Below are 72,089 nucleotides of genomic sequence, written 5' to 3'. Positions count from 1 at the left end.
GGAGTTGTACTATTGTAGATGAGCCCCTCTCGGGGGCTACTGCTGTCTCTCTCTCTCTCTCTCTCTCTCTCTCTCTCTCTCTCTCTCTCTCTCTCTCTGTCTCTCTCTGTCTCTCTGACTCTGTCTCTGTCTCTCTCTCTCTCTCTGTCTCTCTCTGTCTCTCTGACTCTGTCTCTGTCTCTCTCTGTCTCTCTCTGTCTGTCTCTGTCTGTCTCTCTGTCTCTGTCTCTCTGTCTCTCTGTCTCTCTCTGTGTGTCTCTCTGTCTCTCTCTGTCTCTCTCTCTCTGTCTCTCTGTCTCTCTCTGTCTCTCTGTCTCTGTCTCTCTCTCTCTCTCTCTCTCTGCCTACAGATCAGGATGTAGCTCTCCACCATGATGACAATGGACTAAACCTCTGAAACTGTAATCGAGCCCTTGCTTAAATACGTTCTCTTAGAAGAGTTACTGTGGTCATGGTGTCTCTTCACAGCCAACAGAACAGTGACTAAGGTACTGCCTCGTGGGCCTGCTGCTGGGATGAAAATTTCATCTTTAGAGCTCTACCTCACTGGGCTGAAAGAGGATCATAGACTAAGAGAAAACACGGGGAAGGAGAAAAATAACAAACTGTCCTCTTTCCATGAATGTGAAACCCTTAAGTCACAGCAATTTACTCACTTTTCAGACCCTCCTCTGTGCCCAGCATAGTGTCTTACACAAATGTGAATAATCAATGTTATCTTTAATTACTCAGAGGATTCGGGTTCCTTTCACACACACACACATACACACACACACACACACACACACACGCACATACACACACACACACACACACACACACACACACACACACACACTGTGTAAAACCTACTGTCTTTATTGTTGTTACATCACTAAGTATGCACAGGGCCAGCACTAGAACAATTCCCCAGCTGGGCATGTTGGTACAATCTCAGAGCTTAGGAGGCTGAAGCAGGAGGATCAGGAATTCAAAGTCAGCCCGTGCTACACAGGGAGCCATTGTTTCACATAATAGACAGTCACTGTATACATTCAGCTCTCCCTAACCGTCTGTCTCCCCACACTGCAAAGATTTTAGATAATACAACACAAGCTATTTTGTATTTAGCATGGCTATAGCCAGAAATTGTTCTAAGGTATTATAAAAGCACAGCTAATGTGACACACTGCACACAAATCTATTCTCTAGACTATTCACCATGCTTTCATTTGCTGTGTTTTCTAATAGCTTACATGTCAAACAGGTAAAATTTTTTTGCTTTCAATGTGCAATGTTGGAAGCGTTTCTATTTTGAAACTGCATCTCTCATAACTAGAGGAGCTGACTGGAGAAGTGAGCGAGTTCCTGGGCCAGAGCAAGTGTCTGCCCAGTGGAAAGATGAGGAGTGATGGAAAAGGAGACCGGTCCACAATCAAAGGGGAAGCAAGACCTAGCTAGCTGGGCTTCATTTAAGCATCACAGTGGGCTTTCTTCTAAATGCTGATGTTTTGTTTCCTGATCTACCCAAGACATATGTGACTGCAAGGAAAAGATTCAAGTCCCCCACCCCCAAGTTAGCTCACAAAATAGGTTCTGTTCAAAAGATGCACCCACCCCAGGGGCTGAAGAGGTGACTCAGTAGTTTAGAGAACTTGTTCTTGCAGAGGACCTGGGTTCAATTCCCAGCACCTACATGGTGGCTCACAACCATTTATAACCCCAGTTCCAGTATTGGTGGAAGTATTAAGGCAACTCCACGAGTTTATTTTGTGGTTTTTTTTGTGGGGTAACTTACAAGTGAAGGGATAGGTTACAGGGTCCGGGAAAGGTGTAGCGCAGTCCAGTGGTGTTCTCTGGAGAACTCTGCTTGCTCTACCTCCAGTGTCCAGGGTCCAGGAACCAAGAGAGCCGGCACATCAGGAATCTCAGGTCTTAAGGGCTCCTGTCTCAGCCCCGCATCATAGGTGTGACAGTTACAGGAAGCCTCAATGGGGGTAGTACTTCCAGGTCAAAGCTGGAACAGCTACCCACTATATTCCAGGGAATCCAATACCTTCTTCTGGCCTCTGTGGGTACATACGTGCATGCAGGTGAAACACTCAGAAATAAAAAATAATAAGTCTTTAAAATATATTAAGATTCACCCCTTGTGGAATCTATGGAAAGTGGGATGGAATGGGAGGAAAAAGCAGAAACTCAGAGGTAAGCTGGGGCTTGTGTGAGGTGAGACCTCTCTGCAGATAGTGTCCTGATTGTACCAGCTTCTCAACTAAGGTGATTGGTCTCCTATTTATTCTGTGTGACTTAGCCCCTTGCTATCCAGAGATTGTCCCTGGGACCATCCACATTGGTATCACCTCAAAACTTGTTCAAAATGCAGGATCTTGAGGCCAGTATAGCCCTGTTAAATCAAGATTCACACCACGGATCTTTAGTAAGGCTGACGTCGGATGGAGGGAGAGGGGGTGAGGGAGGGGTTGATAGAGGGAGACAGTATGTGGACAGGCTGCCTGGGTTGGCAGCAACATGTCACTGCTGAGGCAAGATGCCTCCTGACTGAATTCTGGTGAGGTGGATGAGTAAAGGGCCTGGGCATGAGACGTTATATAGGATAACCAAGCTAGCCGCTGTGTGCATTGGAAATGTGTCTCTTGGTTACATCAAGTCTGTGCCTATTCTAAGTATTCCGCTCCAGAAGGGTCTACACTGTGGGCTGATTCCTGTCACATCTATGCATGTCTTCCGGAGTGAGACATTCTCACCTCTCCGGTGATTAGAGACGTCAACTGTCATCAGCAGAGTGAGTGTTTGGTCCTTTCTGAGACTGTTGTCACACAAACCTGCAATGTGCATATAAAGCAAAGAGTTAAGGGAGCTCTGTGATTCTCACCAGTTTGGTGATCCAGTAATGAGCTCCCACGGCCTTTCTTCTGAATCCGTGCGAGGCAGTAGCTCCGCTAATGCTCTAACCCCGGGTGGTGGTTTCCGTACCTGGCTGCACAACAGAGCTGTGTGACATTTTCTCCTTAGGGCTTAAATCAGACTTGAGAGGGAGGCAGCCTGCAGGTAGCTAATTAATAGATTTTTTTTTCTTCTTTTTTTTTTTTTTTTTTACAATTGTATGTACCTGGCATTATCCTGACTAAATTTTCAAGCCGGTTAAAAATAAGACCTGAAACATAGCAAGCATTGTTTCCTGTCCACAAAGAGCTGACCGGGGAAGCCCCAGGTGAGCTCTTGAGTTGACACACACCAAAAAGAAATGAGGGAGAAGGCTTCAGACTCAAGGATCAGACACAAAACAGGTTCCTTTTTTCACTCTCCATCCTCTTACAAGATCTCTGTGTGTGTCTCTGTGTGTGTGTGTGTCTCTGTGTGTCTGTGTGTGTCTCTCTGTGTATGTCTCTGTGTGTGTGTCTCTGTATGTGTCTCTCTCTGTGTGTCTCTGTCTCTCTCTCTCTGTGTCTCTGTCTGTCTCTCTGCCTCTGTCTCTGTCTCTCTGTCTCTGTCTCTCTCTGTCTCTGTCTCTCTCTGTCTGTGTGTGTGTGTGTGTGTGTGTGTGTATGTGTGTGTGTGTGTGTGTGTGTCTCATCCACCCCACACACCCAGTTTTCAGCACACAGAAATTTCTGGTTCTCATTATCGACTGCCAGAAACACAGAAACCCCTCAAACGGCGGGTTGGAGATTTCTGTAGAAGCCAGCTCACTTCACGCCCCACCAGCGAAAATGAATTCAATGGGACCTGCGTCCTAGGGCCACTCAGCCTGAATCCTGCTCCCAACTGGTAAGGGCTCCTGCCACATGCAGCCCTCCTGGTTAAAAAAAAAAATGCTGGTCACTCCTTTTAAAATAGTTTTACATCCAATGAAGAGGGATGAGGACTGGGGTCATCTCCATGACGTCATTTTATAAACACAAATAAAATGGACAGAAGGAGAACTTGAGCAAAAATAAACTATTGAAAACGGGAACAGAGAACAGCATCTTCATGGAGATTCTTCTTAAACCTTGTGCATCCAGTGGACATTCCAACCTGTCAAGAGGAGGGGACTTGATCCCAGTAGGTCAGTCACAAAGTCTCATCCTTCAGTCTCTGTGACTGGGTCAGGAGTAAACATGTGACCCCATCTGGCCAATTGGAACTCCAGCCTGGGTTTCCTTCCAAATTAAGCGGAGGGAGAAGGACCTTTTTAACTGTGGGGTTGGGGGGAAGGGTGGGTATATGATGCTGGGGCTGCAATGCCTGTAACCAGACCTGAGCAAACAAGTCAGTGTTCAGAGACACTGAAACAGTGTGGCGGGGTTGGGTTTCCTGGTTCCAGCTATTCCTAATGCCAGGTCTACCCTGCCCAGTTCCTGACACGTTAACCAGGAAGTCATCCTCTATGATGTCGCTCGGTCAGTTCAGTTTCTTTCCCTTACCACCACGAAAGTCATATTCAATTCTCTTCTACCTCTGTGTTGGTCCTCTGCAAGCCCCCTTAATTAAGCAGAAATGCATCCTAAGAAACAAAAAAAAAAGCTGACAGGCTATAAAGATCTATACTAGTCATAAAGCAACTGGAGCACTTTGAAGGATAAAAATGGAAAGGAGGTGGAGTCGGGGAGACTACCATGAAGTACTTTATGCCAAGATCAAGTTGCCATTTTTACACGGACCTTTGTTATGAATGGAATATAGTATTGTAGGATAGACAATGGATATGAGCATCAAGTCTGGAAGAAGGAGTCCTAAAAGGCAGCCCGATCATTCTTCCTGTTTGTACACCTTGACAAAATATTGTGAAAACCCCGTCCCCAGCTTTCATGGCAAAAACCTCAAGTTTAAAAATGGCAAGCTGTCTAAACCAACCATCAGCCATGACAGCCATCATGGGACCCTGGGCAGTTTCAGAAACTGAGGTAACCAAGGAAACAGCAGCTGCATCAGAATAGCGGTGTCTCTGGTGGGCAGGAGGCCTCTTCATGGGTAAACATGCTTGAGGCTGCAGCCGGGTTGCTCCTGCTGTATCCAAAGCAAAGCCAGGGCACTCAGCCACTTGGGTCTGGGGTCCTCCAAGACCTCGGCTTCATTATAGTGTCACTTAGGTTGAGATTTTGATCCCCTCTTTTTGCGGGCTTTTCTGAGAGATGATGAAAAGAAATACCTCAAAAGACAGACTTTTCTCACCATAATTTGGGAGATAAAAAGCATTACTTTACCCAATAAACATATTACCTCCCTCATATACGTTCATAAAATTGTTCAACTCAACACTGGAGAACCTCCTACGCTGTCCTCTGCCCCTCAGGGCAGCCCACTCCAGTCTCTTTGAAATACATTTTGCTTTAATTTTTTCTTTGCCAAATAAACTTCTATTTCTAATGTCTGTGTCTCTCAACAGAATTCTTTCCTTCAAAAAGACTAGAACCAGGAGACTCCGTTAGGTAGCTCTTGGCCAACGGAAAGGGCGGTGGACAAACGTCAAAAACTGACCCCAGAGCACTGTCTCTTCACCTCTCAGTCTCTTCTCGTCTTAACAAAGGTGTTTTTTAAGGAAAAAAGAGAGAGGGAGAGAAAGGCACACCTGGGTATTTCCTAAACCCTTTGACGACTGGCATTTCAGAATTACACGCAGAATCTCCAAGGACATACCCGACTTCTCCCATAAACCAAAAAAAGTTTAAAGAAAATTCTTATCCTGCCCTTGTGATCTAAGATGTGCGGTGGGTTCTCTGACAGAGAAAGAGAATCCACCACCTGCTTCCCAGGTCCATCGCCCGTTCCTCAGAGGCAAAGCCTTCATCTGATGGAAGAGCTTCATCTCGGCCATCCTAGCTGATCTTCGTATCTTTAGAACCTGATGCCAGATGATGGCGTGCAGAGTAAAAGCCTTTCAAAAGCTAACGGAGACTGCGTACTGTTGGGTGGGTGCTACCAAGGGCTGTTTTGCTTCTGTGCGGTGGTGGCGACCCTCATCCTCCTGCTGGGCAATGACTTTAGTGGTGTGGGTTTTCAACCTTCTGCCTCCAGCCAGGCCCAGTCCCTGGGAGCAGGAGGAGTTGGAGCCGCAGGAGACCTAAGTACTGGCTCTTTTGGGGGGCCTCGTGACTGAAGGCACAGAAAAAGTGTTTGGCGCCTTCGGGACCACAGGGCCCCCCACTAGTGACTTTTCTTATCACCATTTAGAGAGATTGGCATGCTAATACACAGTTCGTACTCTAGGTGTCAATTTCTGGGCAATGTACTAAACAGTTTTAAGTGGGCAGATACGGCCCAGTTGCCTTTGTGGACAAACAGAAGGTGGCTAGGGTCCCGTGACGTAGTCTGAGATTTTCCAAATGCCCATTTTGCATTTATGCCTGGCTTCTGCCATTAGCACTTTTCTCTGACACCCTAAAATAAAAAGAAACAAGTTCCAGAAAACTCAAAGGTAAATGAAGACACGAAATGCTCTACCAAGAACCCTGACGTGGGAATCCAAGGAGAAGATCTGGTATTGCAGGAGGAATTAGCAGAGTTGTGGCCCACTCCCAGGGAGGCAGAAGACTCTCGTGTCTGTACCAATGTTAACCAAAGGCTAACATTTAAAACGTGCATTTTTACCCACTTTGGAACAGTAAAACAGTGTTTATGGTTCTCTTATTCTGAGTTTTATGTAGATTTGAAATATTCCAAAATAAAAAGTTGAGGGAATGATTCTAAAATAAAAGACAAAAATAAAACTTCCTCCGGGCTAGGGTAGTTGGCAGAGTGCTTGCCTAGCATGTACAGAGCCCTCCCTTTGGTTTCCAGCACCCCATAAACCAGGTGGAAGCAGAAGGATCAGAAATTCAAGGCCGTCTTCTGTTTCACAGCAAGTTCAAAGCCAGCCTAGGACATATGTAAATGAGTGAGTAAACCATTGCTTTGAAGATGGCACGCTGTTCATCTACAGGTCGGATGTGTAGGCTACAAAAATTAATACAAGATCTGATAGTCAAGCAGCAAGGCAGGTACCTGTCATCCTAGCAGTCAGGAAACTGAGGCCAAAGGATTGCTGTGAGTTTGAGGCCACCCTAGGTTACACAGTGAGACCTTGTCACAAGAAAAGAAATGGTGTCAGCCCAGACTACATCTATGGGAGTAAATGTAGAGGAGAAATTGAGAGAGAAATTTCTGATTGGAAACAAGAGACTGTGGGTGGGAGAGAGAAGTCAAAGATGACACTGTAATGTTTAGGTTACGGTCGGTGGGTCAAGAAGAGGACAGGGAGCTAGATATGGTGGTGAACACCTGCAGTCCCAGCACTTGGGAGGCTGAGGCAGGATCACAAGTTCCAGACTGGCCTGAGCAACACAGTAGGACGAGAGAGAGAGAGAGAGAGAGAGAGAGAGAGAGAGAGAGAGAGAGAGAGAGAGAGAGAGAGAAGAGAGAGAAGAGGGGAGGAGAGGAGAGGAGAGGAGAGGAGAGGAGAGGAGAGGAGAGGAGAGGAGAGGAGAGGAGAGGAGAGGAGAGGAGAAGAAAGAAGAATCCATTTTGAGTTGGCCAACTACTCCTGGGCATGAGGCCTGCCCTGGCATGCAGCTGATATACGCAGTGACGCTCTTTGGAGGAAACTGATTTTCCCTTTCTTGGCAGTTATCAATTGAAAATAGCCTCTTGGGACTGCATTCTCTTCTCCTCCTCTGTGCTGGGATATCATCTGGTTTGAACCTATGCAGATCTTGTACATTCTGGGGGTGACGGTAGGAGAATGAGAATTTCAATGAAAAAGGGGGAGGGAAGGAAGGAATAGGGAGGAGGAAGAGGGAAATAAGTTATACGTGGTTCCTATCAGCCTCCAGGCAGAGATGGCATTCTGGTTGGTGAGCAAGCGCCTCCCCCCAGCCACCCCCGTGAAGTTCTGAAGACTTGGAAGTGAGAAGGAAAAAGGCAAGTTCCGCTTGCCCGCTGGAGATGGCTGAGGGGAGAAGCGTCCACAATGAAGCCTTCCACACTCACTCCGTATTGTTTCCTGGTCTAACCGATTCCTGGACAAATTCCACTCCTCGTGAGCATGTCTTCTCAGTCTGCATTTTCCTTTTTATGTTGCTGGTGCCAACGCCAAGTACGGCTCCTAACAAATGTCTCTCTTCATCTATTTTTATCGCCCCAACAAATCCAAGGGCTCATAATTAGCGAGGTTTACATAACAGGTATAATTTCTTGATAATAAACTCAGCCCGTTATAGTTGCTTTTTCTTAATGGAGCATTTTGTGCTTGAAACAAACAGCAGGCATTAACCAACGATATCTGGATAGCAATAATGCTTAGCTGTGATGGCGGATGGCTTGCTACTCTCTTGAAGCTAATCATAATTCTAAAACAACATAAAAACATTAGGAGATTAATAAAAGCCATTTCATCAGAGCAGGCTCATTCTTCTTTAGTGCCTTGTGTGTCACACCAAGGAAAGCCGCTTTATTACATGGGTAGCAGCGCATTTATGACAAGGCACTTGAAAAATAAGTCTGCCGCGCCTGCTGAAACTCCGCTTCTTGGTTGTAAGCCGTGCCGTCATCAGAAACATACTTTAAAAGGAAAAATGACCATGCGCCTTAAATGTGTGGTTCTTGCTAATAGAAGACTTGGCAGGTGCATCTGTTAGAATTTAGACTGTTGATATATGGTCCGTGTTCAACCATAAGTCAACACGGGAGCCGTATGAGATCTAAATAATCAAATGAGAGGGGGTTTCGGTTACTCAGTGTTTTATAGAGTCGAGCATGTAGTTTCAAAGATGGAGAAAGGCCACTTCTACCTCAGCTCCTCTGCTTGTCAATGATTAGAAAACAGTTGGCTAAATGATTGGCCTTGCTGGTCATTCATCCCCATCTTCCTCCACCAGGAAATCCAGAACTCCAACAGGCTGCAAAGAGTCTTCCCCACCCCAACTCCACCCTAAACAAATAGTTCAACAGACAGTGGAGATGGCCAAAACTACCCATCAAAGTCCATTCTTCCGCTTCAAGATCTAAAGGTGGGCCTGAGAGCAGCTGCTCACCCAGACAAGTTCATTTCCCACTCCTTCTGAAGCAAGGGAGAGACAAGGCAACCCCTCATCATGGGTGGGGCACAGAATAGCCACGTCTGGATCAAAGCTTTTAAGAGACAGGTGTGAGGCTGGGCATGTAGCTCAACAGTCGAGTTTGCCTAATGTGTGTACGGCCCAGGATTTGATCCCCATCATTGTAAATAAGAAGGCAGGAGGAGGAGGAAGAGGGAGAGGAGGAACAAAAGCAGAATCTCTCCCTATCTGTGTTCTCCTCTTCCCTGTCCACCAGCTGGGTACGGATGATAACTAGGTCCCTAGGAACTGCAGAATCCCAATATGTCTCCTGGGCCCCTAAATCATGACACAGAGCATGAATCATCCATTGGCCCCTTGTGAATGAAGGAGAGATTCCTGTTATGTTTGAGCCATTAAACATCTGGGACAGATGTGCTGCAACAGGCTACCTTCTGTAATATTCCAGAGGCCGCCTCATAAATAACCAAGTAATATAAACTAACCAGTCAGTCACATGTCATCTACGTGTCTTTCTACTGTTTCAATGTGAGATGCCCTAATGTCCGCCATCTGCTGGGCTTCCCCTCGACTGGCCTCTATGCCACTTCTACTGAGATCATCAGGCATAATTGACATGTGGATACCACTGCCTCCACGGAAATTTCCACTGCTCCTTCCCCCACCCTTCTGAACATAACTGCCTCAACTGGATCCCTCAAAATCTCAAAATAGAGCTAGAGAGATAGATGGTCAACAGTTAAGAGCTCTGGTTGTCCTTCTGGAGGACCGGGGTTCTAGTCCCACCCACTGGTGTTTCAAACATCTGTAACTCTAGTTCCAAGGGATCTAACGCCCCCTTCTGGCCTCTACAGGCAGTGTGCACACACAGTGCAAATATACACAAAGGCAAAACAACTGAATACATAAAAAAATTAATTATTTTCATCTTTAAATGCCTCCAAGTCGGTAGTGAAGTTGACAAGCATTTCATTCTCCATTTGATGCTACATTCATTTGATTTTATCAATGAAAGAAAAAACTCTTAATGGTGGCTTAGGCAATAAAAGCATGCATTTTTCTCAATTTACCAAGTGTCGAGTGCTAGGGAGATGGCTCAGCTAATAACGTGCTTGCCACAAAAGCATGAGGACCTGAATTCAGATACCCAGGAACCACACATAAAGCCAGACGTGGCAGCCTGTGCCTGCAACCCCAGAGTGGGGAAAGTGGAGATCGGCAGATCCTTGGGGCTCGATGGCCAGACGGCTCTGGGTTCAATGAGAGACTCTGACTCAATAAGGTGAAGGAAGACATCTAGTGTCAACCTCTGACTTCCGTGTGTATGTTCACCAACATGTGCTCACACACACTCACACAGAAAAAGCAGTGTGGGGTGCAGAGCTCCAAACGTGGTGCAGTAGCTCCACACACCATCAGTGACACAATGTCTCTGTGTCTTTTCTGCCTCTCTGGTCTCTCAGCTTTACATTATTGTCAGTGCATCTTCACACAGCATCAACGGGACCCAAAAATATCATCTTCCCAGAAGCCCACTCACACAGATTTTTCTAAACACAGTGCTCAGCAGAACCAGCTCATGGCGTCATCCAAGCTCTGGAGAGTTCCAGAAGGAGGAGACGATGTCAAAAGAATGGGACGAAGACTAATGACTGAATCATGACTTTAGTCCCTGAAGTTAAACATAAGTCTACTAGGTGCATGTAAATGTGTCTGCACAAGACAACAGGATGGCTACTGAAGGGAAGGTCAACTAACTGTGTCTGCCACAGACCCACATTCCACCATCACCTTCCACAGAGAGAAGACAGACTTCCATCTTCTACCAGAGACAACAGGCATAAGGTGAAATGCACCTGTACCCATGTTACACACGGGCCAGGCGGTGGTGGCGCACACCTTTAATCCCAGCACTCGGGAGGCAGAGCCAGGAGGATCTCTGTGAGTTCGAGGCCTGCCTGGTCTACAAAGTGAGTTCCAGGAAAGGCACAAAGCTACACAGAGAAACTCTGTCTCGAAAAACAAAACAAAAAAACAAAAACCCATGTTACACACAAAGACACACGCATATATACACACGTGTATGCACATACACATACCATACACACATGCACAAGTACACATACACACACATACCTATCCCACAATAGTCATTGTTTGGGCTCAAGTCAAGTCACAACTTACTGCCCTATCACATCACTTCTCATTTGAGAGAATCACATGACCAGACTTCAAATCAACAAATATCATGTGATGCGCATACAAGACTGTGGGAATTGTTAGAAAAATTATTGTTCCATAAGTGTCCTAAGTGACCTATATCCAGACAGAAAGTACTGTAAGGGTCCAATCTGTATTAACAGCAACAGTAATAAAGACAAACAGACTATCTGTTTGATATTAACGGCATTTAAGCACAAAAAGTAGAACTCTCGTTAGAAATGATGTGTTAATATTCTGAGAGGAAAAAGTCTAATTCATCCACAACTTCAAAGGAAAACATCTCCCAGGGGAAATTAAGTTAATCATAAAGGAAAATGCCCACAGAGCTAAATGCAATTTTTTAGACTCAATATTGTTTACTTTGCCTATTTCAATGAATTTCCAAAATGATGGATGCTGAGCAACCTGAGATGAGGCTTTCTGATTGTCCAAATTCCGTACTTAGGGCAGTCCAGGAGCCTTTGATAAGAGGCAGGGCAAGGACTGCGTTCCTGATCGTGATTTCTACAGCTCACCTCTATCAAGAAAGAGGTGAGAGAAAATTCTTCGGGGCTTCAGTTCAGGTTGGTGGTTTCTGCTCTACACAACTGTCCCTGGAGCTGACTATGAACCGGTTAAGTAGGTGCCTGGTAACAGCAAGCATGGGGGTAATAACAAATGCACATAACGCAGCACAGAGGATTTGGAGGGATTTGTTTCTGCTCTGTGACTACTGGGAAATGCAAACTCCTCCCAGCCATCTCCTTCCTTCCCTCCCTCCCTCCAGGCTCTTCCACGTGTCCCCAGTAAAAGAGCTGTGGTGGCAGGTGAGATGGCAGGTGAGTTGGGGGTAAAGAAAACAGAGAAAGGAAAATAAAGTGAACAGCCCTGTGAAAAGGGAGCCAGGATGTCCTCACACAGCCAGGAGCGGCCATTTCAGCAAAGACAGCTGGTTAGGTCAAGGAAGAGAACAGTTTGGGTGACTTTTTTTAGATTTTTTTCATCATCCAATATGTATCACACATTTCACCATATCCCACCCGTTATCGTCTCTTGTGCCCCTCCCTCTCCCACGGAGCTGTGACTTTGTGTGTCAGTGTCCCGCTGCATTAATTAGTGTTGCCTGTGTGAGCATGAGTTGGGGGTTATTGGCTACACCACAGAGGGATATGACTCCCTCTCTTAATTAGGGTTTCTATTGCTGTGAAGAGACACCAGGACCACGGCAACTCTTATAAAGGAAAACGTTTAACTGGGGTGGTGACTTACAGTTTCAGAGGTTTAGTCCATTATCATCATGGCGGGACATGGCAGCATGCAGGCAGACATGGTGCTGGAGAAGGAGCTGAGAGTTCTATATCTTGATCCTCAGGCAGCAGCAGAAGACTGTGTGCCACACTGGGCAGGGCTTCAGCATATGAGACCTCAAAGCCCACCTCCACAATGACACACTTCCCCCAACAAGGCCACACCTACTCCAACCAGGCCACACCTACTCTAACAAGGCCACACCTCTTATTAGTGCCACTCCCTAGAGGCAAAGCATTCAAATGCATGAGTCTATGGGGGCCATACTCATTCAAACCACCTGGTCTCTATATGTAGGACCAGTTGACCACCACCTGCCTCAGCCTCACAAGCCCTGAGATTACAGGTGTGTGCCTCCAGCTCCCACATAGCTTTTATCTCCAATTTCTGTCATCACAGCTTGCATGTTGGAACGTGGTTATGTTTGTTATTGTCCTCTAGAGCAGGACAGGCAACCACAGCAGAGCCAAATTCAGCTTAGCATCCAGTTTAGTATCACTGAAGAACAGTTTTGACATTGTTGATGACAGTATTTTTGAATGTTATAGAAGTACCTACATTTGGCCTTTCAACTTTTTTCAATCTAAAATAGAGGGGGAAAAATATTGTTTTAGTTTGGTTTGGTTTGGTTTGGTTTTCTAGATCAGGTTTCTCTGTATCCTTGGCTGTCCTGGAACTCACTTTGTAGACCAGACTAGCCTCTAACTCAGAGATCCACCTGCCTCTGCCTTCCAGAGTGCTAGAATCAAAGATGTGCAGCACCACTGCCTGGATCCAGCATTGCCTAATGGTTGCATCAATGAAAGCAAGTTCTGGGAGCATTCTGAAACCAAAGAAGATGTCTCTTTTGTTTATAAGCAAAGAGCTCAAGGGGAACCCCCACAATATACCCCCTTGGTCAGGCCCCGCCAGCAAAAAGCCTAACACTTTCTCACGTCCATCTATAAATCAAACTGGCTGGCATCTGTGTTTCATCAGAATGTTGAGGCACCGTGCATGGATTATGTGCTGATGAAAAAGTCAGTGCATTTAGTAGGAAGTTCAAAGAACACTCATCTTATTCCTAAGGAGAGGTACAGAGTGAGTCATAATCCCCAGGTAAGTGACCACCCTGATACTGTGCTAAGGATCTATGACAATCTGAACCTATTGGAGTAACCCTGGAAAACACAGCCTCTCTCCTGTGAGATTCAAAGCTGCCTTGTAATGGGGTTGATGGTAAGACAAGAGAAAAACACACTGATGAAATCATCTTTTTCACTACAAACAACATCAGAAAGACGAGAATTTGCTTGGCACACTTTTATGCCCATTTTGAACAACTTCCGAGGTGGAAGTTTCTGAGCCTTTGGCAGAGAGACTTTCTAAGCTAATGCTTTTCGTTGTCATGCTTGTCTTCCAAGGCAATATCTCTAGGTCTCAAGGGTTTATTCCGCAGCCAACACACAACACTGAACTGAAACCTTTCGAATCATTTTCTAACCCAAACTATATTATAATTTTTTTGCTCTTTTAACAGCTTAGGGATATAAAACCTTGACATGTAAACAAATATTGATGCTTCCTTTGAAACTTGGGAGAAAAGAGTCAATAAATTGGATAGAGCTAAACATTCTGACCAGCTAGCTGGGTGTAATTAGCCTAACGCTATTGCGCAGGTGAATTGTGGCCTTGTGTTATGTAGACAGCATCAGAGAATAACTCTTCCTTCCTCCCTGCAGAGTGCTCCTTTAGAAGTCTTACTGCTCTAGTTAGTTCAATGCTATTTATTTTTACTTCTGTTCATTAGTTCAGTCCTCAGGAGAAATGTTCATTGTTTAGCAACAATAAATTTTATTTCCCATGTGTACGTCTGGTTACAAAGCTGATACAAATCCCTCCAAATCTTTCATGCCACCTCATATGCATTTATTATTTCCTTCATCTCTTCATCAACCATTCCACTATGCAGCCAATTTCAAAGTAATCTCCATAAATTGGGCATCACAGGTGTGGAGTAAAGCCCTAGAGACAGACATTTCACCCGCTCCCCTCTGCTGTGGGTGCTTTCTCTGTCACACAGCTAACCCTGTTTAGACCTGGACATTGCTTTTGTTTAAATGCAAACTTAGGAACACACTAATCATAAGTAATCAACCAACAAGTATTTATTTCTATTCATCAAATTCTTTCCTCAGGAGTTGCTCTGGGTAAAAGGAAAATAAAATCAGAATAAATGAATGGGGGGAGGGGTAAGCATATGTCCTGGTTAGTTTGTCAACTTGGTACAACCTAGAGTCATCTGGGAAGAACCACAATCAGATGGCCTGTAGGCCAGTCTGTAGGGCATTTTCTTGATTAATGATTGATATGGGAAGGCCCAACCCACCCTGGGCAGTGCCACCCCTGGGCTGATGGTCCTGGGTTGCAAAAGCAAGCAGGCTGAGCAAGCCATGGAGAGCAAGGCAGTAAGCAGTATTCCTCCTTGGTCTCCGCTTCAGTTCCTGCCTCAGGTTCCTGCCCTCACTTCCTTCATGATGGACTGCTGTGGGATGTATGGCAAATGTGTTGCTGATTAATCAATAAAACACTGATTGGCCGTTGGCTAGGCAGGAAGTATAGGCGGGGCAAGGAGGAGAATAAAGCTGGGAAGTGGAAGGCTGAGTCAGAGAGACACTGCCAGTCGCCACGATGAGAAACAGCATGTGAAGATGCCGGTAAGCCACGAGCCATGTGGCAAGGTATAGATTAATGGAAATGGATTAATTTAAGCTGTAAGAACAGTTAGCAAGAAGCCTGCCACGGCCATACAGTTTGAAAGCAACATAAGTCTCTGTGTTTACTTGGTCGGGTCTGAGAGGCTGTGGGACTGGCAGGTGAGAGAGATTTGCCTTGACTGTGGGCCAGGCAGGAAAACTCTAGCTACAATGGACTGCAACTGTAAAGGGAAATCAACCCTTTCTTCCCCGTGTTGCTTTTGGTCAGTGTTTGTCTCAGCAATAGGAAAGTAAACCAGGACACAGTTTCAGTGATTGTTTGTTTGTTCAGAGTGGATTCAAACTTGGCTGAGGATCCAGAAACATAACTTCAAAAGAGAGTGCCATACACAAGGAAACAAAGCAACCCTCAACCGAAAGAGACTAATGTCAAGCCACATTAATATATATTTAAGCTATATTAAAATTTTTCTAGAATTAAGTCAACCAGCATGTTTTATTATCAGGAGGCATGTGTTTATGCGGATGAATGTATGTGGATTTGGGTACATACTGACATGCTCCCACAAATGAGGAGGCCTGTCCTCAGAAGTCATCCATCTTGTCTTTCCAGACAGGTTTTCTCACTCGCCTGGAGCTTGCTGGTTAGACTAGGTTAGCTGGCTAGCAAGGCCCAGCAACGCACAGGTATCCCTCCTCCCCAGCTCCCCCACTCCCCACACTGATGTCACAAGCCTGCAATTAGCATGTCTGGCTTTCATACATGGACTCAAGGGTTCCAACACGGTCCTCAGGCTTGTAAGACACTTTACCAACTAAGCTACCTCCCCAGGCCCTCACTCAACAATTCTTTTTAAGTACCACAACTTATGATTACAGACAGGCATGGTAGCACGTGCCTTTAGTCCTGGTACTCCAGAGGCAGAGGGATCTCCGAGTTCAAGGCCAGACAGACCTACATAGTGAGACCCTGTCTTAATATTATCATTTTCCCACTTCTCCCAAATTTATGACCTCCTCTTTAACCATTGTTACATATACCTATAAACCAATAAATAGGTAACTATAGCTGCTGAGCCCATTAAGTGTTGCCTCAATATATGTTCCTAGGGCCTACCACTTGGTATTGATAGCCAACAAGGACTCATCCCTAGGGAATTCGCTTGTGTCTTTTCAGCTAAAGGTGAGCCCCAGTGAGAGTCCCTTCATCTATGTTGGAATGTCAGCTATTATGGGAGTTGTTTGGGTCTTGTTCACTGAGCCTTAAACACAGGAGTTATATTGTAGATACATTGAGAGCTATAGAGGAAGTCATAATTAACCCCAAGGAAGTCATGGGTACAGATCCCTTAACATACACAGACATCAAGGTCAAGGAGAAGACAAGTCCATGAGAGGAGCTTGGAGCAGAGAAGAGACACATCTGTGTTTCTTTTCCGCACATCAGAATGTTCCAAAGAGGCCTTCAACTCACAGAGATCCGCCTGTCTCTGTCTCCGGAGTGTCGGGATTAAAGGTGTGCATCACCACCACCTGGCTGATTATTTTTTTTTTATCTACCAGAATTTCATCATGTGTTCAGGTAGAGAGAGAGATGGTTTCCACTGTAATTAGCCAGTTCTTTGGGGGCCTGATTTGCCATGTCTCTTTTCTAACTGGATCTTTTGCATCATTCTAGATGCAGAATAGATAGTTCAGCCCTCATTAATAAACACATCCTGATTCTCTACCTGGCTTTTCTGCCTTTTCAGGGTAACTGGGGGGCAGCACAGGAAGGATGCTCACCATCTTGCTTCCTTCGGATTCCTCAGCTTTGATGAGGTGGAGAAGGCCAGGATCCCTGGGCTAGTTTGCATGTTTAAGGTGCTCCTGGCCAGGTACCTGGGTGAATCTGAAGGTTTCCCTCTATTGTGAGCAAGGGTGAACTCTTTGGTGATGTGAATTGACAATAAGAAGCACATTCGACAGACTTCAATAGCCCTTTGAACTCCATGCTTTTTAAGTCAGAAAACCTGTACTAGAGGAAGTTTGGACCTAATGTATTTTTATTGTGTCACTCTACCCGAGTTCCCCTGACGCCCCTTGCCAACCGCGTAAGATGTTTGAACATGTCACCGCTCCTCAGTTCTGTAACACAAAGGCAGAAATCTCCGTGCCTATTTAAATTATTTTATCAGTCTCTTTTCCATTTCTGATTTTACTTGCATATCGCTCACTTATTTTCTGTACAGAAAGGGCATTTTAAAGGGCATTTTCAGATAAAGCACTTTATTATTATTAAGCATTGTAAAATTATTATTGCACATCACTTTTATTACGTAGTTCATTTTAAATGGGCCAGAATATTTTAATCATCCAAGGAAAGCCAGAGTTTATAGCTTAAAATTGAAAATATATCTACACATTTTTTTCCATAAAATATGCATGCATGATTTTCAGCTCCATTTAACTAATGTGTTTTGGAAATATGTTACAATAGTAAATTCAACAAACCTCAGTCAAGGAAAAAAGTAATATAAAAAGTGTGATTAATAGCAACATGATGGGCTTTTTTTTTTTTCCATTTTACAGGAGACCTTATTTTGAAATATGAATCATTTTACATAGATAACCTCTATATTTCCATGTCGTTTGTCTAAACAGTAGTCTGTACAACTCTGGGTGCAGAATTGAAAATTATAGCAGAAACTCAAAACTGTCAAAACAACATAAATTACCCACAATGCACTTGCAAAGAAAAAAAAACCGCAACTGATAAAGAATTAAAGAGTAACCAAAAAGAATCGATAGTCTGCACACCCTGGATGCAGAAAGGTTCAGAAATGTAGCGTATTTGCAATCTTGTCACTGGAAGATATTTCTCTACTGCAGTGGTGATCTGAAAACAAATTGTCAGGTCATTGAGCGATCTAGCTCTGCAATTACCTCTCGGTCCACACACAAAACACGTGGCACCGAACATAAAAGGAACTTTTTCCTAGTTTAGTCATTTCTCCCAGACGTGACGCCACATGAAACTAAGTTTTGTTTCGTTTTGTTGTTTTAATGGTTCAGTGCTTTTATTGCAACCCGACAATTGATACGAAGAATTAGAGTCTGGTACAATCCCTTCCCCGGCTACAGAAGCGCCATTCCTTAACCCTGCGTGACTGGTTGTTGGATTGTCGGACAGCGGAAGGGCAGTGCTGAAAGGAACCAGGTTCTCACGGGACTTTGGGGCATGTTGGCGGGCACCGGGCTGCTGTCCCCTGTCTGCTGGAGCATGGACCACGGTGTGTGAGCTGGTTCCCAAGCGGCCGCAGGCTCATTCCCAGAGCAGAGTTCACAGAGCAGAAACCATCTGTTTGCCCACCGCTTGCTCTACCAGGCTATGGATGAGGGTCCAGTCGGCAGCCTCATGCTTCCGGACAGACTGAATAAGAAAGGTGTAGCGTCGCCTTCTCCTGGGATGGCACATGGTCTGCACACTGAACCTCATGTGTCTTGGGCATGCTCTTCCCAATCAAAGCGAAGCCAAGCCCAGCTGATTTTTGCTGCGGGGCTGTTTTCTAGTCTGTTCCCATAAAGCTCTTGAGACGCTTCTCCAGCACATTCTTGATTGATAAATGTGTGTGCACGTTGGGCAGGATCTCATGGGTTCACAGAGCCGCCTGTGCACTGTGAGCCTGGAGAGGGGCAGGAAGGCTGGCTCTGCGCAGATCACAACGTCGTTCGGTGACCCATAACCCTTTCCAAGCACCAAATTCGAATCCAACGCATTGGTGGTTAAAGCTGTGGGCTCTCATCGGCTTGTAGGATGTCGGTTACATCCAAGTCGACATCTGGAGCGTGAGCCGTCTCTGAAAGGCCATGACTGTGGTCTTTAACTCACACAAGAGCTTTAAAATATCATCCTGGCTGGGTTGGAGGGCTTGTAAAGACCGATCAAATGTTTCCTGCATGTGGCCGGCAGTCTTGCTGTGCACCCTGGGGAGCCAAGCGTGGGGCCTCCAGACCAGGCTTCACCCGATACAACCCCAAGGCCTGAACCAAAGGAGGGAGGGTAGTGGAGAGGGACACGAAAGCTCAGAGACTGCCCAAGATTACCTCTGTGCTCCACCGCCATCTTTCTCTGAGCAAGCTTGTTAGACGGGCACATTTCTGTCAGTCAGCACTGGTTTGTACTTTTGCTTTGTTTTGTCAAGGAGGCCTGGCTCGTTTTATGCCAACTTGACACAAGCTAGAGCAATCTGAGGAGGGAACTGCCACTGAAAAAAATCGCTTCCATAAGAGCCAGGCTGTGGGCAAGCCCATAGAGCGTTGTCTTAATTAGTGATTGAGGGGGGCGGGCCCAGCCCATGGTGGGTGATGCCATCCCTGGGATGCTGGTCCTGGGTTCTATAAGAAAGCAGGCTGAGCAAGCCATGGGGAGCAAGCCAGTAAGCAGGACCCCTCCATGGCCTCGGTATCAGCTCCTGCATCTAGGTTCCTGCCCTGTTTGAGTTCCTGCCCTAACTGTTTTCGGTGATGAACTGTTCCGTGGGAGTGTGGTTGAAATAAACCCTCTCCTCCCAAAGTTGCTTTTGGTCACAGTGTTTCACCACAGCCATAGGAGCCCTGACTAAGATGCGGGGGGAGTGTTTGTTTGGGGTGCAGGAGCTTGTTTGATTTCTTCTTTCATTACTGGGATTGAATCTGGATCCTTACACATCCTGACTGGGTGAGCACGCTAACCACAGGGCTACCTCCTTAGCCCGCATTATAGTTTCCACTAGAGAAAAGAAAGTTCCCGTGCACAGAAGAGCAGGTCTAATCTCCTGCTTTGCATGGCTGGAGGGTAACTGGAGTTCTCAGCTCAACCACGTGCCATGAATACAATACACTGGATTTGCATAGCTCTTCCCTCGGTGGAATTCCAAGGGCTCTGTCTTCTCATTGGGACGCAGAACATAGTTTCTAGGAGCAAGAAGCTAGGAGATGTCTCCATTTTAAACATCCCGAGGGAGCAGCGTAGGGAGACTGGACGGCACACCTTCCACCAAGCAGACTGGAAAGCGGTTTCCCGGTGCCTGCAGAGCTTCCAATGGCGGCTTTAGCGGGATTCCAGAAGCAGGGCATTTGCTGAGCGTGCACAGGCACCTCCTTTCAACATGGGCCATCAGACAAACATGTAAGACATCAAGAGCTGACAGACCTTTGCCTGTACCTCTCCTGTGGCCTTTGCCCAGCGCCCCTTCCCACTCAGCCCACTACTGACCTCTACCCAAATGACTGCCTCCTAGCACCTAACAATCCCTTTCTTCAGCCCCTCTGATTCTGTTCCCCCCAAGGGACAGTAAGGAAAAGAGGAAACAGTTCTGGTCTCCTCAGACTTCGGTTTCCATGGAGTGGGTTCTCTTCTCTGATTATTCTTTTGGATTAGCGTAACTGATAATACTCTCTCCCTGCCTTCGGCTCCTGTGCCTCAGTTCTCCTTCCTGGCTCCTACAGTGTGGTGATGCCAATCACCACCTTTGAACCCATTCTGCAGCTTGATCCTCCCACAGCGTCCTCCCGGGACAAGCCCCAGACAGGCCCTTCTCTGAGTCAAGTAGCTCCTACAGTGGTGGACTTAATGTAGCATTGATGGCCGGAGTGGGAGGCTAAGGAAGATGATCACGGAACTCTGTGGTCACAGGACACTGCCAGCGAGTGGCCAGGAGTGTGGCTGAGCCTTAGCGTTCTACCAAAGAGAAAAGGACAGGGAAGCCAGTCAGTGTCTGGACAAACAGCCCAGAATAAGCATCCCATGGACCACAGAACTGAACATGTCTTCCTCAGAGAAGGGGGATTGGATCATTGTAGTCTTCTTGCTCAAAGCTGAGCACCATAGCTACACTGAAGAGAAAGCCCCATGTCAAGGACAGAGGATGGGGACCCTGCGGTGCATTGTAGGACTTCTTAGCCACTGACTTCTTACCTCTTGACTTCCTATTAAAAAATAATGATTCATCTATTTTTCATTAAGATATTTTGATTAAGAATTTTCTACTACTTGTAACCAACTCAATTTTTTTAACATTAAATGTTGACCACAGTGGTGACGGATAGTCAAAGCTCACAGATTTACCTGCAGATATCTTGGCTTTTTAATTTTTACCTGGAAACACCTCCCAACATTTGACCAACAAGACTGAAGTCCCCTCATCTTTTGGACAATGCATAATACATAAAATGTGAGAGCTGAAGTTAAGTTTTGAATTGCCATGCTTAAGAGATCTATAAAACAAAACCGCCTCTGACCTGTAAGCCCCACTTGCCCAAGGACAGGTTAACTTGCTGGAATGCTGGGGGCTGCTGTTTATGTAAGATAAGAAGCCATGCGTTTTCACTTTTTTTTTTTTTTTTTTTTTTTGGTTTTTTGAGACAGAGTTTCTCTGTGTAGCTTTGCGCCTTTTCCTGGAACTCACTTTGGAGACCAGGCTGGCCTCAAACTCAGAGATCCGCCTGGCTCTGCCTCCCGAGTGCTGGGATTAAAGGCGTGCACCACCACCGCCCGGCGTGTTTTTACTTCTTTAAACAAGGTTAGTTGCCCCAACTACACCGGGTATGTTTGATCACACAGGAGGTATGTCACGATGTATGCTTGCCCACCCCACTCCCCACCCGATGAAGCGGGGGACCTGCAGAGCCTTGTGAGTTTTGCCTTCATAAGCCCCTGTTTAATGTAGTTCAGCACCATTCTCTGGGAATCCCAGGTATGGACCTGGCCCGCATCCATCTTCCTGGCCAGTATTTAATAAAGCTTGCTTCGAATTTGGCTCAAAAATTGTGGTAGTGGTCTTATTCTCACACAGTGGGGTTAACCAAAGGAAATGATATTTAAGCATAAATGCCTCAAAGAACATCCTGGCATAAAGCAGAGAGGCCCAAAGGGGTTGGTATATCATTTCATCTTAGGAAAGGCTGTGTCCCGTCTCCATTCTTCCTAGCTGTGTGTCCTTGAGAAAATGACCGAAGCATCTAAGTTTAGTTTCTTTATAAAGTACACAGGGTCTGGAGAGATGGCTCAGAGGTTGGGAGCACTTGGCTGCTCTTCCAGAGGTCCCTAGTTCAATTCCCAGCAACCACAGGGTGGCTCACAAGTATCTATGGTTCGATCTGATGCCCTCTTTTGGCATGTAGGCAGAACACTGTATACATAATGAATGGCTAAATCTTAAAAAAAAAAAAATTAAAAAAATAAAGTAAACAGAATAATCTCTGCCTTGGAGAGTGAACATAAAGTTAAAACATGTACATATAAATAATTATTACTGTCAACAGTGGCTATTATTATCTCTCTGAACGTGTTTCCTATAATTTTGGAAATAGCCTCTGTTCAGGTTGCTATAACAAACTATCATAAGCTAAGTTGCTTATAAACAATACAGGTTTGTTTCTGAGGCAGATTCAGGGGCTGACAAGGGCCGTTTTCTCCCTTTCGTTAGATGGTACAGAGGGGACCATGCAGCTTTCTGAGGTCCCTTTAAAAAAGTACTAATACCACTCAGGAGGGCTCTGTAAACAAGGCCCCAGACCTTAGCAGGCCAAGACCTGAGCACAACTGACTCCATGACAGAAGTGCCCTTCTGGCTGTAGAACCAGCACATAGACAGCACCACCTGCCAGAACTAAAACAAAGGAAAGTCTCTAAACATACTAACCTTGCTTCTTGCTCCTGTAGTTCCACTTCTGGATAACTGTTCTTAACTGAAGTATGTCAGCCCAGGACGTGTGTGTGTGTGTGTGTGTGTGTGTGTGTGTGTGTGTGTGCGCGCTTAAGAGCTCACCCTGAGGAAGGTGTGGGGTTACTTTGGGGTCCCGAGTATGCAGTGTACTTGCCGGTTAGCTAATAAAGACTTTCTATTGGCTTAAACCCATATCCAAGCATCTTCTCTGGCGAATACCCCACAACAGGCCCCACCCTCATGAGCAAATCACCTTTCAAAACTCCAACTCGATATTATCTTCTTGTTTTCAAGCAAAAGATAAAAAGGTAGATGCTGTGGAATAGTTCTTCTGTACACTGTGAATATGTATTACTCTCCCATTGTTAATGAAGAGCTGATTGGCTGGTAGCCAGGTGGGACGTGTAGGCAGGACAGTCAAACAGAATGCTGGGAAGAAGAAGGGTGGGGTCAGAGGAGTCGCCAAGAGACAGAGGGAGCAAGACATGCTGGAGAACAGGTAAAACCACAAGCCACATGGCAATACATAGATTAATAGAAGTAGGTTAATGTAAGTTGTAAGAGCTAGTTAGTAATAAGCCTGAGCTATCAGCTGATCATTTACAATTAATATTAACTCTCCCTGTTGGTTATTTGGGGGCATGAGGTAGGGACAGGAAACCTTCACCAACAGGTAGAAGTTGACATTGATGTAGGAACTTGATTCTAGTTGAAAGTAGGCCCAAGAAGGAGATTCTGGTTTGGGGTTAGCTCAGTGGATACCCTGTGTGGTAGTTTGAATATAATTGGACCCCATAGTCTCATTGGGAGTGGCACTATTAGGAGGTGTGGCTTTGTTGGAGTGGGTACAGCCTTGTTGGAGGAAGTGCGTCTCTGTGGGGACAGGCTTTGAGGTGTCCTAGGCTCAGGATATCACCCGGTGTCTCAGTCAACTTCCTGTTGCCTGCAAGATGTAGGACTCGCAGCTACTTCTCCAGTACCATGTCTGCCTGCACGCTGCCATGCTCCCTGCCATGATGACAATGGACTGAACTGTAAGTGAGCCACCCCAGTTAAATGTTTCCCTTGATAAGAGTTGCTGTGGTCACAGCAATAGAAACCCTAAGACACCCTGACAATACAGTGTCCCATGAGCAGTGCACAAAACCATGGGTATTCTAGTCCCCTACATCAGACCTCCAGAACCACACAAAACCAGAAGACTGGGGTTTTCTGCTGGGCAGATGGTTAGTCATCAATAAAAGGTTTTTGCGCTTTGAATGTTGTGAGTTTATCTGTCCTCTACACCTGTCACCAAGATCACTCTGGGATACATGAGTGTGTCCCTTACTGTTTTTCTGAAAAGCACAGAAAAAGTAAACAGGATTTCTAGAATCCAGGAACTTAGTTGTCTTTCCTCCCCTCCCCCACTTCATTTTATTTTCCTACATGAGAATAATTGGACATAAATAACTAGGAACTAGGAAGACATGGGCAGAATTTGAGGTCAGAATCTCAAACCCAGAGGAGACATTTCTGACACAAGGTCTTGAGGATTTCCAAACGATGCTGAAAAGTAGCGTGTGTTTGGAAGCAGCAACCCAAGAGTACACACTCGGGGTGTCACTGCCGTTTGCATAAATGCTTAGGTGCTGGGACTTTAAAATTCAGCTGTGCTCTGCCATATGCAGCCCCACACTGATGAGGTCTGCTAACGTTTCCTCATAGAGTTTGGGCTTCTGTCAAGATTGGTCACGGTCAGTCTTCATTTCTGCCTTGTTTCATGCGGACGTGGGTATTAACTTCCATATCCGTTTCTAGGAAAGCCCCACTGCAACCAAGCCTGACAAGATTAACCTGGAGAACGTCAGATGGAAGCATCAGAGACGCATGGTTGGAGTATCTGGGTGTCCCTGAGCCTTGTGACACAGTTCTGACCACACCCTACAAGGGTGGGTCCACCACCGTCTCAGTCCTTGTTCCCAAGGCTCCTACCCTGCAACAAAGACCCACAGTGTCACATCTTATATGGCTGTCAATGTAGAGTTGCTAGGTTGTATAAGGGGAGGAAGGTGACTTTCAGTGGGACAGAGGGTGTTTTCCAATCTGTGCAACTTCTTACATTCTCCGAAATGCTGTTTCCCAGCTGTAAAGTGGAACACTTACAACCTATGGGCACTTTCCTGCATTTTTAGACTTGAAAATAGAGGAGGCTAAATGGTGTGACTTCTCTTAAAAGCTCTTGGGGCTTTAAACATGTCTAGAGCATTTGGTCAGGTGATTCACTTTGGGAAATCCATCCTCAGACAACATCTGAAACGGACCTGAGCCAGACTGTTTGCTAGCCCACCCTGCACTTGCCAGCCTGTGCTCAACAGCATGCACTTGCCAGCATGCCTCTATACACACACACACACACACACACACACACACACACACACACACACCAGCCACATAAAAATTAAATACTTTTTTTAAAAAAACGAAAGTTGAAGGAAAAAATGAACTAAAGGAGAGTAGGACATGACTTGTCCTAAAACATGGAGAAGACTTTTATTATAGATACAAATGAGGAAAAAGCAGGCGGAGGGGAGAGTCCAGGCTGAACATGGCAGGAAGACTAAACCGGACCCCGAGAGGAGAGAAGGGGAGGGAGAGCAAGAGAGGAGCCACAGACCAAGAGGGGAGCCTGGGCCAAGAGATGGCTGTAGCCGAAATGGCCGAGTTATATAAGGATCAAGCACACACCCTGTGCAGTTGAGGCCATCACGCTTGTTTACAGAAGTAAAAAACACAATTTGTTGGCTTCTCATCTCACATGAACAACAGCCCTCAGCATTCCAGAAGTTATCTGTCCTTGGGCAAGTGGGGCTTAGAGGTTAGAGGCAGTTTTGTTTTGTAGATCTCTTAGGCACAGTAATTTAAACTTCAAACATAGCGTTCACCAGAAAAAAGAATGAAGAGTAAAGGATAATTCCAACCTTTAAAGGTTTAAGAACAGCAGAAGGGAAAATCGGGAGAAGGAACCTGAGAAGCAGCATCCGGGGAGGCAGGAGAGAGCAGTGTCTCAAGGGAGGGAAGGGAAGCCGAGAGCGGCCAGGAAAACAGCTTCGGTCTGTAAGCACTATGGGTTCTTACCTCATGGAGGTAAGAAGGGAACAGCAGGTATGGAGAGAGCTTATTCAAGAGGCTTTGCTTGACAGGGAAACCACACGAGGCTGTCACTGAAGGATGAAGAGGTAACAGGTTACTCAGAATGGTGACATACAGGACAGCAACCTGTAGGCACCCCCAGGAACAGCCCCAGGTCTAGAGCGTGCTATGGGAATGTTACGTTTGAACTGGAGCTACCCAACGGGCAGAAATTAGTTTTAGACTCTCAATGAGCTCAGAAATTAACCCAGGTGAATATTCTCAGTTCCAACTATTTGCCAGCATCCACAAAGGCCCACGGCACGCAAGGGTTTATCATACTGAGCACAAATTTGAATTCCACACCCTACCAGCGACGTGCACAGGACTGAATTCTCTAGGTAGTGAGTGAGATCAGCTGCCTACTCAAGAGTCTGCTCTCAACACCATTTGTTCATTAAACACCTGAAAACAGCGTTCAAAAAACAAAGTGTGTTTCCAGAAGAAAGCAGTCCTTATGGTCATGGTTGGGACGGGAGGAAAACTCCAGAGAAGCAGAGATTTTACAACCCTGTGCCAGCTAGTTTTATATCGGTGTGACGTGAGCTACAGTCATTTTGAAGAGAAAATGTTGAGAGAAAATATCCCTGCCAGATTGGCCTGTGGGCCAGTACGTGGTACATTTTCTTGACTGATGATTGATGTGGAGGGTCCAGTGCCTGGGAAGGTGGTCCTGGGATGTATGAGAAAGCAAGCCATAGAGGAACAAGCCAGTGAGTAAGTAGCATTCCTCTGTGGCCTCTACCTCAGTTCAGACCTCCAGGTTCTTGTCTCGATTGCCTGGGTGACGGGGCTATAATCTGTAAACTGAAACAGACCCTTGCCTCCCCAAGTTGCTTTTGGTCATGGTCTTAGGGTTTCTGTTACTGTGACAGAACACCATGATCAAAAAGCAAGTTGGGGTGGAAAGGGTTTATTTGACTTACACTTTCATATCCATAGTCCATCATTGAAGGAAGTCAGGACAGGATCTCAAACAGGGCAGGAACCTGAGGGCAGGAGCTGATGCAGAGGCCATGGAGGGGTGCTGCTTACAGGCTTGCTCCCCATGGCTTGCTCAGCCTGCTTTTCTTTTTTTGGGGTTTTTTTGTTTTGTTTTGTTTTGTTTTTTTGTTTTTTTTTGTTTGTTTTGGTTTGTTGAGACAGGGTTTCTCTGTGTAGCTCTGCGCCTTTCCTGGAACTCACTCTGTAGACCAAGCTGGCCTCGAACTCAGAGATCCGCCTGGCTCTGCCTCCCGAGTGCTGGGATTAAAGGCGTGTGCCACCACTGCCCGGCAAAAAAAAAAAAAAAGTGTAGCCCAGCAAATCCTACCGGCATGCATCACCACAACCCGCTCAGCCTGCTTCTTATAGAACCCGGGACCACCTGCCCAGGGATGGAACCACCCACAATCACTAATTCAGAAATTGCCATACAGCTGGATCTTATGGAGGCATCTTCTCAATTGAGGTTCCCTCCTTTCAGATGGCTCTAGCTTGTGTCAAGTTGACGTAAAACTAGCCAGGACAGTTGGCCCCTTGTGAACTTGACACACAAGGATATCACTGTTAGGCCATAATCATTCCTTTCTTGTTCACCCCTAAGATCACACATTAACATCAACATCACAACATTAAAACATTTCGCAAACTTTTAAATCCCCCAGTCTTTACAAATTCAATCACTTTAAAATTCAGTCTTTTTAAAAATCCAAAGTCTTTTTTAAAACCTAAAAATCTCCTTTAAAATCTCAGTCTCTCAACTGTGGGCTCATGCAAAATGAAAAATAAGTTAAATATTTTCTTACTTCAAGAGAGACAAGCCAGGGAATAGTCACAATCTCAATAAAGCAAAACCAAACTCCGAAAGTCTAAGTAACTCAACTGCCCAAGTCTGGGATTTACTCACGATTTTCTGGGCTCCTTCAAAGGGCTTGGGACATTTCTCCAGCTCTGCTCTCTGTCACACACGACTCTAAGGTCAGGCAGGCTCCACCCCACGGCTGCTGTTCTTGGCGGTCGTCCCATGGTACTGGCATCTCCAAAACGCTGGGGTCTTCTGCTGCAGCTGGCCTCACTTCCACCAATAGCCTCTCACAGGATCTCCTTACGGTGTCAAGCTCAACTTCTTTGCATGACCCCTTCAGTCCTGGGTCTTCAACTCTTACTAAGGCTGCACCTTCACCGTTAGCCTCCCTGGCCTCTCACAGTGCCCAACCTCAGCTGCTCTCCATGACTCCTTCATACCTTCAAAACCAGTACCACCTGGGTGACTCTTACATTACCAAGTTCAGCTGCCAGGGCGAGGGACCATCTTGGCGGCCTCTCAAACACAGCTTCTGTGTGCTGACTTTCAGGAAACACTTTCCAGAAGATTTCACCGCAGTGATGCTGGGGTCTTCTTAATCACCACTAATTTCTTAACTCCAGTCGACCAGCATCAAGTATCCCAGCAAAATCAAAGGTTTCCTTTAATAGTTCTGGGATCTTGTTAATCACAGCTGATTTTTCAGGCCCAGCTAACCAGAACCACAGAATCTTAATTCAAAATAACAAATGACCCTGATGGAGTCTTTAAACTCCCCACACACACAGACAAATTTACAAGCCAGGCCTCCATCTATGGCACAGCCCTCCACATTCTTCGAACTTCCAAGCCCTCAAAGAACAGCTCACCAAGCATTGAATGCTCAACGGCTTTTCTAGCCCAAAGTTCTAAAGTCCTTTCACAATCCTCCCAGAAAGAACATGGTCAGGTCTGTCACAGCAACACTTGGCTCCTTGGTACCAACTTGTCTTGGGGTTTCTATTGCTACAACGGAACACCATGACCAAAAAGCAAGTTGGGAAGGAAAGGGTTTATTTGGCTCACACTTCCACATCACTGTTCATCATTGAAGGAAGTCAGGACAGGAACTCAAGCAGGGCAGGACCTGGAGGCAGGAGCTGATACGGAGACCATGAAGAAGAGCCTCTTACTGGCTTGCTCAGCCTGCTTTCTTATAGAACTCAGAACCACTAGCCCAGGGATGGCACCACCCACCATGGGCTGGGCCCTCCCCCATCAGTCACTAATTAAGAAAATGCCTTACAGCTGGATCTCATGGAGGAGGCTCCATCCTCTCAGATGACCTTAGCTTGTGTCAAATTGACATAAAACTACCCAGCACATGAGACAATGAGAGAACAGAGTCATCTTGTCTTTTGATGACAGGACTTCTGAGTTGTGAGGAAGGTGAAAGTACAGGGTCTACAGATTAGAGGCCAGAAGTGCAGGGGTGTAAGACATCGGCTGGAGGTATATGCTTCGATACGATGCCTGCTTTTACCGCAGAATCCCTATGAAACAGCCCAGTTTCATGAGGGACCTGAGGTAAATTAATGAGGTAATTAATGGCGTGGTGCTTTACATTTTGATCGATTCATGACATTTAGAAAAAGGAAACAGACCCTGGAGCCAAGATGACAGTGGATTTGAAAGTTCTGAAAGGCAGAATATCAGGCCAATAAGTGACTAAGAGGACAGAGTCCTTCCCTGAATAGAAAGATGCTGTGCCTTTAGGCTTTTCCAGAAAAGCACACTGGCTGTGTGGGAATTTCAAGTGATTACTGCTGAGAAATTCCCTGGAAGGCCAAAGCCTCCTAGACAGCTGTGGGCCTGGACATGAAGAAGAAGAACAAGGACAAGGTGAAACTCATGAGGACCACCTGAGGCCCTCACAACCTCCATCGGTGACAACACAGGTGACCTGCACAGAGAGCTCACCTGTCCACCATGGAGCCAAAACTGGGATTTGGAGAAGCTAAGGAAGGAGAGCCAGCAGGAGCTGGTGGAGCTGTGGATTTGGATGCTGCCTCACGTCAATGAGATGAGCATCAGATAATGTGCATGAACTATGAGAGAACCTGGCATCTCACGCTGAACTTCCACACATACCAGCCCATTGTTGGTGGGGATAGAAGGAATCATCCCAGTCCTCATGGTTTGCCTGCATCCAGGGCTCCCACCTGTTTGAAAGACGCTGGCAGATATTAGTCAATGATTTTGCGAATCTGCCACATCCTGATAGACTTTATCTCAACCATGCAAGGTGTAGCTATCCAGCGGGCATGGGAATCGAACCCGTGAAAGGCGATGCTGTCATTCTATTAGGTTATCTCCTTCAGAGTGGTGAGAACATTGTTAAGTCAGTAGATTCCATGAGCGTGAGTTCCCTTCACACTTCAACTGCTGTTGAACAAGCCCCTTGGTCAGAAGCCGTTTGTAATACCTTGTCCTGACGACCTGGTATAAGCTCAACCAACGGCAGCCTCGGCAAAAGCCCCAAGGTCAAGGAAGACAAACCCATATCTAAACCAAGTATCTCTTCCAGTGGAAACACAGCATTGTCTCTTTGAAGATGAATGGGGTCTAATGCAGTCAGCAGCTACCAAGTGGCTGGCTCACCTCCTGGGAATTGGTGCCATTTTTGCTATTGCTCTAGGGCACTCAAAAGTGACCTCAGACAGAACAGCCTTCATGAATGGAAGTCCACGCTGCTGAATTCAGCCATGACCTCCATCCTTGCTATCACAGCCACTTTACAAGTCTGTCAGACATGAGTGGGTGGGGTGGCCTGGAAACAAACCTGAACAATAGGAGACAAATTCAGTCACTCTCTAGAGGCCATAGAGATCTGTGCACACATATCCTTGTCACCAACTTTCAGTCTAGGTCCATCTTAAGGCAACACAAACATTCAGTCCACAAAACCATCTAAACAAATCTTGAGGCACTGTCTACAGGTTATTACAGAACCACGATGGAGGCTCTCTCTTCTTCCAGGAAAAAAAAATAATAAACTGTGTTTATTTTTGCAGTATTGGGTATGAACCCAAGGCTTCTATCATGCTACACACGCTGAACCACAAGGCTACACCCAGTCCTTCTTCCTGGAAAAACTAAAAACTAGGCACACTTTCTGAAGACCTTTCCAACAACAGGATTTCCCTTCACCCTTTTGCTGAAGAAAACAGCCAGAGTGGAGCAGTAGATGGGGGTCACCTACTTTGTCCATGTGCCTATAGACCAGGCCTGAACAGTCTTCCACCATCAATGTTAGTAGTAGAGAGTCTTCTCATGAAGTTGTACGCACATACTGGCAGAGAGGATCCGAGACAGCAAGAAAAGGACCAACAACATACAAGAGACTTGCTCATGAAACTTCTGCAAGAGCTCACAGCATGTTCAGCCTACATCCATTCACAAGTCGATGGTTTGGTGGGCCAAGACAACGATGTTTATAGTCAGCTCCTTGTGTTCATCGGGTGGTCAGCTGCCCATGGTCTGCTAAGGCCCAGGAGCAAGCCATAGGCTGTTTCTCAAAAGAATAGCCATCTATAATGATGGAAGTCCTGCTCCATCTGTAAGTATGCACTGTAATGCCCCTGGAGTAGTCTCCAATAGTGTCCCAATCCACACAGCATGTCACGAACAATCAAATCTGTGAGGGCACAAAGCAAAGTACTTTAGGTGGCATCTGGAACCATTGCAAATTCTTCTGGTTCTTCTGAGTGATGCGCTGGCCTCTGTCTACAATCACACAAATATACACATCATGACACACCATTATGCGTTCACGTCTTTCTATTAATTTAGGATGTACACTAGGGGAAATAGATACACTCTTACACATGAGTTACAAGGATTCCAGCTATTTTATTTAAGTATTTGAGGAGCAGATAACCCTCAAGGCTGGAGCTCTTTGTGATACCCAATGACTGGCATGGATGAAACAGAGCTGAAGATCAAGGAAGGAACAAGTATCAATGACCAAAGAAAGCTGACTCCAAAATAATTTACTGCAAAATGGAAAATTCAGTCAATCAACTCTTCAGGGCTTTTTCTCCACTGCACTAATCGCCCAGTTTGATGGATGGCCCAGTTCATTCTGGTCCCACAGCCTATAAATAACAATCATAAGCTTCCTCGCAAAGCAGGGCCTTCGGTAAATGGGGAATCGTTTTAACTGTGTGAACATGAGGCCTTCAAACTCTTGGCTTCAAATCATATTTATTTTGTATTCTTTTAGGCCAAGCCGAACCAAAAAAAAAAAAAAAAATGCTAATCTAACCCAGTTCACAAAACAAAGAGGACAAAGATGTCACTTGAAATGGGGTCATTTTTATTCCTGTCGTCTCTGCCTTGGACACAGACGTTTAATATTTAAATGTTATTCCCTGTGAGAGCTGGACTTTCAGTATTTTGTGCCTCTGACAGGATTCAAATTTCAGATTCTACCTTGTGTGAAAATATCATTTCAAAGCATGTGCCCCAGGAGAATGATAATAAAGCCAAATCTTGGCATTTTTCAAGATGAACTTTCTTCAGAGTTCTCTTAAAAATGTGGATTCTTTCCTGCTCCTTCCCAGACACCAGGAGTTAAGGAACGGCACCTTTCCCTTTGTCTCAATTAAGAGCACTCTGGATCTGCTAGCAAATTATTTATTGTAAGCAGATAAGTAATTGCTAAATGTGGTGATATTGTTGAATCTGCATTTCGTACGTTAATTACAATATTTTACAATGCGTTAACTGTGTCTTTTGATTCTGCTTTGAGATGTTGCCATTGTCTCTAGCTATAATTTGAATATTGAGGACACGTCTGTTGTTTTCCTTTCCTATTAGTATAATCCTGAAAACACCTGCCCAGCACATTCTAAGCGCTAGGGGCTACAGCGATTAATAGCAGCAAATCTTAGGAAATCGCTTTTTATCCTCCAGCAGTCTGAACAAATTGGGTCATTAAAATATCTTAGCTTAAATGCTACGTTGCTCTGGCATGTCTCACAAGGTTGCATAAATTCTGTCACTCTGCACCCCATAATTCATATCACAGAAGAAATGCAGTGTTCTGAATTTAACCATACAGTGTCCACTAGTAACCATGGGCACGGCTCTCACGAAGATGGATAGATTTATAAAATTGTCAAAACGAAGGTTCTCGGGTTTTTCTTCACGGTTGTTTTCTTGTCTGTGTTCTCCCCAGTTTCTTTCACATCCTCCACCTCCTACAACAGTCTCCCAGTGACTTCCTGTAGGGAGCTGACTTGAAGCAAACACATACAGTTGGTTCTGTATTTTAGTATATGTTGGAATGAAAAGCTAGCTTCTGCTTTCACTAGAGTTAGCTCTTTTACTGGAGACCATTTCTGTAACAAAAGGCAAGCAACAAAAAGGCAGAAAAATTAAAGAAAAGCATTCTATGTACACCAGGTTTTCTTCTGGGCCACCAACCAGCTCCCAAATCATGACACGGAGACTTATTATTAGTTATGAATGCTCGGCCTTAGCTTAGCTCTTATTTTAATCTCTTTATCTATGTTTTGCCTCAGGGCTTTTTACCTTTATTTCTGTATATCTTACTTTCCTGCTGTCTCTACATCTGGCCGGAGGCTGCCTGTTTTCTAGCCTTGAGTGTGTCTCTCTCTTTCTCCCTGTTCTCTTCTCTTGTTCTTTTCTTCTCTCATTCTAGACTTCTCCTCCTACTTCTTCTCTGCCAGCCTCCCGCCCCCTCCGCCCCAGCAGCTCTTTATTAGACCAATCAGGTGCCTTAGGCAGGCAAGAGGAAACAGATGCCACACATCTTACATAGTTAAACATACATCCTTACATCGTTAAACAAATGCAGCCTAAACAAATGTAACACCCCTTTACACAGTTAAAGTAATATTCCACAACACTTAAACATCTGCCTAGCTTTTTTTTTCATTTTTTTTTTTCCAGAGCTGAGGACCGAACCCAGGGCCTTGCGCTTGCTAGGCAAGCGCTCTACCACTGAGCTAAATCCCCAACCCCTTTTTTCAATATTTTTATCTTATTATTTTATGTGTGGGTGTTTTACCTGCATGTATGTCTGTGCACTGCATACCTGCAATGCCTCCGGAGACCAGAAGAGGGTGGCAGATCCCCCTAAGACTGGAGTGGCAGACAGTTGTCAGCCCGGGTGGGTGCCGGAGATCCATCAGGTTCCTCTGGAGGAGCAGCCAGAGGTCTTAATGGCTGAGCCCATGTCTCCATCTTCCCTAGCCTTTTGAGTCAACGTTGGTTATGGTTCATCTTTGTGAATTAAGGTTGACTGATTAACAAATTAGAAAAGTGTGAATTTTACATCAGAGAGCCGGGACATGCAAGTATTTTCAAGTCTTAAACCAGTATGTCATTAAGCTATGCAACACAAACATCAAAACTTGAAGATAAGTCAAAATGCAGAACGACCAAAACAAATCCATAACTAAAATAAATTATTAGAAGAGGTAACAACCATTCAGTGATGAATGTCGAGACCCTGTCTCAAAAACAAACAGAACAGAAATAGAGCTGGAGAGCTGGCTCAGTAACCAAGAGTGCGTACTGCCCTTGCAGAGGATCCCGGGGGAGCATTCCCAGCACCCATGTCAGACAGCTCACTTGAACTCCGGCTCCTGGAGATCTGACACCTTCCTCTGACCTCCACAGGCTCCTGCTCTCACGTGTGCACACATAACTTAAAATAAAAATAAATCTTTAAAAAAGGATTTAGGCTGGGTAGTAGTGGCACATGCCTTTAATCCCAGCACTCGGGAGGCAGAGGCAGGCGGATCTCTGTGAGTTCGAGGCCAGCCTGGTCTACAGAGCTAGCGCGCCAGGACTGCCAGAGTTACGTAGAGAAACATTGTCTTGAAAAACTGATAGATGATAGATAGATAGATAGATAGATAGATAGAGACAGATAATGATAGATTATATATAGATATATGATAGACAGATAGATGATAGATAGATAGATAGATAGATAGATAGATAGATAGATAGATAGATAGATGGATAATGATAGATGATAGGTAGATAGATGATAGATAGATATAAATGGGTGGATAGATATAGATGGATGGATGGATAATAGATAGATGATAGATGGACATAAATGGATGGATCGATAGATATAGATACATACATACATACATGCATGCATGCATACATACATACATACATACATGCATACATACATACATGGAGGGATTTAGTGTGCAGGTCCTTTACCAGTCTCCTCTTCAAGGAGGCGAAAGATACATCAAGATCAATAATTCTACCACAGACATTTAAAGTCACCCACCTGGCCCCTCACTCAGCTTTTCTGCAGGTGACACCCTGCAGTGTCCTCTGTCTGCTCAGGTAAGTCTTCATCAGAAGTGATTGCTGAGCCACAGAGATAATCTTGACAGACGCTAATTGACCAACTCATGTACCTCGTACCCTGCCAAGCACCAGACAACGTCGTAGAGAATTGTGCCCTGTGGAGTGGGAAGTCTAGTTTCGGAGCAGACATCAGACAAATTAAGATACGAGAACTGCATAATTAGTTTTATTAAACGCGATGAAGGAAGCAGAAGACGTAATAAGTAGAAGGACCTGATTTGGCTTGGAAGATCACAGAGGCCCTGATTGTGGAAGAGGTGTTTAAGCTGGTATTTGAAGCACGTTGCAGGGTGGGGAAGGGGTGTCCCACTCGGCATAGGGATCAGAAGATCAGAGTCTCCTGGGAGGACTGAGAAAGGAAGACCAGCGTTCCTAAAGGAGGCGAGGGAGTGAGAAGAGGTCAGTGGTACATGAAATGAAGGCGGAAACGGAAGCAGGGCTCAGCCCACCGTGCAGGGCCAACTCCCTTGAAGCTTGGACTTTATTGTGAGACAGTAGCCGTTCAAAGACGACTTGGGAACCAGGGGGCCACCATCCAGGCGGAAGTGGGGAAATCAGTTGGGAGCAACCTCGGAAGTCCAGGTGGGAGATGAAGATGCCGTGAGCAAGGATATCAGATAGAAATGACTAAAACGGCACTTCTGTTTCCCGTCGGTCTCGCCGGAGTTGGGCCACAGGGTCCCCACACCCAATTCTGGCTGCAGCGGCTAGACAGATTCCGGAACAGAGCGAGTCCAGGTTCGGTCCAGGGGACCAGCTGGATTCCTGAAAGTCCTGCTTGTCTCCTCCATCCCTCACGCCGCATCCTGAACGGCACAGCCCCGGGGAAATGAGCCTCGGGACAAGGGATGCATGAGGAACCGAACTAGCAAGTTTACGTTTCGTTCTTTCTGCGAACATCGGTCCTCTTTGTGGAGGTAACAAGTCATTGAGGTCAAAACTGAGCCTCTGCTCTCCATGAGAGATAAAACTTTGTCCTGCTGTAAAACTTTGTCCTGCTGTCTGTCCCCCAATCACATATTTCCCAGCTGCCAACAACAGCTGTTGAGTACTGACTGGTCCCTGACACCAACCTTCACACGACAGACACTGAGCAGCCCTGGAGCTCGTACTCAGCCCTGGACTCTTATCTGCTTGGTCCTGTGGATTTAAGTTACCTCTCTCTGCTGATGACCCCCACGTTCTTATAGTTTCTTGCTCCTGAACTCCAAACTGGTATTCAAGTGTCCCCTCAACACCTCTAACTCAGATGACTGATAAATAACCTTTCATTTTTTTTAATGAACTATTGTTTATATTTCTGGGGTAGAATATACTGTTTTGATATGTTTATACAATGAAGAATTATGAAATCAAATTCATCAGCGTATCACATCACTCCATCACCTTATTGTGGTACATCCCAGATTTACACCTAGCAACTCTGAAATACACAATACACTGTGTTACCCAGTAAATCTCAAAAAAAAAAAAAATTCCTTCTGCCCAAAACTTTTTTTTTCTGAAATTTGGTCTCAGAGTGTAATCTTGACTGGGACTGGAAGTCCTCCTGCCTGTGAAATTACATCACTTGTCATAACTGAAACTTTGTATCTTTTAACCAACATTTCCCGGATTTACTGCACCAAACCCTACCCTATCCTCCATGATGGCACCATGCTGTGTTTCTGAGAGTTCTTTTGGGATGCCACAAATAAGAGAGTTTATACAATTATTTGTCCTTCGGTGGCCCTCTTACTTCAGTTAACACAGTATCCTTAAGGCTCATCTATGTTATTGTAGATGACAGGCACTCCTGCCTATGACTGAATAGTACTGCATTGTGCCCTTTGTACACGTGTGTCCTTTCCTCCTTGTCTATTGACAGGTGCGCAGCTTGATTTTGTAGGGTGACTGTAAATAATGCTGCAATAAACGCAGGAATGCAGATCTCTCTTCATCCATCCTTTGGATAAATGCCCAGAAGTCAGAATTCTGGGTCATTTGATGGTTCTATTTTTAGTTTGTTAAGGAACTTCTTTAACTACTCTCCAGAATAGTGCATTAATTTACATTCCCACAACACTGCACAAATGTTCCCTTTTTTCCATATTCTCTTAACAGTTTTTACTTTCTTTTTTGTTTGGTTAGTTGGTTGGTTTGGTTTGTTTTTTTGTTTTCCGAGACAGAGTTTCTCTGTGTAGTTTTGGTGCCTGTCCTGGGTCCCAGAGAGTTCTATCAGATACATGGCCATGATCTAGACCCTTAGCTCACAAATGGCTCAACACGTGCTGACCCCAGGTCTGCAAGACCTTTCTCTAAAGAGCAGTCCTTTACACACCAGCTGGTCCAGGCACTGAATATCAAGAGGTGAGTGAGAAAACAGCAGTTGTGAAGCTGAGGAGAGCACAGCTGCCCCATTCAAGGGAGGGCCCGGAAACTCAGTTCTAGCCACTGACGCCCTGTGAAAATGTGGCCATGGCATTCTTGAGGAGTCCATGCTTCCACAGTCAGCCAGAAAGACAGAGTTGTATAAAATCTCAGTGAAGTGTCTAAAAACAAGTGACCATTTTCTAATTATGTGTGCTCATTATAAAGTACTCAGGAAAAGCTTTGGACAAGGCAGGAGAATAATTAATATACGACCGAAACCATCCCACCCCTCACTGCTCACCGTTAGTATTTTGGTGACTGTCCCACAAACAGCGTCTCCTTAGAGATGGGTACCTGTATAATTAGGCCTTTGTAGAATGTTCTATGTGCTGCTTTTTTTTTAAATCATGGGCCCTTTTTACAATGTCTCCCTATCCTTTCCCATGCTTCCTTTTGAGTTTCTACCATTGGTTCAAGTCTTTTCACAAACGCCTTAAATGTCAAACTAAACATGTGCACCTCAAAAACCTCCAGTTCATCATTTTTGCCTCACGCACACACTTATTCTTTATAAGCTCTGTGTCTCTTGGTTTGAATTTCTACAGAAAGAAAAAAAAAACTAATATTCCATTGAACACACAACTGATGAGTCTCCTTTCCACTAAGCTATAAAGGACTGGCCCCTAATCCCTGACCCTGAGCTGCGCTGGGAGCTGGAGAAACTTCCCAAACAGTTCTATCTATTAAGTGGTTCCACACAACGGTGAAGGGCGCTGAACTAGACTGAGTATGAACCCTGAATCCACCATTTTTCTATGTTATCTTGAGCTAATCAATTAGCCTTTCTGTGTCTAATTTCCTTTGTATGAAAATTATGAGTAAAAAAAAGAAAACTATGAGTCATATTAATACTCTATATAGCCATATTCAAACTGTAGGACTGATCTGAAGATGTTGGTGTAAGAGGCTTAGAGTGGTGTTTAGATCACCATAAATATCAAATAAACCAGCTAATAGTAGTATTACTATTTCCTTTCTGCTATTCCTGCCTAAAGAATTCAGCAAACTCAACAGATCCTTTCAGGAAGGCTCTTGGCTCCATGGTAGATACCTCTGTAGTGAGAGGAGAATCTGTTTAAATTTTAAGAAATTGACTTCCCCAACATCTGTGACACTTCTATCTTCCGTGGTTTTAGGTGAAACAAGCTGCTTCCCATGGCTCCTCCCAAACATCTGCAGGACTCTGTAAAGAGTGAATGTTTGTTTAAAAGAGGGGGGAAAAAAAGGCAAAGCTATTCCTGTCCTCAAGGGGTCTTTGGCCTAATAGGGGAGTTTAAATACAAATATCACTCAGTTGTTACAAATATCCTCAGTGCGATTCCTCCTAGGATTGGAACTTAATTCTGAAAGCTAAGAATCATTGTTGCTAACAGTATCACATAGGTTGTATTGAAGATTGAATTTTCACACAGTTTGTTAGTCAAAATAGGAGAGTCTGGGGACCTGGTAAGATGGTTCAAATGGTTAAGAGCACTCGCCACCTGAGTAAAGGACCCAGCACCCACATTAGGGGGCTTACAACTACCTAAAATCCCAGTTCCAGGGCATCCAACGCCCTTGTCTCTGAAGTCACCTGCACATAATAAACTCATGCAAACACACACACACACACACACACACACACACACACACACACACACATCCACATTAATAAAATTTAAAAATAAATAAACCATTTTTAAGGTAGTTTTTACTGCAGTTACAATTAAGCAAAGTCACCCAGGAAGTGGTGGTGCACACCTTTAATTCCAGCACTCGGGAGACAGAGGCAGGCAGATCTCTGTGAGTTCAAGGCCAGCCTGGGCTACAAAGTGAGTTCCAGGGCAGCCAGAGCTACTCAGAGAAACCCTGGCCCCCCAAAAAAATTGTTTTGAGCAAAGTTATAGTGACTTTTAAGATAAAAATTTCCTTTTTCCACATCAGAAACTGACAAGGAGTGCCTGTCTGTCCCGGTGCCTCGAGAGCCCAGGTTGCCACACCCTGATTCAATATGTGTTGATGGTTACAAGAAGTAAAAATGAAAATAAAATAAAATAAAAATAGAGATATTGTGGGGGACCAGCCCCCACATTTATTCACCCCAGGAACTCTTGAGGAATGAGGGATAAGAGACTTGGAGAGTTAAGAAGCAGAGAGAAAAACCCACAATAGACTCAGGAGGGCCTGGATCCTTATCCACCAGCTTTAGAACGTTATTCCAAAGGTCTATTTATAACAATGCCAAGGGGTGGAGCAAAAGATTTCCTGCTTGCTGGTTGGACCCTCACAAACACCTGGGACCCAGGCTCGTGGTCCAGTCAACCTCCCATGCAGTCCTGCTGGGTACAGCCACTAGGAAACCTAGTGGGCTATAACAGGATATGACCAGCTACATTTCTAGATGTTCCTGCCTGGAAACGTTTTGCTCTCTACTCCTATTCCTACACCTCTGTGAACCACGAAAGTGACAGAACACACCGGATGGTGGTGGCGCACGCCTTTAATCCCAGCACTCAGGAGGCAGAGGCAGGCAGATCTCTGTGCGTTCGAGGCCAGCCTGGTCTACAGAGCGAGATCTAGGACAGGCACCAAAACTACACAGAGAGACCCTGTCTCAATTGGGGGGGGGGGGGGATGACAGAACACTGACAGGCAGCCATGACTGAGCTCAGCAGGACAAGGCCACCCAAGCCTCCTCCTGGAACATCACCGAATACTTGTGGGCAGTACACATCTTCTATACCATGGCTCAGATGTCCAAAGGGGGGCGAGGGAGACAGCTTCCTTGCTTTTCTGAACTGATTTTATCTCCCCCTGGAGCTCAATTCCCAGTAATAGTAAAAACGGAAAATCCATGCTCAGGGTGTCCCCAGAGGCCTGTGATTATCTCCACTCTCCAGTTCTCCTGGGGACTCAACCACCATGATCTCTCAGCAGCCCAAGGATTTGGGGATCCAGGGTTTTTGCCTTCTCCTCCTCTCCTGCCTTCTTGCTAGCAGAGACGACCCTGCTTCACACCCCAGCACACTGTCAGCCCTCATGAACCGGCTTCTCATGGTTTAAAAGGAAGCTTTGGGGGTTCGGACAGCATCTCCCTTTCAACAAAGACCAGCGGTCCGTAACTTCTTCACTGTCGATTTAACAGATGTGAGGTTGTGAGTGAGACAAGCCCCTTGTGTTTGGTAACGAGAGCTCTTCCCTTTGACAAGCTTCCATTCCCACTCAGCAGCAGGAGAACGAAGTCTGGACCAAGGTTCCAAACTTGACCCAGTCCAGCCGGCTTTTGGTGGTACACACCTTTAATCTCAGCACTTGGGAGGCAAAGGCAGACAGATCTCTGTGAGTTCAAGGCTAGCCTGGTCTACAGAGCAAGTTTTAGGACAGCCAGGGATACATGGAGAAATCTTGTCTTAAAAAAAATTATAAAAATTTCATGAGTTCCCACTAGTTTGGTTTGGTTGTCCCCGTAGGTTTCCCCATCATGATCTTGATGCATCTTGCTCATAGAATCCCTCTTCTCTCTCTTCGACTGGACTCCTAGAGCTCAGTCTGGTGTTCGGCTGTGGATCTCTGCGTCTGCTTCCATCAGTTACTGGATGAAGGTTTATGATGACAGTTAGGGTATTCACCGATCTGATTACCAGGGTAAGCCAGTTCAGGCACCCTCTCAACTATGCTAGTAGTCTAAGCTGGGGTCATCCTTGTGGATTCCTCGGAACTTCCCTAGCATCCAGTTTCTCCCTATCCCCATGATGTCTCACTCTATCATGGTATCCCTTGTAGAGCCTCCACGGGACTGGACTAGGCCCTCTGCATAAGCTAGACACTTGTGTAGCTTGAGCTGCTTAAGGGGCCCACTGTCAGTAGGATCAGGATCCATCCCTGGTGCATGAGCTGTCTTTTTGGAGCCAACTACCTATGGTGGGACACCTCGCACAGCCTTGAGGCAGGGGGAAGGGCTTGGACCTGCCTCGACTGAATATACCAGGCTCTGCTGACTCCCCATGAGAGGTCTTACTTACCTTCTTGTAGAAGGGAATGGAGGGTGGGCTGGGGGTGGAGGAGACTAGAGGGGTGGGAGGAGAGAAGAGGGGGATCTGTGGTTGGTATGTAAAATGAATTAAAAAATTTCTTAATAAATTTTTTTTAAATCATAGAAAAAGAAGAAGGAAGGAAGGAAAAAGGAAAGAAAGGAAGGAAGGAGAGAAACTTCTATTTCAGGGTAGGTAGGTGAGATGGCTCAGCGGGAAATGGTACTTACTACACAAGCCTGGAGCCCTGAGTTCAATCCCTGGAACTTGCATGAAGGTGGAAGGAGAGAACTGACTGGGAGTTGTCTCCTGACCTCCACAGACATGACCTCACACACCCGATGATGGTGGTGGTTTATCTCCTGACCTCCACAGACATGACCTCACACACCCCCAATGATGGTGGTGGTTTATCTTCTGACCTCCACAGACATGACCTCACACACCCCCGATGATGGTGGTGGTTTATCTCCTGACCTCCACAGACATGACCTCACACACCCGATGATGGTGGTGGTTTATCTCCTGACCTCCACAGACATGACCTCACACACCCGATGATGGTGGTGGTTTATCTCCTGACCTCCACAGACATGACCTCACACCCCTGATGGTGGTGGTTTGTCTCCTGACCTCCACAGACATGACCTCACACACACCCCCGATGATGGTGGTGGTTTATCTCCTGACCTCCACAGACATGACCTCACACACCCGATGATGGTGGTGGTTTATCTCCTGACCTCCACAGACATGACCTCACACATACCCGATGATGGTGTTTTGTCTCCTGACCTCCACAGACATGACCTCACACACACCCGATGATGGTGGTGGTTTGTCTCCTGACCTCCACAGACATGACCTCACACACCCCTGATGGTGGTGGTGGTTTATCTCCTGACCTCCACAGACATGACCTCACACACCCCCGATGATGGTGGTGGTTTATCTCCTGACCTCCACAGACATGACCTCACACCCCTGATGGTGGTGGTTTGTCTCCTGACCTCCACAGACATGACCTCACACACACCCCCGATGGTGGTGGTGGTTTATCTCCTGACCTCCACAGACATGACCTCACACACCCGATGATGGTGGTGGTTTGGTTTGGTTTTCATCCTTTCTGTCAGACTCATCCCAGCTTCCTCTTCCTCCTTCTCGCCAACTCTACAGCCCAGTCCTTACAGCACCAGATGGGATCTTACGGTAAGGAAAGACAGAAAAGAAACCAGGCCAGGTGTTACAAACAAGATGAGCAAGTCCCGACTCACTCACAGCAAAGGACCGAGCACCATCCAAGGAAGTGACCAGCTGCTCACTGGACAGAGGGAAGCCTTTACGGACAGTTCTGGGCTGAGCTGGAGTTCGCTCATCTTTCGTTGTCTACGGGCACAGCTTTGAAAACGCCCGTTCCTGCGCACAGACACACTGACCTCAGCATCTGCAGAGTTTGCAGGTCGGCTTTGCCCAAGAACTGCCGCATCCCTCCTCTTGTCCACATCATCATCTCACAACAGTTTCCAGGCATCCTGATTTGGTCTGGGCCTCCTGAAAAGGCTGTGGGACCTTTGCTAGTGAGAAGCGCAGGGCAGAACAGAGGGAACATTTACCAGCTCCATCGGGCAGTTGACCATGTTCACCGGAACATTTTGAAATGGTCAACACATCGCCTGGAAGAGCTAAGTAAAATGAGACGGACACAATGTGAGGACAGATGTGCCAACCTTTTATCCCCTGTCAGTCCCCCATCAGACATGGGCAGGCCCGACTAAAGAGTCAGTGTTTTCCACAAAAACCACCTTTGAATTTCTGGGAAATAATCTATGCAATTGTTATGGTAACCCACAGGTCAGAGGTAATACCTACAGCAAAGCTGGCGGGAACCAACCAGTGTCCTGCCCACTTGGGTGACCAAAATGACTTTTAAATCAGCTCCGAGCAAGTGCTGTGATCCGGCTGTGGTAGGTTGTCTGGCGTCCCAGTCGATTCTGAGAGTTACAAGGCAGTTTGTGGGGTGAGGTTTTTACCCACTGAAGGCTCTCCCCGTGTAAGCATTTGGCCTCATGGCCTCATCTGGTGCTTTACGGCAAAGCGGTTGGAAGAATGTAAGGATGGGGCAGAAAAAACACATGCCACACTTTTAATGGACAGCAGGTTAAGGGCTGGAGTTTATTTGCCTTCTGTTCCTTTGTGGTGGGCTCACACAGTCTCACAGCACAGCCCACAGATGCCTTTTCCCAGGAGAGTAAGAGTAACATTATATGAGTCTAACTAAGCTCACAGGCGCTGGATTCAGACCAACCAGAACACAAGCCCACGTCTTCAGACAGGCCTCAGTCACTAGCCAAACACCCAGCCAGTCAAGAGCTGGAGAGAAGCCAAGAACCAACCAGGCCGTGGCTAAGTCAGGGTTGGTCTCTCCTACTTTATTGGGAAACATGATCTATCTTTAGATCAATCTGGAGTAGGGGCTTTTTAACTTTTACATTTCTTTTCATGTTGAGTAAATAGAAATTCTTTCTCTGTCTTTCTCATACACACACACACCACACACACATCACAGACACCACACACACACACACACACACCTCACACACATGCACGTATACACATCACACACACACACACTTCACATACATGCACACATCACACACACATACACATTCACACAGACACACACACATGCACACATATCACACACACACACACACACACACAGCACACATACCTCACACACACAGATGCACAAATGCACACACACACACACACACACACACACACACACACACACACACAGATCACACATACAAGTGTTGGAGCCCGGGCTGGAGAGAAGGCTCGGCGGTTAAGAGCATTGGCTGCTTTTCCAGAGGTCCTAAGTTCAACTCCTAGCAACCACATGGTGGCTCACAAGTGTGGGAGCCCACAGAGGTTTCCTAGTGAGATCTGAGCTCGCTTTACCAGCAGGGCTACATAAGAAGATGACTAGGTACCAGGTATTGGGGAGGGTCTACACTTGATTGTATCTAGCAGGGGGAGGTCTTTTGCCTCACCCCTTGGTGTTGTTATAAAAAGCCTTTTTGAATAAAGTTCTGCGCCATTGGGTATTGACCCAGGTCCTCCAGAAGCTATTCTTATTTCTCTCTCCCCCTCATAGGAACCCTTTAAAAGGTGGGAGCTAGCCTCCCACATACAAGCACACACAGACACACACACACATGCACACAGGTCTTGTCCACAAAAGGACACGTTCTCCTATGTTTTGATAGTCTGCGAGACGCCAAAGACAAGTTCTGATCTGTGATCCACACCAGACTGTTAACATTTAAGTCCACGCCTGTATAAAGAGCCGAGCAATCTGAGCCTGGTTCCACTAGCCAGCACCCTAAATACTCAAGATAACGACACTTCCTTTGGAAGGGTGTTGTAATGATTAATGTACTTTACAACACTTATAAATATGTGAGATTGTTCCCAGTGGAGAGCCCGTTACTGCTTTGCTGCTTTTAATTTTGTTGAGTGACGTCATACCCTATTTCTCTTAGATGCTTTCCCAATAATCCAGGACAATATACATTCCGAGGCAGCAGGCAGGACCTTCCTTAGGGACCGTGCTTCACGTGAGCATAGAAGGACATTTTATTAGCAGTTACAAAGACAGTTCTCTGGAAACATGAAGCATCACCCTCTATTGTGGAGGACAAAGCAAAAGGCAGGGGAGGATTTTACTCACCCAGCTCCCCAGCTGCCTGGCACCCCGGCACGCCACTGCTAACCAAACTCTTGGCAGTTACCATCTCATTAGGCCTCCTGTGCCATCTAGGATGAACACACTTCACACCCAATGCTAAGAGGCCCAGGTGAGCACCTGCTGTGGTGACAGGCTCCCCACCCAGCCCACTCTTGTCTTTGTAGACTAACAGTGAGACCCACGCCCTCAATGGCCTGGTCGGATCACTTTGCGTCTGCTCTGGTGTCTCACAAGAAATCCATTTTACATGCCAGCATCATGGCCCATGTCTTCAATCCCAGCACTTGGGAGGCAGAAGCTGGAGGATATCTGTGAGTTCGAGACCAGTCTAGTGTATAGAGCGAGTTCCCGGTCAGCCAGAGCCATCTGAAAAAGAAGATGATGACGAGGAGGATGATGAAGAGACAATAATGATGAAAAAGAGGAAGAAGACGAAATTCATTTTACAACTTCAGTAAGTATTATAATAACTGTGGCACACCTCACCAACCAACGACATCATGGTAAAGAACAGTTGTCCAGGGCAAGACCTCCAGAATACCTGTGCCAATACTGACGCTGAAGTTTGGCTGTAAGGAGTGACTCTCCCATCACCTGGGTGCAGTTATGTGTCAACATTCTAGAACTCACTGGAAAGGCACTTTCCAATTAAGTGTGTCTTCTTTCTTCAATGACCTCTGTTTAAAACAACAGCGTGTTTTCCAAGCAGCTCATTACGTTTTTTTATCCTAAATGCTCTTCCTGTACTGCTCACAACCACTTCAGGCATCACAGATTAACTACCACCACCAAGCCATTATTAAATGGCTTTTAATCATGTGTGATTTATAACGTGTCTGCTAAAACATGTTCCCATTTCTCCCTCCATGTAGCGTCATTAACGCCATACTGTTATACACGCTTGCCAGCACACATAATCCCATACGGTTCATAGCTGTGACTTTCTAAAATAATTACATGGAAAGTAAATGAAATTAAAGACACTTAATATAAATGGCTGCCCTCAAGATACACTGCCCATAGTAAAGTGTCTGTGGAGCTGGTACTCATCTCAATGGGCTCCCGACAGATGGAGGGCTGCGTTTGTCACATTACTTTGGAATTTCAAAATGTGCCTGATGGGAATTCCGCTGTCTACACCAGCTGTACCGATGACCTCCTTGCCTTCCACTTCCCAGATTCAGAATATAGGAGGCAGCTTTAAACACGATTTTACAGTACAGCGTATGCAAATATCACCTTGCTTGACATATTTACTCTGTCATTAAATTAAAAAAAAAAAATGTCCTTTCTGCTTTAAACCCTGGATGTGTGGTCTTCCACCTTCTGAAAGTCTTTCTGCAGAAAGATATGGCCTGCCCTTCTGCTTCAGAAGGTGATGCAGAAAGAAAGTTTTACTCTGTTCTTTACACCTAGTGTTGAGACAGTGGTTCCTTTTATGGGATAAGAGTTTCCCAAAACTCCTTACCAAACACAGAATTAAATGAGAGAAGAGTGGAAGCCGTCCTGACTCAGGAATGTCCACTCCGAATACTCCAATATTCTCCCCATGAATGGGCATTAGTGTTCAGCACCTGTGTTCAAACATCCATTCTATAAAACACTATAAGCAGCGTGAGGATTGAAACATGGCTTCTGTTGCTCACAAGTCCCTGCTCTTTTTTCTTACCACACACAACCTCCCTAGGACACCATACCTTCTCTGGACACCACACACTACCTCCCGGACACCACACAGTACCTTCCTGCTCCCTAGACACCACACACTACCTCCCTAGATACCACACACCACCTCCCCCTGGACACCACACACCACCTCCCCCTGGACACCACACACCACCTCCCCCTGGACACCATACACTATCTCCTGGACACCACACACTACCTCCCCCTGGACACCACACACTACCTCCCCCTGGACACCACACACTACCTCCCCCTGGACACCACACACCACCTCCCCCTGGACACCATACACTATCTCCTGGACACCACACACTACCTCCCCCTGGACACCACACACCACCTCCCCCTGGACACCACACACTACCTCCCCCTGGACACCACACACTACCCCCCCCTGGACACCGCACACTACCTCCCCCTGGACACCATACACTATCTCCTGGACACCACACACTACCTCCCCCTGGACACCACACACCACCTCCCCCTGGACACCACACACTACCTCCCCCTGGACACCATACACTATCTCCTGGACACCACACACTACCTCCCCCTGGACACCACACACTACCTCCCCCTGGACACCATACACTATCTCCTGGACACCACACACTACCTCCCCCTGGACACCACACACCACCTCCCCCTGGACACCACACACTACCTCCCCCTGGACACCATACACTATCTCCTGGACACCACACACTACCTCCCCCTGGACACCACACACTACCTCCCCCTGGACACCACACACTACCTCCCCCTGGACACCACACACTACCTCCCCCTGGATACCACACACTACCTCCCCCTGGACACCATACACTATCTCCTGGACACCACACACTACCTCCCCCTGGACACCACACACCACCTCCCCCTGGACACCACACACCACCTCCCCCTGGACACCACACACTACCTCCCCCTGGACACCACACACTACCTCCCCCTGGACACCACACACCACCTCCCCCTGGACACCACACACTACCTCCCCCTGGACACCACACACTACCTCCCCCTGGACACCATACACTATCTCCTGGACACCACACACCACCTCCCCCTGGACACCACACACCACCTCCTCCTGGACACCACACACTACCTCCCCCTGGACACCACACACTACCTCCCCCTGGACACCACACACTACCTCCCCATGGACACCACACACACTATCTCCTGGACACCACACACCACCTCCCCCTGGACACCACACACCACCTCCCCCTGGACACCACACACTACCTCCCCCTGGACACCACACACTACCTCCCCATGGACACCACACACTACCTCCCCCTGGACACCACACACTACCTCCCCCTGGACACCATACACTATCTCCTGGACACCACACACCACCTCCCCCTGGACACCACACACCACCTCCCCCTGGACACCACACACCACCTCCCCTGGACACCACACACCACCTCCCCCTGGACACCACACACCACCTCCCCCTGGACACCACACACCACCTCCCCCTGGACACCACACACCACCTCCCCCTGGACACCACACACCACCTCCCCCTGGACACCACACACCACCTTCCCAGACACCACTGGTACCAGTTGTGTGTCTCACATTGTTTCCCACTAAAAAAGAAAGAGTTCCTTGAAAAAATGGGTCCAATCAGGGTCAGAAAATACGTCAAGATGAGTCTGAGATTTCTTTTTTGAAAGACGATTTTCAAAAGCTCATGCCAGAGGAAAATAGGAGTCACGTTAGAGAGACTCCAACCGGCCAAAGGAAACCAAAGAGCAGCCGAAACACGGGACAGAGCATCAAATACCTAACAGCGCTTCCCAGGACAAACCGCTGCTGATTAAAAGAGATTTAACAGGTAGGCAACCAAACACCATGTTTGTTTGTATGCCGCTTCGAATGGATTGACTATAAAAAGGTGCGCAGTTTGAATGCAGGCTGGTTGTTGGAGGGTACTTAGTGATTCATTTTGTGCAGTATGATGAAGGTTTGATGGTTACATTTAGGGGGAAAAAAACAACTTGTGAGAGATGTGAAAGGGAGAACTTACAGGGGAAATGACCTGATTTCAGGAATTTACTTGAAAATATTTTGACCAAAAAAAAAAAAAAATGAAATAAAGGAAAGAGAAAAAACTAGCCAAATCTGTATATTTATTAAATCTGGGTGATCTGTGCGTAGAGGTTCATTTTACTATATCTGGTGTGCTTTTATTTAAAATTAACATATTCAACTTTTTAATTTTCCTTATCCTTAAAATTAACTTGAACTTTATTAAATTATATCTTAAATGTCTTCTCCCTATGACTAAAGGATTTTTGCCAATTGCGCTCTTTCTACACGGCATCAAAACAACAAATTGAAATGAAACAGGTCTTACAAAGTACCCCAAGACGACTATTGAAGGGACACAAGCCCACTTGCGCATGTGGCTCTGGTAGGCCCTTCTCCCCCATTCCCTCTGCCCTGCTAAAAAACCCTTCAATTACATTCCTGAACCTAGCCCTTATTTGGTCTAGTCCCTTATATGGTCACTTCCTCCTCCTGAGGCTGACTACCAAAGTCCCCTTTGGATCACCTAATTAACATGCCCAATTAAAATTAAGCACCTCATCCTAACACAGGGTTAACCTTTATAATCCACCATTTCCCTATGGGCCATGTCTGTGTCCTCTCCATCTGGAGCAGTCCTTTGTCCCATCAAGTTATAGAGAATAACTAATAGCGTGGGCAGTAGCCTGTAGTGTTGGTCAACAATTCAAAAAGATGTAACCCATTCCTGGTACTGGGGGTTTTATTTGATAGAATATGATTTCTAGTTAAGGCTTCTTTCTCCCTGGTTACATAGTGACTTGATTTAAATTCCTTTTATATATATATATATATGTATGTGTGTGTGTGTGTGTGTGTGTGTAATATATCTTTATTTATGATATATATTTATATGTGTATATATTGTATATTTATTTATGATATATATTTATATGCGTATATATATTTTATGTATGTATATATGTATATTTATGAAGCTTCTACATTTGTAGGTTTCCATATGGCTTTTCAAAAGAAAACCTACTACTATTATTCTGCTACATGAACATAGCAATAAAATGACTACAAATAACATGTTGCTATACTCATCAACCAGTGCCTTACTCAGCCCTCAGCAAAGAGACATCTTACTGTAGATGGCAGTTAACACAGAGACCCACAACTGGATAACAGGCAGAGAGGGAGAAATTTGGGAATGCTCAACATGAGTGGGATATCTTTATCACACTCTTCATCTCAAGGTTCAAGTAAGAGAAGGCAGAAAGATTGTAAGAGCCAGGGGTGGCGCACAATTTTGAGGAAAGGACATTTTTTCAGACACAACAGGGCTGGTACATATATGAACACGAAGGCTGGAACATATATGTAACAGCATGCACAAGACCAACATAAGCTCAAAACAAACAAAAATCTGAGCACGAAGGAGAAGCAATAGATACAAAGTCCCACCTTGCCGTGGTTTGAATAGAAATGGCCCCATAGGCTTCTAGATTTGAATACTTGGTCATTAAGGGGTAGCAGTGGCGCTATTTGACAGGGATTGGTAGGTGTGGCCTTGCTGGAGGAAGGGTGTCACTGGGGGTGGGCTTTGAGGTTTCAAATGCTCATGCCAGGCCCAGTGTCTCTCTCTTCCTGCTGCCCGATGATCTGGATACAGAACTCCCAGCTACCTCTCCAGCACCGTGATTGCCTGCACACTGCCATGCTTCCCCACTATGCTTAGAATGGACTAAACCCCTGAACCTGTAAGCAAGCCCCAATTAAATACTTTCCTTAATAAGAGTTGCCACAGTCAGCTGGGTGGCGGTGGTGCACGCCTTTAATCCCAGAGGAGGCAGAGGAAGTTGGATCTATGAGTTCAAGGCCAGCCTGGTCTACAGAGTGAGTTCCAGAACAGCTGAGGCTACCCAGAGAAACTCTGTCTCAAAAAAAAAATAAAGAGTTGCTGTGATCATGGTGTCTCTTCACAGTTATAGAACACCCCTAACCTAGAAGCTATGTGCAATTGATGCTTGCTGGGAAGGAAAAGGCAATTTTCTCCAACAGAGCAGCACTGGGTATATCAACCACACTCCAGGGCAGGCCCCAAGCTCAGGAGTGGATGACTAACACAAATCAGACTCCATGGTTTGGGGTAGCTTTTTTTTTCTTGTTTTTGTTCTAGGCTTTGAATGTTCTGTTTTGTTTTTAAAGAGAGAGACAGAATATGAAGTTGGCTGAGTTGAAAGGAAGATCTGAGAGGAGTTGGCAGATAGGAAAAAATATGATAAAAAATATTCTCTATGAAGTTCTCAGAGAATAAAAAGACTTTTTTTAAAAAAGTGGAGAGCCCATTAGGCACTGGTTGGAATCCTGTGACTCAAATTCCAGTGACATTTGTGTAAATTGTTTAATTTCAGTTTGGTTTGTTTGTGGTGCTTTCTATCAAACCCAGGGCCTCATGCACAATAGGTCAGTGTTCTATCATTGACCTCATCTGTGGAGAAGTAGCAGACTACCTGACACTCGAGTTAGAGGCAGTTTTGAGCCCCCAGAGTCGGGTACTGAGAGCTCAGATCCATCTGCACCATCTCTCTAGCCTGTGTTTGTTTTTGTTTTAAGATTTTATTTATTTATGTATACAGTGCTCTGTCTGCATGTGTGCCTGCAGGCCAGAAGAGGGCACCAGATCTCATTACAGATGGTTATGATCCACCATGTGGTTGCCGGGAATTGAACTCAGGACCTCTGGCAGAACAGCCAGTGTTCTTAACCCCTGAGCCACCTCTCCAGCCCGCATTTGTTCTTTTCAAAGACCCACTTGGCAGACTTTTACAAGCACAGTTCAAATTAGGCAGGATTTCAGAGTCAGTGTCTCCTCCTCCCCGTTTTTAAATGGGCCTTTTCAGTTTCCTGGTGAGAAACATTCGGGAACAATACTCATGCATCTAACCCAAGGGAAAAAAAGTAGCTCGGGTATATACATTTCACTTTAAAAAAAAAAAAAAAAAAGCACTTTAGGCCAATGCTCAGCACATTAAAAGACGCCTCTGGTAACTGAAAAGGGACGAAATTCAGCATATTTAACTTAAGAGCCTGCAAAAGTTCTAAAGGTTTCCAAATCTCCACCCTAGGACACTTTCTCTCTGGTAGCGTGGAGCCAGAGGAGCAAAGGAGGCGGATGGGTAATTGGGCAGCAACACAGCTCTTTTCTCAGTTGGCAGCCTTTTAAAGTTTGTGAAATCCAAAGGCGGCGGCCAGCCTCTGGCTTCCTCGGCCCCTCCTCTGTCTGTCACAGACTACTGACTCTGTTTGGACCAGCTTTAAAAAAAAAAAAAAAAAAACTGTCAGCAGCCTGTGTCAGGAAAAATACCACGCAAATCACCAAAACAGAAAAGGCCAGATTCTTAATAGGACAGGACAGGTGCCAGGATTTGTGTTTCTGCCTAATGGGATGTCATCTTGTCAGAGAGCCCCACAGTAGGAAAGTTGTTCTTCCCATGAGAGACTCGAATGGGAGAGTCCTTCTGTCTGAGCAGCAGGCAACTAAAGAGAGTCCCATCTGCAACCTCGCACAGCTCCAGGCTGGGAAAGGCAGAGCCCTGGTGCTGCACACACCAGCCAGGAATTCCCCAGTTCACAAGGATTAGCAACAGGCTTTGTGCGAAGCCATTTTGGAAGGAGCCAATCACGGTAGCGACAACTGAAAGGAAAAAAAAATCTGGTATTTAAAGCATTGAGTCTCAACTCTGGCCGCACATTAGAATTACCTGTGGAGATTTTTAAGAGGAGAAAGGACTGGGTCCCACCTTCAGGGACTTTGTTTTGTTCTGGGGTTTGTTTTTTTAACTCCCACAGGGAGTCTGATGCAGCAGAGACTGGAAAAAGCTGGAGTGGAACGTGGAGAAAGTCCATAAACAGAGGCCTAAAAGCAGGCTCTGCAGAAAAGCCTTCACAGGTGAAGACCTGCAGACCGGGAATCATACCAGCGAAGGAGGCAGATTTGCAATGCCCTGTGATCGCTCCATACTGAGGAATGTGGTTTCTGTATCAAGACCCTAGGCTGTAAACAGTTTGTGATATGTTTGATGTAAGTTAATTGCTTAATAGAGTGTTCCAACTGAGCCAAAGCCAACCTAGCTCTCTTTACTCAGAATGCAGTCTGTATTAGTCAGCATTCTATTGCTGTGAAGAGACATCATGACCACAGCAACTCTTTACTTATTTTATTTTATGTGCATTAGTGTTTTGCCATGGGTTTTAGGTCTCCTGGAACTAGAGTTACAGGCAGTTGTGAGCTGCCATGTGGGTGCTGGGAATTGAACCCAGGTCCTCTAGAAGAGCAGTCAGTGCTCTTAATGCTGAGCCATCTCTCCAGCCCCACAACAACTCTTTGTTTTGTTTCTTTTGTTTTGTTTTGTTTTGTTTTGTTTTTCGAGACAGGGTTTCTCTGTGTAGTTTTGGTGCCTGTCCTGGAGCTCGCTCTGTAGACCAGGCTGGCCTCGTACCCACAGAGATCCACCTGGCTCTGCCTCCCGAGTGCTGGGATTAAAGATGTGTGCCACCAAAGCCCGGCAACAACTCTTACAAATGAAACATTTAACTGGGGCTTGTTTACAGTTTCAGAGGTTCAGTCCATTGTCATCAAGGCAGGAAGCATGGTGGCATGCAGGCAGACATAGCGCTGGAGAGGTAGCTGAGAGTTCTACATCCAGATCAGCAGACAGCAGGAAGAGAAAGACACTGGGCCTGGCTTGAGCGTTTGAAACCTCAAAGCCCACCCCCAGTGACACACTTCCTCCAGCAAGGCCACACCTACTCCAACTCCATGTACCCTTATCATTTCAAATAGTGCCATTCCCTATGAGCCTATGGGGGCCATTTTCATCCAAACCACCACACAGTCCTTATATCAGAAGCAACTGCACTGCCCAGGAGCTTGTTTGAGACACTGGACCTCCAACCCAGGCTTGGTTGCTCTCCGTAAACTGATGGTAAGGCCCTATTTCTGAAGACAACACCTACACAACTCATTGAACACGGAGAAGTCAAGCTGGTGTCTCCATAGAGCCTTCATCCAGACTAACTAGGTGTGTTCATGATATGGGAAGGTACTCTGCACACGACCAGAGAAAGGTAAACACAAGTCCAGCTACAAAACCTTTGGCCTACAATGGTGACCTACCTGCATGGCACAAAATTTGTGGAAGTGACCAACCACTCTCTGACTGGATTTAAGACCCACTTCATGAGCTGGGACCCATACCTGTCACTACTCAGGTGGCCAAGAAAGAACCTGAGACTAGATAGGCTGTGAGCCTAGGGAAAAACCAAATACTACTGTTCCACGAAAGAATGGAGCAATAAGTGACTCTCAGCAACATGCTATTATACCCATAGATCAATGCCTTACTCAGCCATCATCAGAGAAGCTTCCTCCTGCAGCAGATGGGAACAAACACAGAGACCCACAGCCAGACAATGTGCAGAGAGTTAAAGACCTTGGAACACTCAAGTCAAAAAAAAAAGGAATGTCTCCATGAAATCCCTCCCAAGAGGAGCCAAAAGATTGTAAGAGCCAGAGGGAATGGAGGACACCAAGGAAACAAGGTCTTCTAAACACAACAGCACCCACAAACATATGAACTCACAGAGACTGTGGAGCATGCATAGGACCTGCATGGGTCTGGGCCAGGTGGGGTGCCTGAGCTGAGAAGGGAAGCTGACACAATCCCACATCCCTAACCCAGAAACTATCTCAAATTGTAACAGCTCACAAATTAAATTTTTTTTCTCCGACAGAGTCTCCCTGGGTATACAAACCACTCTTAAGGGCAAACCCCATGCCCAGCAGTAGATGGGCAACACAAAATGAGCTCAATGGCATTTTTGGAGATTGTTTCATAATGCTTCGTCAGGGTCTCTTGTCGATGTTGTTGTTGTTGTTGTTGTTGCTGCTAGTGTGTGTGTGTGTGTGTGTGTGTGTGTGTGTGTGTATGTGTACGTAACCTTACAGGTCCTTTGTATGCATTATGGTTTCTGGCTTCGTGTTTTTATGGGATTTCTGTGAGTGAGAATGTGTGTGTCTCTACATTCTTGTGCTTTTCCTCAGCTTTTTTTTTTTTCTATTTGTTTTGTCCTATTTTGGGTTTTTCTCTGTTTGTCTGTTTGATTTTTAGTTGCCCATTTTCTAACGAGAGAGGGTGTGGACTTGGGTGGGGAGGGAGATGGGGAGGGGAAAACATGATCAGACTACATTGCATGAGAAAATCTATTTAAAAAATCTATTGAAATTGTCTTAGAAAAGAAACGCTAGGCCTCAACTCCATCCCAGACCTGTGGAACCAGGTTTGGCATGTTTGGGGGCGGGGGAGGTTGTTTGTTTGTTTGGTTTGGTTTTAGAAAGAAGAAAGATTTGTTTTGGTTCACAGATCCAGAAGTCTCCGTCCATGGTCATCTGGCCCTGTGGCTTTGGGCCTCTGCCATCGCAGGGCATCATGGTGGGAACTAGGGTGGGGGAGCTTTTGTCCCACAGCAGCTGGAAAGCAAAACTGGAAGACTCGAAGGCCAAATCCCAATATTTGCAGCAAAGGCATGTCCCCAGTGACCTAACTTCTGTCCACCAGGCTCCACCTCTTTTTTTATTAACATACAGAGCTGGAGAGATGCTCAGTGGTTAAGAGCACTGGCTGCTCTTCCAGAAGTCCTGGATTAAATTCCCAGCACCCACATAGCATCTCACAACCATCTGTAACTCCGATTTCAGAGGACCTGAAGGTCTCTTCTGACCTCCACAGGCACCAGGTATGCGTGTGTTTTACAGACATACAAGCAGGCAAAACACCCATACGTGTAAAATAGACATTCATTAACACATACAAAATAATATTTCATCATTATATTTTAATACATGCATGTAATGTATTTTGATCATATTCACCACCCATTATCCTCTCTTACCTCCCCAACTCCTCTTGATCCCTTTTATCTTTCCTAAATCCTTCTCCTACTTCATTGCTTCTTTGTTTGTTTTCATCTGGATTCCCTACATGAGAGAAAACATGTGATACTTGTTCCTCTAAGTCCGGCTTATTTTATTTAACACAGCAACCTCTGGTTCTTTCCATTTTCCTGCCATTGACATGATTTTATTCTTTACGGTTGAAGAAAACTCCGTTGTGTGTGTACTACATTATCTAAATCCATCCACCCACGGATGGACACCCATGCTGCAGAATATACAAGATGCTCAATGAGAATAAGTCTGCCAGGTAAAGTTCAAGAAGCAATACTACTCTTGCTGCCTGTGGAACACTGAAGCCAGTGATTCTTCTAGAAACTTCTCTTCACGGATTGGTAGGAAGGATAGATGGAAGGGTGACTTGGTTAGCTGTGCTCTTGGTCTGTTTCAGCTTAGTTTGCTAAAGGATAAGATCCGGTGCATGGCTACATAGAGGAGGAGGAGGAGGAGAAGGCAAGAACAATGTTTAGCCCAGAGAGGAAAAACAAACATAAACTCAAAAGAAAAATGAGCTTTTTCCTAAAGACTACTGATAACCTCATCCTAAGGGGATGCCCCTCCAGAACCCAGAGACAGATGGTAGCAACCGAGACAAGGAAAGCAGAAATGCCTCAGAATCTGCCCAGCAGCCGCACTACCCTGGCATCGCAGGACCACTGGGTACCACTGGGTTCGGGAGCACTGCACGTGGCAGCATTTTCAGGAAGGCGGCCACCACAGAAGTGATGATGACACTCCTTGTCAGCGGAAGCAGGATGAGAATTGTCCCTAAGCATAGGTCTGGGTGCACAGCAAACATCTGGCAGGTATCTCTGGAGCCACCGCCATGGAAACTTCAGAAATCACTGGAAGGAGAGAGTTGGCAGGCCCCCAAGCAAAATGGAAATGACACAGAGAATCCTCAGAATAAGAAGAGCATACGCCATCTCACCTTTTTACACACAGACAACACAATGCGTCACTATACCTCAAAGAACGTCCTCTTATTGCCCATCATAAAGTCCAGAGAGTTTCCATCTTCTATATCCAGAGGTTCCGGGAGTGGGTAAGCCCCTTGTCTTCCATCCTCTCTAACTTATCCCCAGAACTCATCATTCTAAACACTGATAAGGAAAAACAATCAAGCATTTATTCCGTCTTCACCTACCATCTGCACTCAGGTAATGGCTGGGAGGATGCTCGCTAGAGGAAAATTCCAGCTAAGCAGGAGGAGTGCTCAAGCACCAGCCTTACTACTCCCAGTGAAGTAATGGAGTAGACTTCTCAGCCTTGCCTGCAGACCAGAATCACCCTGGTCAGTGGGTCCCATTCCTTGCCTACAGACCAGAATCACCCTGATCAATGGGTCCCACTCCTTGCCTGCAGACCAGAATCACCCTGATCAATGGGTCCCACTCCAAGAGCATCTGGTCTGGTTCATGTGGAGGTGACCTGGTGAAGAAACAGATAGGGCTAAACCATACCCAGTAGACTAAACAACCATGTTCAGCTCAGTATCAACACGTGGTTGATAATTAGTCTTGTTTTATTAATACTGTCATTTGCCTCCTTCCGACAGAACATTTATACTCAAGTTCATTCCGTCATATACTTCCGTCCATCCGCTCTTCTGAACGTGTCTCTAGAGCTTGGCAGGATCTGCCCAGTTGTTTGTTTGGGGACATGCCATGACGACGTTTTGTAAGATGAGGCCTGTCATGGGACTCAGCAGTTCGGCGAGGGTGCTGTCCTCATTCCTTCTGTTGCCGTGAGAAGATGGCTGACAAGAGCCACTTCAGGGAGAAAGGGTTAAGCTGGACCCCAGTCTCCGGTTACAGTCCACCAAGGCAGAAAGTCACAGCTGCAGGAGCGTGAGCGGCCTGGTCCCAGTCAGGAGCAGAAAGCCATTAAGGAATGCATGTGTACCCATGCTCAGATCACTTCCTTTTTCATTCAGCTGTGGACCCAGCCCGTGGAATGGTTCCGTAGAGTGGGCCTTCCCACCTTGACCTAATCTAAACAGTTCACTCTTCCCAGGTAACTCCACATTGTTCCAAGTCAGTAACTGAAACTAACCATCACCGACATCTGGTCATAGATTAGCAGGTAGTCCACCATTGTTCCATCATCCTTCAAAGTGTGTTAAGGTTTCTACAGAATGGAGGTGCCCTCTGGGTCTCAAAGTAGCCTGGGACAGGCCGTTTTGATACACAGGCTCAATAGATTCTCTCATTCTTTGATAGATAAGCCCTTCTTAACTCATCAGTCATTCCGAAAGGACTAACAGGCAATCCAGAGGCAGCCTGCGAAGCATCATTTATGGCACGTAATCTAGTGTGAGCAGGGCTGGCATCCTTGCTGTTTCGTGATCTGATTTGCCTAAATACCTTTAATCTCTCAGGATCGGAACACGCTTCCAAACACCGGCATTTCTGTGTTAAATATTCAGTATCTTTAAAAGCATGTTTCCCACATGGTAACTGATCCTGTCATATTATAGTCGATCTATGTAATAAGGTCCATAGTCCCCTCCGGTGTAAGAGTGAGTTATTTCACCAGTTAAGATGATTTCATTGCAAAGAAGAGGAGGAGGAGGAGGAGGAGGAGGAAGAGGAGGAGGAGGGGGAGGAGGAAGAGGAGGAGGACGAAGGGGAGGAGGAAAGAGGAGGAGGAAGAAGAGGGGGAGGAGGAGGAAGAGGAGGAGGAGGGAAAAGAGGAGGAGGAGGAGGAGGAGGAGGCCGCCTACCTAACTTGACAGGAAAGGAAGGCAACAAGCAGTGATAACTCACAGAGTGGAACCAACTGTGGGATCAACAGGCTCAGAAAGGCAGGAACTGAGGTGACCTCGCTTGGCAGAGGCAGGACCTGAAGAATGTCACTTACCACTTCCGGCATACTACAGAGACAGTAGTGCCAGCTACTTCGTGTGTGTGTGTGTGTGTGTGTGTGTGTGTGTGTGTGTGTGTTCGTGTGCACATGTGCCATGGCACACTTGTGGAGATCTGAGAACAACTTGCAAGAGTCAGTTCTCTCCTTCTACCACATGGGTCCTGGGGATTGAACTCGGAATAGCAGGCCTGGAGGCAAGGGCCTTTAGCTGCTGAGCCTTCTCACCAACCCTATCTGGGTCCTTACGTCACCCTGACAAACACTTCCCAGGCACATGGCTCGGGTTAGAGGTCAGTAGGTCACTGACTGACGAGTTCTCTGATGAGAAGCAAAAGGTGACAAGTATCTGGTACAGTTTTTAAAAATGTAGGTAAAACTGAGTATGGGGGCACACACCTTTCATCACAGAGCCTGGTAGACAGAGGCAGGCGGATCTCTGAGTTTGAGGGCAGCCTGGTCTATAAAGAGAGTTCCAGGCTGACCAGGGATACATGGTGAGACTATAACTCAGAAAACCAAAATAAATAAGTAAATAAAAGATGAGCTGGATCTGAAATTTTCATTGCTCTGATAGTGTTAGGGGTTTTATTCAACTGTCCATGGTGAAAACCTAGTAGAGTGTTTACTAATTACCATAAAATTTCTAACAAATGCCCCAGAATTGCTTTAAAAAGACAAAAAACAAAAACACAAAACCACAGTAATGGACATGGTCACGAAAGGGTAACAGATTCTCAAAACATTAGCTCTCTGCTGGCTGCCTCACGAAGACTTTTATTACGCTCCAGAAGAAGAGCTGCTTCTTAGACGTGAAGTTCCCTTTCCTCTTAAAACTGTCTTGCTGTAAGAAGTCTGTCTTCAGCTTAGAATGTTCCAATGACAAGTTACAGGGAAATGAACTCCTTACGTGGAAGGCGGCAGGTCCCGAAGCCTCACCAAGTGGAATGAGACGCCATGTTGAAGGGCTGAACACGAAGCCCAGGCCTGAGATCTTAACGCTCCCGTTGACACCAGAAGGAACCCACTCTCAACTAGCAAGCTGCTAGAACTTTTGTCTACTCAAACTTAATCTCCATTTCCAAAAACCCCCACGGACTTTCAGACCGTGCAATCCTTTGGTTCGTTTTTTTACATTGCTAATGGGTTTCATCTTTAGACCAGACACAAGGCCAAAGAGTCTTTCTGGTTTTTAAAGTAAATGTTAGCCGGAAAAGAGACATAGCTCTTCCTTGACAAGAAGGCTCTGAAGTTCTCTCCTAACCAGTCAAATTCCCAGCACAGAACCAGGAAAATGAGAGTAAAATGGAACCCAGGTGGTAGACTAATTTTTAATTTAGTCATAAATGAAAAGAGGAAAAATATTAATCCTTGATGCAAGTTGTGTTATTATGGAGAATACCTTACTGAAGGAATGACCCATCTTTGCTCAGAGGCTAACTGTATAAATGGTAATGTGCTGGCCAAATGTAACTGTGTGTGTGTGTGTGTGTGTGTGTGTGTGTGTGTGTGTGTGTGTGTCTGTGTGTCTGTGTGTCTGTGTTTCTGTGTCTGTCTGTCTGTGTGTCTTTGTGTCTATGTGTGTATCTCTGTGTCTATGTGTGTGTCTCTGTGTCTGTGTATGTGTCTCTGTGTGTCTGTGTGTGTCTCTGTGTGTGTCTGTGTGTGTATCTGTATGTCTGTGTGTGTGTCTGTGTGTCTGTGTGTCTGTCTGTGTGTCTGTGTGTGTGTGTGTGTACTGGGGACAGGGGTAGAAGTGAGTGGCTGTGGCAGGAGGATGTCACTGTGATCGTTGATAATGGCAATGGAAGTCATGTCTTAGGTAACGAACGGGATTTACCTCACATCTTCCTAGTCATGGCACAATCTCTCCAGCTCTGTTTACAGTAATCTGTGGGATTATTTGACAGCAAGGTGACATTCTGACTTTGGAACACCATTTTCTCATAGAAAACATAATTTCTCGTTGAAATTGTGACTTGCAGTTAGACAGAGCTGGTAGGTTAGGTTTTGGTAAACATCCAAATGTGCATCTGTCTGTTGTTCATGAACGTCTGAGTCCTGAGTACAGCCCTTTGAGTGTTAATGCCTTGGTCATATGCAAATTGATGTATTCTGAAAGGTTTTAATTATCCATTATTTAAATAAGAAGTTTCCAATTTTTAAACACAGGAGAACGTGAGAAACTAAAACTACTATCTATGATGGATCAAAGCCTCACCAAAGGCAGACACTGCTTCAAGGAACATTATTCAGGTTATATTCTACCTAGACCCATTTAAACGAAAAATTCCTATTATGAAGGAATTTTATTATAGCGTAAAATGTAATCTGCTGGAAATGTGTATGAATTTTTATGAGTCTCGTTGTTTTATTTAAATTCACAGAGTTATCAGCCGTGTGCCACACTGAGGATGTGAAAGAGAAAACCCCTTTGTATCGCTTCTGGGCCTTGCAGACTTCGGGAGGGAGGTTCTTGCCCTGGAGAGCGTGTGTATGGATGCACATGCTCACACATTCATATTTATCTGCATGCAGCTAGCTCTCAACTGCATGTCAAGTGGCAAAATTTCCACCCACACTGTAACTCAGAACCATCTCCTTCCTCCACAAAGCGTGTTCGAGAGAAATCAGCAGAATTCAACATTAAGCCAGACAAAACAAGTTTATGGAGAAATCTAAAGTAAATTATTTGTTATACATCAGCAAATGATTTTAAAACAAGATGCTTAAAATTGTGGAAACCTTTTGTGGTTTATGTGATACTTGAAATACACCAAAAAAAAATTGTGAAACTATACTGATCTAGTACATATTATGAACCCATCATTAGTCAAGAGCTGGAAGGAAGGAAGGAAGGAAGGAAGGAAGGAAGGAAGGAAGGAAGGGAGGGAGGGAGGGAGGGAGGGAGGGAGGGAGGGAGGAAGGAAGGAGCTCACCTTTGGGTGGGGTACTATCTGACTGTCACAGATTACTAGAAAAGCTAACCCTCCACAGACCGTTGGTGGCATGCATATGATAACTATGTCACGCAGTTTATGACCAACATTGAATAAGATGATGCGGTGGTCAGCAGACCACGGTGTAGGAGCTGGATCTAGCCCAGCATTGATTTCTGTCCAGCTCACAAGGTGCACATGTGGTTTTTTCCACATTTTTAATGGTTGGGAGAATAGAATCCAAAGGATAACGTTTTATGACATGTGAAAATTATGTGAAATTCAGGGTTCAGAGTCCACAAATCAAGTGCTATCGAGACACACCTGCATTACTGATGGCTGTGGAGCTGACCAGTCCCGACAGAAACCTTACAAGCCACAAAAACTAAAGTACTCATTGGTTCCTAACAGAAAAAAAACTAAGATAAGCATGAGAAATCAGCACACTGTACAGCATACAGTAGAAGTTCTGTAAGTGATATTTATGTACATAAATACAGCCTTGATTTATTTGTGTATGATTCATGAACTAAGCTTTTTGTCCGTCCCCCCAGTGGGGGGGGTGGTTGATCGTATGATCTTAAAATGTAATACAGAAACTCACCTCAGCAGATCAGCCCGGCCACTCTGAGTAGGCTACTGAACACAACAGATAGAAAGTATATGCGTACACTAACAGAGCATTAATCAGCTGGGTGGTGATGGTGGTGCACGCCTTTAATCCCAGCACTTAGAAGGCAAAGGCAGGTAGACCTCTGAATTTGAGGCCAGCCTGGTCTACAAAGTGAGTTCTAGGATAGCCAGAGCTGCACTGAGAAATCCTGTCTCAAAAAAAAAAAGGATATATTAAACATTAAACTCACAGGATGTGGTCCAGGCAATCCAACGGTGAATATCTCACAATGGAAATCCAGTAACTGTCCAGTTCATGTGGCTGGCTGTCTCTGTAGTCCCAATCTGGTGCTGGAGTCCTGGAGGATTCTGGAGAGTTGCTGGTCTTCAGCCCACATTGGAATCTTGAAAAAGTTGTATTTAATATCAGCCACAGTGACAGGATAGACAAGCCTGCTAGTCGGAGTGAGGACAAGCAGGCACTAACAGTATCCCTCCTTCAGTCCTTTCAGATGCCAACAGGTGTAGCCCAGATTTCGGGTGGGTCTTCTTACTTGAGATAATCTGATTAAGAAAATCCCTCATTGGAGTGTCCAGAATCTTGGGTTTTAGTTGATTCCAGATGTAGTCAAGTTGACAACCAAGATTAGCTACATAGTGAAACCTGATCAAAAGAATACATAAAACTCAGCCAGGCGGTGGTGGTGCATGCCTTTAATCCCAGCACTCGGGAGGCAGAGCCAGGCAGATCTCTGTGAGTTCGAGGCCAGCCTGGTCTACAGAGCGAGATCCAGGAAAGGCGCAAAGCTACACAGAGAAACCCTGTCTCAAAAAAAAAACAAAACAAAACAAAAAAATTGTTGTTAAACCAGAAATGAACCCAGAAATATTCCACATAAGATCATTACTGTATTTCCCTTTATTCTTGAGAATCCCAGATATATACAATGAAGTATATCAACCTCTATTTCTCCCCTCTACCTCCCTCCATATCCCTCAGCATTCTCCCTCCAAACTTCAAGTCTTGTTCATTTGCGTGCTTGTTTTATAACCCACTAAGTCCAGTTAGTGCTGCCCTTATGAGCACGGGTGTGGGCCATCCACTGGAGAATGGGAATCCTACCAGTGGCCACATCCTCAAAAAAGAATGCTACTCCCTCCCCACCTCCCTCGCCCCCAAAGCTATCAACTGTCAACAGCTCCAGGGTGAGGAGTGGGGCTTGAGGATCATCTACCCCAACTATTCCATAACTTCGGCCAAAATCAAATCAGTTTTAGCAAAGACACCAAGACTTCAGTTGGAAAAGACTATTCTAAACAAGTGGTGTGAGAAAAACTGTGTGTCCACAGGCAAAAGAAGGACATTGGGAGCTTAGTGATATAACACACACTCAATATACACAAGCCCTAGGTTCCATATGTAGCACACGCGCACACACACACACACACACACACACACACACACACACACACCCCTAGAGAAATGGAGATGTTGACTGCTACTGCATGGATGAACCTTGGGGACTGTGTTAAATAAAATCAACTAGTACAAATAGCAAATGCTGTACAATTCCACTATGTGACGTATTTAGTCAGAAACCATAAAGAGAGTGAATGGTGGTCGCCATAGGCTGGGGAGGAGAAGAAACGGGCGCTGTGTATGATGGGTACAGAATGTTGGGGTTGCAACTTGCAAAGTGTTGGGGTGGGGCCACAGTCGCTCAACATTGAAATGCATTTAACACCAGTGTACACTTGAAAATGGGTAATTCAACAGGCGTGGTGGCTCAGGCCTTTAATCCCAACACTTGGGAGACAGAGACAAGTAGATTTCTAATGAATTGGAGGCCAGCCTAGTCTACATAGTGAGTTCCAGGCCAGCCAAGAAACCTTGTTTCACTAAAAAAAAAAAAAAAAAAAAAAGAAAAAAAAAAAAGAAAAAGAAAATACAGTATATTTTATGTGTTTCTCTTTTCTCTTAAATATAAAATAATAAATGAATTGTTATTATATTATTATCTGAACAGAAGCCAGAGCTAGGTGTGGTGATACACATTTCTAATCCCAGCACTCTGGAATCTGGGGCAGAAGGATCACAAGTTCAAAGTCAGCCTGGGCCACATAGTAAAAGGATATCTCAAAAAAATAATAACAACAGTGAAATAAAATTTAAATGCCCACTACTATCACAATTTAAAAAAACAAGAGGGGGCTGGAGAGATGGCTCAGAGGTTAAGAGCACTGACTTCTCTTTCAGAGGTCCTGAGTTCAATTCCCAGCAACCACATGGTGGCTCACAACCCTCTGTAATGACATCTGATGCCCTCTTCTGGCCTGTAGTCATACATGCTGTATAAGTAAATAAATAAATCTAAAAAAAAAAAAAAAGTCCTATAATCATTTAAAACAGTGGTTCCCAACCTGTGGGTCATGACCCCTTTTATAAGGTTGTCTAAGACCATCAGAAAACACAGATATTTACATTACAATTCATAACAGCAGCAAAATTACAGTTATGAAGCAGCAACAAAAATCATTTCATGGCTGGGATCCACCACAGCATGAGGAACTGTAGTAAAGGGCTGGAGCTTTAAGAAAGTTGAGAACCACCGACTTAAAAGGATGGGCAAGCTTCCTAGGAAGTGTTGAATAGATTCCAGTTCCCACATGAGACACGAATCTCAGAGGAAAGTGGGGGTCCCACCAGCATCGCTCACCCAGATTTCCAGTAGCCGAGCTTCAAACGTTACTATGATCAACCACATGGGGAATCAACCACATGGGGAATCCCTGATCAGTCGGTGTGAAATCCATCCTCCTATGTGCCATTACACTGAGAACTCCTCAAGCCTGACGATATCCATGGTTTGAAAATCTGACCAAAAAGTATTAAAATATTATAAGAATTAGATTTAGTTACTAAATCAGTCACTTCTATGAATATATAATCACATTTCCCAGAAGATAGAAGTTCAGATCCAAAACAAATCTTTACATCTAAAACAGCTGCTGTAATGTTCCAAACAATAACTTTCTATTACACAAAAATTGAGAGAGATGTAACTGGTTTTTAGGATATTAAGAAAATGCTGATAATAAAGCATTATCAGAAAAAAGAAACATTTTTGCTACCATGGGCTTTGTTTTAGATCAATAATTTGATTTAAAAAAATTCATGTGTCCCTCTCTATTTATTTTAAAATAAGATAAAAATCTACCAGAGTAAAATGCCTCTGGTCTATACATACTGCCTCAGAAAATAAAAACTCATTATAAAAGGATGACTTATTGTCCCCAAATCACCCAAAACACTCTTGCTGCTGTTTTTCCCAAATCTAAATGCAGTCTAGGAGACTTCCTTTGGAGAACCAGGGCAGGAGAAATTCCAAGAGTAGGAAGCAAAGACGAAAGTTTCTAAGTCAGGAGTTGGGGTCCAGCTCCCCAAACAGGATGGACCAAATGTTACACTGCTATGTGCACACCCACAACTGGCCACTCACACAACCTGTTCCTCTGCACCTTCCTGCCCCTGGAGTCACCGGCCAGGAAGCGTGCCGACCTGCCACTCTACAGGGGCTCCTTGGCAAAACCTCAACTTAAAGAAATGGATGCATATGTAGAGAAGAATAAATTAAAAAAAAAAAAAAGAATGTGGCTCAGAAAAGAAAATATTGGGCATGTGACAGTAGGGGGAAGAATTTTTGTTTTGTTTTGTTTTTCGAGACAGGGTTTCTCTGTGTAGCTTTGCGCCTCTCCTGGAACTCACTTGGTAGCCCAGGCTGGCCTTGAACTCACAGAGATCTGCCTGGCTCTGCCTCCCGGGTGCTGGGATTAAAGGCGTGTGCCACCACCGCCCCGGGGGCAGAATTTTGATCAAGGCACTTACTCTTCCCATTAGCCCCACCCACCAAGGACAACATCTACTCTACACACACACGTCTTGAGGAGCAAATGGGAGATACGGTTCAATCATAAAAATCATTATTTTTAAACAAGGTTTTAGTAGCAAGTTTCTAATTAATTCTAATTGCTTAATTAATCTCTGACTTTTTTTTCTGTCAACTCAATCTGAGGTTACATCTTGAACCACAAAAGGTCAGCCATGCAGGCTTGAGAGACGGCTCAGAAATCAATTGCGGTGTTGCAGGGGACGCAGGTTTGGTTCCCGGTACCCACGACTGGCAGCTCACAACCACTTATAGCCTCTGTGAATGTGCACAAGCAAGAGTGAGCACATGCCAAAAAAATGTGGTTTTAATCTTTAAAAAAAAAATCAATAAATTCTACATACCTAACCTAACATGGGGAGGAACGGTGCTGGAGAAAGTCTGGTCAGGACTTTCTCTTCCGATTTCTGTCATTCTAAATTGCTGAACTTCTGTAAGAAGCATACACACACACACACACACACACACACACACACACACACACACACACACACACATCTGGGATTACATTTCAAGGTCATCTGAAATAACATTACCTGAGGCATGTTTACCCATCCAGATAACAACCACCCATGTTATCTACTCAGTCAGTTTTTCTCATCAGTCCACAAACTAACTCCCTTGGGGGTCCACAGGGATAATCCTGCAACACCATTTAGGGTGCACTGACCATGTGCCGGACATTGCCTCAAGAACTTCCCCAGAACTACATAACCCCCACCCCATTACGCCATGCCAACACTGCCCACTCTTCAGATGAGCAAACAAAGCTCAGAGGCGGTCAGTAATTTTCCCAAGACCCTGCAGCTGATACTGATGGAGCTGCAGTGTGGCTTCCAAAAGACCACTAATCACTGTCACTTCAGCTCCCTCAGGGTGAAACCCCTTCCTAACCTCCGGAGGGCTGTAGTCTAGCTGTCAAGAAGTGTTGATGAGAATGCTGTGCTAAATGATAGGATGCCGCACAAGAGGGAAGCTTGAGTGGTCGGAAGGGGTGAGGATTGGCAGAGAACAGTTCTCAGAGGCGGCTCCCAGCAGAGCCAGGAACGGGTCTCACCACAGAAGCCAAGGTGGGTGGAGAATAAAGGCCACAGACAGTGTCATCTACAGGGTGCCTGGTGAGTGTTTCTAACAGGCTACGTTGCACACCCAGAGTAGTTCTGTGAAATGGGTGAAGTGCTCACTTTAACCAATCAAGACATCCCAAGAGTAAAAGTTGCCTGAAGTTAAACATCTCCAGGTGCCAGAGATTTAAAAAGAATCAGAGACAAAAAATGAACCGTTATGAGTCTGACCCGGAGCCCACGGCTCTTTCCGCCATACTACTGCCTCACAAGAAAGAGCAGTGAGGAGAAGAGGGGGAAAACTAAACGCTCATTGAAGCCATTCTGGATAGACTGGAGAGACAGCTCAGTCACGAAAGTGCTTGTAGGACGTGAGTTCGATCCCCAGAACACACACACACACACACACACACACACACACACACACACACACATCTTGGTACCGTAAATCCCTGGATGCTCCCACAGCAGCCCAGCAAATTAAATGAGATGAAGGCCAGAAACTCAAAGCTACCAAACTCAGTGGATAAACCAACCAGGAAATTCAAATAATCTAAGAGAGAGCTGAGTTCCAGCCAATCAGAAGCAGCTGAGCACCAGCGAATCACAGCGACCACCACTCAGACCTTACTGACTGAAAGTAAACCTGAGCAGTGCCCAGTCCAGCTCACACCCTGACACCTGACACTCCACCCCCACACCCCTACACCCCACTCCCCCACCATCCCCACACCCCACACCCCCTCCTGTCTGCACTCTCCAGCCTGCTTAGCAGCTCTCCAAACCTCTCCTGCTTTGAGTAACACACACACACACACACACACACACACACACACCATTTGTGACTAGGTCTCTGCTTGATCTGGACTGTGAAAGACTTTTTTTAACTGACCAAAAGGCAAGCAGCCGCACACAGCACGTCCCTCGGGATGATCTTCCCTGTCTGGAAATGTTTGTGCAAATGTGAGCATGTGTCAGCCTGTGCTGCAAGGCCCAGGGTGAGAATTTAGACTACCTGACCTCTGGGTACCCTTAAAACTACAGATAATATTATTCCATGGAATAATCCTTGGTTTCCATGGTAACACAGGCGCTCCCAGAAGTTAAGTGTAGCCACAAAATGAAGTTCTACTTAGCACTGGTTTTGTTGCTGTGACAACACTGTGCTTCTCTGAAGACCAAAGCATCGTCACCTTAGTTATCCCAGGCGGGGTCCTCGGTCTGCTCAAGGACACACAAGCATCCATAAGGGCCTCTCTGTTCTCATCGTGCTGAACCTCTTGGCCATAGCCGACACTTCCTCCTAACAGTTCTGTCTTTCCTTTCCACGGCTCCACACTTCCTCTCCTCTTGCCCTGGCTGTTCATTCCTTCCTCTTGCTGGTTCCTCTTCCTCTTACCAGTCTCTACACTGGGACATGGTTTGGGATTACCTTCCCTGGGATCTGTAGGCTGTCCCTGGATCCGCTGGTTCAGCTCCTAATCTTCACGTATCACCGGTGAGCAAACCATTTGCGCCTTCATCTCTGACTTACAAGGGACCAATGTTTTCCTGTCCAATGGGCAGCTGAAGGCAGCCACGCTCCAGCTGAACTCAGAACTTCCATTCCCTACAGCTGTTTTCCGTTTCAGTAGATTGCTCAGGACAACCCTTGGGCGTGGCCGTTTACACCTGCAATCCTAACAGGCTGAGGCAGGAGGATTGCACAAATTCAAGGCCTGCCTGGGCTGTGTAGTGAGTTTTAGGCTAACTTGGCCTTCAGAATGACAGCCTGTCCCAAAGAAACAAAATAGTCTTTACTCTATCCCCATTTATAACCCATCAGTAAATCCCTTTGTTACTCCAAAAGACATTTTACAATCATTTCTTCCCATCTCTTTGGTGCAAAGGCCCTGGACTTACACGGCTCACCTGAAGTAGCCCTGGAGGTCTTTCTGCTCCCATTCTCGTCTCTAGAGTTGGTCTCCCAACTTCTAACTATTAGAACAACATCTGACCTCCTGCCCGGGACCTTACATCTCCACACGAGCCAGCCCTTGTCTGTCTCTGCTCCCCTTCCTCCTGGCTCATCACCACAGCCCCTCTATTGCTTCCCTCACACCAAGCTGACGCAGGGCCTTGGCATGTGTTTCCAACATCTAGGGTGCCGATCTCCCTCACCTCCTCATCACCTGCTCTTCTTCCTCAGGGAGGGTCTTTCCCACCCTGTGCTGGCGCTCTCAATGGCATTCTCCTGTTCTAGTCTCCTCACAGGCTCTTCGTTTACTTCTCCATTGCCTTTATTTCCACTGCAAAGTAAGCTTCCAGAGGGCTGAGTCTTCATTCATCTTTTTGTTGTGTTTGTTTTTTTTTTTTTTTTTTGAGACAGGGTCTCTCTGTGTAGTCCTGACTGTCCTGGATCTCGCTCTGTAGACCAGGCTGGCCTCCAACTCACAGAGATCTGCCTGGCTCTGCCTCCTGAGTGCTGGGATTAAAGGCGTGCACCACCACCACCCGGCTTGTCTTTGTTCATCTTGTTCATCAGAAACCCCATTGCTTCAGAGGGTGCTGGTTCTCTGTGAATGTTTGTGGAAGCCGCTGCCCACGTTAAAGTTTCTGTCGACTGAATCCGGCGATGACTTTCTGTCATAACTGGAGACAGAGGGGTTGCAGACATTGGCCTCTGTCATAAGCAAATGATCGTTCAATCTTGAGTTGCCCAAGTCGCCCCAACAAGACTCCAAAGAACCCGCCCGCGCTTGTGGGTGGCCCTGGAGTAGCGTCACCAGTGGCTTATGGGGTCCATTCCTTTTGTCTCACTTTCCCAGTTTCTTAATCTCACATTCCCAATGTTTTCATGTGAGACACAAAACTAAAATAACGAATCAACTGGTTTCTTCCAAGACTGTGTGTGCTTATTTAAAATGTAAGCCCAGCATGGTAGCGCACGCCTTTAATCCCAGCAGGCAGAGACGGAGGCAGGCAGATCTCTGTACTTTGGAGGCCAGCCTGGTCTACATAGAGATTTCCAAGCCAATCAAAGCTACATAGTGAGACCCTGTCTCAAAAAAAACAAAAAAACTAACTAAACTAAATAAATAACAGTATGCTTATTTAAAATGTGAAGACATCAGGGCAGAGTAGTGATAACAACTGGGCCAGGACATGAATTATCCCATTTACACGGTCAGAAGTATGTCCCATTCTCTTAGACTACAATCCAAAAGTAATGTCATGACCAACTCCGATTTCATAGAAGAACCCCCACGTGGACACCCTCTGCAATTTCTAGTTTGTTTCTGGTTTCGTAGCAAGCACATTTTTAGAAACATCCCCTATTTTTAGATATTCAAGCAAATCTCATAAGGAGGATTAAGGATTAGGTGTTATCAACATTGGCAAAGATAAAATAATAATTCTTAATCATAACTGCATTATGTGGGAAAAATGACTTCCTTTCATTGGATTTGGGTTAAATCGTTATACTGGAATTGGCTTCTGGACAAGTCCCTGGTGACTCGTCATAGTCACAAGCGGGAAACCACAATTTGCCATTGGTATCCTATTATTTCTATACTGTTCGGTTGTTTGTGACCTGAATAAATAAGGCCTGGTGGCTTCACAGGGTGAGAATGTCTGCTAAGACAGACAGAAGCAAAGGCCAGATGAACGTGACGATTCACTGAGGTGCAGCTGTCTCCAGAGCCTCCTCACACCAACCCCACTTCGGAGGGAAGTGATAGGGCTGGCTTACACAAGGTCGATCACAGGGGGAAATCCTTTGTGCTGTTGTTACATCCCATGAACTCCTGGAGAAAATATATTTCAAGACTGAGTCACCCAGAAGATTGTCCATCCTTTTCAACAGGTCCTTTTGTATGTCCAGTCGCAGCTGAGTGTTTCATTTCTAACTCTTCTATCAACAGCGTAACTATGAATTAATTCCACTTTCCCGGTTGACAGTAATATACTACATTGTTTGGTGAGGCTTTTCAAAGGTTCCTCACACCTGTAACGCTAGCGCTCTGCTAGAGACGAGGAGGCAGAAAACTGCAAGTTCCAGGGCAGCCTGCAAGCTCTTGTCTCAAAAAAAAATTTTTTTCTTGGAGAAAAGATACTAGAATAAGGTGAATATCATCACAGCTCTGGAGAAGAAAGGTATCTTAATTTGGGTTTCTATTGCTGTGACCAAATACCATGACCAAAGAGCAAGTTGGGGAGAAAAGGGTTTATTTGGCTTACACTTCCACATAAGTGTTCCTCATCTAAGGATGTCAGGGCAGGAACTCAAACAGAGCTGGATCCTGGAGGCCAGAGATGATGCAGACCATGGAGAGGTGCTAATTACTGACTTGCTTCCCCTGGCTTGCTCAGCCTGTTTTCTTATAGAACCCAGGACTACCAGCCCAGGGATGGCACCACCCACAGTGGACCGGGCCCTCCCCCATCAATCACTAATTAAGAAAATGCCCTACAGCTGGATCTTAC

The 72,089-nt window shown here is 45.7% G+C and overlaps 1 pseudogene; it reads right to left on the bottom strand.

Annotated features, from left to right (window-relative positions):
• Window positions 1–18,082: 18,082 nt before the first annotated feature.
• LOC131895340 (aminoacyl tRNA synthase complex-interacting multifunctional protein 2-like) lies at window positions 18,083–43,186 on the bottom strand (annotated as a pseudogene).
• Between the last annotated feature and the right edge of the window lie 28,903 nt (window positions 43,187–72,089).

The sequence above is a fragment of the Peromyscus eremicus genome, chromosome 18, assembly GCF_949786415.1.
Source record: "Peromyscus eremicus chromosome 18, PerEre_H2_v1, whole genome shotgun sequence".
Lineage (NCBI taxonomy): Eukaryota > Metazoa > Chordata > Mammalia > Rodentia > Cricetidae > Peromyscus > Peromyscus eremicus.
This window is presented reverse-complemented; position numbering and strand designations above follow the sequence as displayed.